At 36.1% G+C, this 70613-nt stretch overlaps 8 protein-coding genes and 1 pseudogene across 11 annotated transcripts in view; 5 read left to right on the plus strand and 4 right to left on the minus strand.

The window, feature by feature from the left end:
• LOC141815568 (E3 ubiquitin-protein ligase At1g63170-like) overlaps positions 1 to 2692 on the plus strand; it is a 5645-nt gene extending 2953 nt beyond the window's left edge. For both annotated transcript variants that reach the window (XM_074703518.1, XM_074703520.1), the window contains exons 3-5: positions 1593 to 1718; positions 1792 to 2083; positions 2185 to 2692. In XM_074703518.1, the coding sequence (XP_074559619.1) occupies positions 1593 to 1718; positions 1792 to 2083; positions 2185 to 2394 (628 nt within the window). In that variant the 3' untranslated portion in view covers positions 2395 to 2692. The remainder of the gene's footprint in view (positions 1 to 1592; positions 1719 to 1791; positions 2084 to 2184) is intronic.
• Positions 2693 to 3438: 746 nt separating this feature from the next.
• On the plus strand, positions 3439 to 11004 carry LOC141814909 (26S proteasome non-ATPase regulatory subunit 12 homolog A-like). Of its 2 annotated transcripts, none has more exons than XM_074702865.1 (11): positions 3439 to 3538; positions 3964 to 4182; positions 5297 to 5404; positions 5504 to 5608; positions 5746 to 5802; positions 5898 to 6094; positions 7208 to 7307; positions 7376 to 7488; positions 7568 to 7721; positions 7812 to 7889; positions 10520 to 11004. In XM_074702865.1, exons 1-11 carry the CDS (start codon positions 3524 to 3526, stop codon positions 10736 to 10738), a joined length of 1365 nt encoding a protein of 454 aa, XP_074558966.1. In that variant the 5' UTR covers positions 3439 to 3523; the 3' UTR covers positions 10739 to 11004. The 2 variants fall into 2 exon arrangements, with proteins under 2 accessions (XP_074558966.1, XP_074558967.1); XM_074702866.1 differs by having other exon boundaries at positions 3994 to 4182.
• A 1460-nt stretch (positions 11005 to 12464) lies between these two features.
• Positions 12465 to 19588, minus strand: LOC141814607 (3-hydroxyisobutyryl-CoA hydrolase-like protein 3, mitochondrial). The gene is made up of 10 exons (XM_074702543.1): positions 19381 to 19588; positions 19137 to 19238; positions 18939 to 19003; positions 16176 to 16310; positions 15990 to 16086; positions 15476 to 15605; positions 14912 to 15090; positions 13959 to 14086; positions 13780 to 13881; positions 12465 to 12797 (listed from the first exon to the last, which is right to left on the minus strand). The coding sequence occupies exons 1-10, from the start codon at positions 19481 to 19483 to the stop codon at positions 12699 to 12701; spliced, it is 1140 nt and encodes a 379-aa protein (XP_074558644.1). The 5' UTR covers positions 19484 to 19588; the 3' UTR covers positions 12465 to 12698.
• A 1309-nt stretch (positions 19589 to 20897) lies between these two features.
• Positions 20898 to 24483, minus strand: LOC141814605 (TSL-kinase interacting protein 1-like; annotated as a pseudogene).
• A 592-nt stretch (positions 24484 to 25075) lies between these two features.
• On the minus strand, positions 25076 to 27949 carry LOC141814297 (protein SLOW GREEN 1, chloroplastic). The gene is made up of 4 exons (XM_074702232.1): positions 27224 to 27949; positions 26115 to 26261; positions 25935 to 26015; positions 25076 to 25670 (listed from the first exon to the last, which is right to left on the minus strand). The coding sequence occupies exons 1-4, from the start codon at positions 27881 to 27883 to the stop codon at positions 25488 to 25490; spliced, it is 1071 nt and encodes a 356-aa protein (XP_074558333.1). The 5' UTR covers positions 27884 to 27949; the 3' UTR covers positions 25076 to 25487.
• Positions 27950 to 28648: 699 nt separating this feature from the next.
• On the minus strand, positions 28649 to 34730 carry LOC141814298 (small GTPase LIP1). 2 transcript variants are annotated; one of them, XM_074702234.1, is made up of 7 exons: positions 34295 to 34730; positions 33639 to 33730; positions 33412 to 33553; positions 31396 to 31697; positions 30216 to 30269; positions 29995 to 30125; positions 28649 to 29161 (listed from the first exon to the last, which is right to left on the minus strand). In XM_074702234.1, the coding sequence occupies exons 1-7, from the start codon at positions 34392 to 34394 to the stop codon at positions 28963 to 28965; spliced, it is 1020 nt and encodes a 339-aa protein (XP_074558335.1). In that variant the 5' UTR covers positions 34395 to 34730; the 3' UTR covers positions 28649 to 28962. The 2 variants fall into 2 exon arrangements, with proteins under 2 accessions (XP_074558335.1, XP_074558334.1); XM_074702233.1 differs by having other exon boundaries at positions 28649 to 29164.
• Positions 34731 to 36303: 1573 nt separating this feature from the next.
• LOC141815190 (pectate lyase-like) lies at positions 36304 to 37874 on the plus strand. Its single transcript, XM_074703111.1, has 4 exons — positions 36304 to 36500; positions 36582 to 37242; positions 37315 to 37418; positions 37493 to 37874. Exons 1-4 carry the CDS (start codon positions 36304 to 36306, stop codon positions 37872 to 37874), a joined length of 1344 nt encoding a protein of 447 aa, XP_074559212.1.
• Positions 37875 to 38814: 940 nt separating this feature from the next.
• Positions 38815 to 50965, plus strand: LOC141815063 (transcriptional elongation regulator MINIYO). The gene is made up of 10 exons (XM_074703027.1): positions 38815 to 39199; positions 39292 to 40213; positions 41204 to 41331; positions 42120 to 42310; positions 43341 to 43446; positions 43520 to 43783; positions 46197 to 46385; positions 47227 to 49509; positions 50310 to 50519; positions 50590 to 50965. Exons 1-10 carry the CDS (start codon positions 38957 to 38959, stop codon positions 50749 to 50751), a joined length of 4698 nt encoding a protein of 1565 aa, XP_074559128.1. The 5' UTR covers positions 38815 to 38956; the 3' UTR covers positions 50752 to 50965.
• Positions 50966 to 59158: 8193 nt separating this feature from the next.
• LOC141814417 (uncharacterized) overlaps positions 59159 to 70613 on the plus strand; it is a 41273-nt gene continuing 29818 nt past the window's right edge. Inside the window, exons 1-4 of the mRNA XM_074702383.1 lie at positions 59159 to 60209; positions 63861 to 63976; positions 68362 to 68570; positions 70263 to 70382. Coding sequence (XP_074558484.1) covers positions 59377 to 60209; positions 63861 to 63976; positions 68362 to 68570; positions 70263 to 70382 — 1278 coding nt within the window. The 5' untranslated portion in view covers positions 59159 to 59376. The remainder of the gene's footprint in view (positions 60210 to 63860; positions 63977 to 68361; positions 68571 to 70262; positions 70383 to 70613) is intronic.

Here is a 70613-nt window from a genome sequence, read left to right on the forward strand (position 1 = left end):
GAACGAAATGTGCTATGAGTTTGATCAGACAAAACAAATAAAACCGAAGGTAGTAACTAGAATTAGTAAAGAAGACCTAGTCCCATGGATCAACTGTAACAAATAGACAATACAGATTGGGAGGTTTACGCCAACAGCCTTTCTGATGACTAGCATATCCAACATAGACATAAATCTCAGACATCCATTTTTGAACTTTTTTTTTTTTGTCAAAGTAAACACACAGGAATAAGAGCACAATAGCAGTGGACACACTTGGAAAATCACTAAAACCATTCTTATTAGGAATATCAATTATTGTCAAAGTGAAGAGGATAAAATTAATAGAATAGATATAGTAAGAGCTACATCATCCAAAACATGCAGCAACATAGGAAATGAAGTAGCTTGTGTGCAGTTCTCTAGGATTTGCTACTCTAGGGATATAAACTATGCTTATTGAAATTGTGATCTGACCTTTCAATTTGATCTTAGGGTCCTATAACCCATTGTAAGGTTTCACATTCAATCCCAAGTAGGATCTGAAATGGGCTAGAGATATTTACTTTTGGTCTGATTTTTAGTTTTCTCATTATTCTTCCTGCATAGGATCTCGATCAGGATAACTTTGATAACAGGTTGAATTTACGTTCACATAAATTTTAACTTGATGCTCATTAGAAGTAGGCTGTCATTATACCAATTTTTTTTTAATAATATGAGAACTTATTTTGATCTTGAATTTGAAAAACCCTTTTTCTAATTTTCTTCATTGCTAATCCATATGAGAGTTACTACTTGCAATATAGATGTTTAACACATTAATATTTATATTAGATTGTCCATACATTAACCATATTAATATTTTTGAATATGTGTTGTGATATTAAGATGATGCAAATATAAAATGTTCATAGTAATAATAGATAATGGAAGTTAATACTTATGCAACAATAAATGCCAAATATTAGATCTTGGAATTGTCATCCCTATTCCCGTGTGGACTGTGAATATGGTCTAAAAATGCCAATTCTAATAGCAAGAAACTCTTGTACTTGTCAGGCAGCATAACTGATCATAGATCTGAACTGTACAAACAAAGGTCCAAGTCAAGGAGTTAATTCAGACTAGATATCCTTCTGAATATTCTTAAATAAATTATTAAAGAATTAAAACAAAATCATAAATTAATCATTGAGATGAACAAGATTAATCAACATTTGATTTCAATTTTCCGGTGATCTACTGAACTATACTTTTCATACATTGGTTTAAAGTGAAACTGAATAGCGTTTGAAAATAATTTTTGTATAGTAAGACGGCAGTATTGGCATTTTTTTTTCTTCATCACTTCTCTTCCTCTCCATTTCCTCTTTATTTTTGTGTTTAAAAAGTTCCAGTTTTACAGGGAAAATTTGTTAAAGTTCTCAGTTATTGTCGCTCCCCCTCCATTTGCATTTATTGCCTGTCCACAGGCTATTTCACACGTTAGCTCGCTTCACATCCTTGCTAGTGGACCTTATTGAATGATAATTTAGCTTTTCCCCGTTTTATTATTTGACAAATTACGTTTCAAATACACGCCCTTATTGTGAATTTTGCTCTATGTTCAGGATTAATGCACTTTTTGATCATTTCAAGATGGGCTTGGATTGCTTTTTTGCCGCATGGTTTGTTGTCGGAAATGTGTGGATATTTGGTGATCACTCCTCCCCTGAGGATGCACCCAATCTGTTCCGGTATGCCTACAAACTTCTTAATTCTTGATGTTCTAGCAATCAACATTCTGTATCAACTTTTCTCAAATCACAGGTTATGTATAGTCTTCCTTGCATTTAGCTGTGTTGGATATGCAATGCCTTTCATTTTGTGTGCAATCATCTGTTGCTGCTTGCCCTGTATAATATCCGTCATGGGTTTTCGAGAAGGCACGGGCCACGATCGAGGTGCCACTCCTGAATCAATCAACTCACTCCCAACATACAAATTTAAATCTAAGCGGCGGCATAACAGAGGAGAGGGCGGAAGTAACTCAGATACTCAAGGTGGAGGGGTATTTGCTCCTGGCACAGATAAAGAGAGAATTATGTCTGCTGAAGATGCTGTGAGTTTCTATCTACCAAAACTCGTAGAGTAGTTGTAAGCAAGATCATATGACAGTGATCATGGATCCACGAGTGTTCTTAACGGTGTGGAATTTTGTAGGTTTGCTGCATATGCCTGGCTAAATATCTGGACAACGAGGAGCTCCGGGAACTGCCGTGCCGCCATTTCTTCCACAAGGGTTGTGTGGATAAATGGCTCAAGATAAATGCTCTCTGTCCCCTTTGCAAATCGGTGATTGAAAACTCCGCGTCTTCCACAACGAGCAGTGGCAACGACCGTAACCGGTGGATGGCCGGAAGCAGTGTTTAACAGCAATGAGCAGAAGTTTTTATCTCAAAGGGAATGATCCCCTGCAAGAAGTCACTGATTCCTTTATGTCAAAGGATTGATTCCCCATGTAGAGCAAAAGAAAGAAATGCAGCAGATGCCTTGATTCTGTGTGTGGCAGAAATTGCAGAGCAACCTCTGGATTTGCAAACTCTTTTGAACAGATCTAGTTTTGTGTATATATATATGCATCAGTGAATCCAGAAACGATCATCATCAAATCATGTTTATGGGAACAATTGAAATCTGATTGAGATTATATATTTCTTTCTTTATTTTTTATCCCAATATGCTTATTATGTTTATATGAATCCTAATTTAGAAATTAGCTATCCCAAATAGAATCCTCACAAGAACTGTTTATTGTTCTTCACGAGTGTCCTTAATATTTAAAATGAATTGAACCATATCAATTAACTATGTTTGCATACTGATTAGGAGTGCGAATGAATGGAGTAGGTTCATATTGAATTCGAGTTAAATTCGAATATGTTTGATAATTTTTTGAGTCAAATTTGAATTTATAATATTTTATTCGATTATTATGAGTTATAAATCAAATTTTAATTATTTTTATATAATTTAATTTAAATATATTTGAATTAAAATTTAAATAATTCGAATTGAATATAAGTCATTTTGAATTATAGTTTGATTTTACTCTCGAATCAAGATTGATTCGAATTGAATTCTGGAGTTAAAATTATTTATATTTTCGATCTTCAAATCAAATTCAAATTCAAATTCAAGATCAGCGGCTCTATATAATCGACTCCATGATCATTATAAGAAGATAAATCGAGAAACTACATCGATTCTGATTTACTTAACTATGCCTAGTGCAATTCTCACATTATCAATTCTATAAAATTGCATTTTGGCTATAATTTACTTTGTTCCGGTTCGTTGCCGGGCCTTAGTCCGCATCTTCACCGTACATCGTTGATCCAACGGTTCTGCGTGTAGCACAGTGGGCTGTTAAGCTCAGGAGGCCAACCGCGACGCGATCGGCGCGGCGGAGGGCGGACATCGCAGCGAGCGAGGGGGAGAAGCAAAGCCCGGACTGCTCCTTTCCTGCCTCTCTCGCTTTGCTCTGCACGGCAACTCCTGAATGGCCGCGAACATGGTGAGCTACTCTTCGGTCGCTAGAGCCGACCCGTCTTATTGAGGTTTTCATCTTTTGTTTCCGTGTTGTTTTCAAATCGTCTCCATTGTTATTGTTGGCTGCTTCAATTGCAATTAGTTACTTAGTTTTTTTTTCCAGTGTAGCGCCCTTCGATTCTTCTATGATGGTGAATTGTCTCTCTTGTCTCGCGGCTGGTTATTTTATCTTTTCTAGAGTTGCTTGCCCATGAAGAAACTGAAGAGACGTCGGTCCTAGATCTGTTTATTTTTTACTTCTTCGAATATGTTAAAAATCTAACCTTGTTAGCGTGTCGCCTTGGATCTCGGTTTATATACACTTTTTTTTATATAAAATTTACCGAGTTATTCGTGTTTACGATGTCTCTAAGATAAAAAGGCATCAAATATTTTCCTTGCTTTCTGCAGGTATTCTGTGCTAATGCTTTCTCGATGCAGGAAGAGAACCTAGATGCCGCAATAGATTCTTTGTTGAACGTGGAGAAGCAAGTGAGGCTTGCTGGTGATGTGGCTGGGACGAAGAAAGCAGTCATTGATATTGTGGAGCTTTGCTATAGGGCACGCCAATGGAAGACACTGAATGATCAGATTGTTCTTCTGTCGAAAAGAAGAGGGCAACTTAAGCAGGTATGTTCTTCAGTTTCTTAGATTACTTATGTTATTATTATAGCATATGATACTTGGGAAGTATCATGAACCTATGTCCGAGAGTGACAAACAATGTTCAACTTAGATTCAAAGGTCACATCAGTTGACGCTGTAGTTAGGGATTTTTTATTTTTGTGTTACCTGCTGGAAGAATTCTTTTCTTGCAAGCTATAGCTTTCAGATTCTAGTACATAAAACATTTGAGATATCATATGTGCCTACCCTTCATTGCTAGCTGCTTCTTATTTGCTAACGCATTAGTTGCTGCCAGATTCTTAATTATAAAATGATAATAGCTAGAGAATATCCTCTTTTTTTTTTTGGCAAATTTATTTGTTTACCAAGATTGAAAGATATAGTGGCATTTCATCTTTTATTCTATCTAGAATTGTCTCTTAGGAAATCATTATGTGCTATCCTATAAGAGAGAAGCCTTGTAGGTGGTAGAGAATCTAGCATGTAGCAAAATATCATATGTTCTCAAAATGCTCAATAGAATTGCAAATGTGTATTTGTAAACCCCAACTCAACTTGTGCAGCTGCACAACATATTAATAATCTTCTATTGCCATGACACTTGATATAGTTGTTGTAATTCAACTTGGTACATAATTTACTCCTATCAACAATAGGTCTCATGATGTTTCATAAAATCATCTACACAAGGATCACTGGAATAAAGCTGCAGACAGGAAGACAAACATTGACTATAGGAACAACTTTTATCATTTTCTTCATTGCTCTGAAATAGCAAAGCATGAAGTCTTACTTCGAACATCATACAACATTTTTATTATGATGTAAAAAATGTGAAAGCTATGCGATGGATCATCTTGGTATTTTGTTTTGGTTCTTTCTTTTCGTTGACCTTATGTTTGTTCCTTACCTTGTTGAGGAAATAACACATGTTACTCATGTTGGCAATGAATATTTTATATCCATTCTTGTAATGGAAATTAGCCGACCCCACTTAGTGGGATAAAGGCTTGGTTGTTGTTGTTGTTGAATTCTTGTAATGGAAATAGCTACTAATTGTTGTACAACTGTAACCGACTTGTCAGACATTCATTTTTACTTTTTTATTTTGATACAGGCTGTAACTGCCATGGTGCAAAAAGCTATGCAATACATTGACGAAACACCTGATATTGATACTTGCATTGAGTTAATCCAAACTTTGAGCAATGTCTCAGCTGGGAAGGTAGATGATCCAATTCTTGATGAGCTATGCTACTATGCTTATTTGGTCGACTTGCAATGTTCTTCGCTGGTACTGAGAAACTATTTCATTAACTCATAGATATATGTTGAGATAGAAAGAGCACGGTTAATTAAAAGACTTGCAAAGATTAAAGAAGAGCAAGGCCTTATTGCCGAGGCAGCTGATTTGATGCAAGAAATTGCTGTAAGTTGAGGCATGATATGAAGTCCTAAGTCATAACTCAAACCAGAATTTGTTGCTTCACATTACCTTTTCTTCTTATTCAAGTAAATTATTTCTTGCAAAATTGGTTAATTTTATTTTCATGGTGGTTTTCATAGGTGGAGACTTTTGGAGCAATGGCCAAAACTGAGAAAATTGCTTTCATTCTTGAACAAGTATGGTATTATAATAGTGCATTCATGTTAATAACCAAATACCATTTACTGGCATAAACTTTCTCGCTTATAGCACATTATAAAAACAATTCCAGGTTCGGCTGTGCTTAGATCGTCAAGATTATATGCGTGCACAAATTTTGTCAAGAAAAATCAGTCCTCGAGTGTTTGATGCAGATGCTTCAAAGGAAAAAAAGAAACCAAAGGAAGGGGACAGTGTTGTTGAAGAGGCACCTGCAGATATACCTTCCCTATTGGAGCTGAAGCGCATCTACTATGAGCTTATGATTCAGTAATTCCACTTGCCTTTAAAATTAGTTGATACAATAGCTTTGTTCTATTTCATCCATTGCAACAAACCATGCTTTTCAATTCATCAAAGCATTTCTAATAGCTTGTTACTTAAGCTTTTTATGCTGACCTAGCATTGGAAACTATTTTGCTATGCTCTAGATCTTGTTTCAAACTTAAGAATGCTATGGTATTCTCACATATGTGAATATTCAACTAACTTAACTGATGTGAACAAATATGCCAGATTGAGATTTGAGATCTTCTAAGACATGCTCATTTGGTTTTAATCTGTAAAAAGATCATTCAAGGTGCTTAACTTTTTGAGAAGAATTACAATATTTAGTATCATTCAATTTGTTTTAGTCTGGCACCTATAAGTGAATCACACATCAACTAAAGGTGTCCAACTGTGCATTTATTAGGTGAAAATCATATCTGTGTGTTTGTGTATTGTTCCATTTTTGGGAACTGCAACACTTGTTATGGAGAAACCAAACCTGGGGCACCCTTAGAGGAAAATTTTTATCAGCTATAAGAAATTCTCTGCAACTTAGCTTTTTGTTTTTACAATTTAAAATTATTCACAAATATCTTAATTGATATTCTGCATCAAGCTTAATGCCATACTTGGACTTGTAGTTTCATTGAATTGTTTTGTACAAAAATTGCCAGCCACCAACTACTTGGGGTCAGCTAGAGAATTGGTTTCTGTATGCCTATCAAGGATTTTCCTCTAAATTTTCTCTGTCCTTCATGACTAGGGAAAATAGGATGTTTTTCTTCACATATATTGGAATTGTCCTTTCTGCCCTAATTATGCTTCCTGCAGTGTATTTTAAAGTTCTTCTAGGGAATTCTCCTTCTGTACGCCTATTAAGGAGATTCCTCTAAATTTTCTCTGGCCTTCAGTACTAGGGAAAATAGGATATTTTTCTTGCATATATATTGGAATTCTCCTTTCTGCCCTAATTATGCTTCCTGAAGTGTATTTTACATTGCTTCTAGGGAAGCTAGTGGGTCCTCAAATTTGCTTGTATATTGCATTAATTGTCATTTTGTGTTTAATTTAATGAATAACTAATGATTTGATTTTAACCTGATTCTGGTGCAGCTACCATTCTCATAGCAATGATTATTTAGAGATTTGCCGGAGTTACAAGGCAATATATGACATTCCATCTGTAAAAGAGGACCCAGCAAAATGGATTCCGGTAAATTTTGTTTTTGGTTTTCCTTGGACACTGCATTAGGTTTATTCTTATGGATAATCTCCTTATAGGTGCTAAGAAAAATTTGTTGGTACTTGGTGTTATCGCCACATGATCCTCTGCAATCAAGTCTTCTCAACTCTACGCTAGAAGATAAAAATCTTTCTGAACTTCCTAACTTCCAGTAGGGGCATATTTGGATGTTTATCTGTTGGTGGCTTCTAATGTCATATGCTGATTTCTTTTGCTGTCCACCATGCTAGCTTTTTGTTGAAGCAACTAGTGACTATGGAGGTTATTCATTGGGCTAATCTATGGGAGATGTACAAAAATGAGTTTGAAATTGAGAAGAATCTTCTTGGTGGATCTTTGGTTCCAAAGGCAGCCGATGATCTAAAGCTGAGGATCATTGAACATGTACCTACTTCCTCTAAAGCCAACTATATTTTTCTGTTGCATTTTCAACATTCGTTTGGTGTTAAGAATTCAACTTTGTTTTGTTTTCAGAATATATTGGTTGTGTCCAAGTACTATTCGAGGATAACCTTAAAGAGGCTCTCTGATTTACTATGCCTCAGTTTACAGGTTTGGTTTTTGGTCGTTTCCTAAACATTATTGATTGCTTCAATTTTTTCAAAAGTTGCTCTATTTTCTTTTTATTTGAACTTGTTCATTCCTAATGCATTATATACCTGGATCCCGATAGCAGGCGACACTGTTAGACTTTTTATTTATATTTATTTTTTTACTTTATATCACTTGCAATAGGCACTTGGGTTCAAGATTTTTGGGCACTTAGGAAACAAATATGAATTGAATGGACAATGAGGAAAAAATTCTTAAAAAATATTATTATTTATGAGCAATCAAGTGTAGCTCCAGACTCCACTAAAATGTTAATATGAGAAAAGTTAGACATTTACATGTTCAAAGACCATCAATATGTTAGGTAGTTTAGTAATGCCCTGAGTAGATTTGGTCTCAGTTTTAATTTCCACTAACATAGCATACAGTCGCCCCTGCAACTGCATCTAGGGGTGAGTATTTGGTTGAAATCGAAGCAAACTAAATCGAATTAATCAGAAGCGAATCAAACTGAATTTTTTAAACTAATCAAACCGACCGAATTTTTAAATAAAAATCGAATAAACCGAATCGATAAAATATCAATTAATTCGATTTTCGATCAAATTAACCAAAATAATCGAATTTTTTAAGTATTATGGAAGATTTACCAATTAGTTAGAGATTTATAAGTTTATGTACTTAGAATTTATAAATTATTTTTTATTTTGATTAATTTAGTTTATTTGGTTTAACCGAATAAGAAATTTTAAAATCGAAACCGAACTGAATTAACCGAAACAACTGGTTTTTTTTTAAAAAAAATAAATTTTCGAAATTACCGAATCTAAATTTTTAAATTTGATCGGTTTAGTTGGTTTATTCGATTTAACCAAACTTTTATTCACCCTCTAACTACATGACAATCTTCGCTAGCCACTTAGGCTGTAATGAACCTTTGTCAGTGCTATATGACATTGCATTGATTATTTATATAGCACGAGACACAAACACTAAAAATCCACAAAAATTAACAATGAGATGTATACATGTATAGTGTTTATAGATGTATTCATTAACCTCCTCCGTTGTGGCCAACTACAACTTCTCGATTTACCTTCTCACAGATGGTTGTGAGCCCGACCGTGTGGGGCCGTTGGGTGGTGGATTTCACCTTTCAAAAAAATGTAGAAATAGATGTATCCATTAAGTAAAATTCTCACATGTTTCAAAACATGAAATAGAGGTAATGTGAGCAACAAGAAAATCTAAATATTAATGAAAGGGAAACAACACATAAACAAGCTCAACTATCTAGAAATCCTCGAGATCTAGGACGTATCCTCAAAGTAGGTCCTAACACACTGGTCGAATCTCAAGTCAGATGTAAAAACTAGGCTCTCTCAATTATGGACCTGGAGGCATGAGAAAAGCTTTAGCAGAGAAAGTTGAACAAGTATAATTCTAGAAAGGAATATGCTAATGTAAAAACATCTCAAATGGTTAAGATCAGACTGCCACATGCACAGTCGCGAACTCACAAAATCTCTATTGCCTGCTCTTGGCGTTTGGACACAATTGCAAATCATATCATCAATGAGTATTATAATGCAACTAATATATTCTTTGGATTACAATTAAAGTCCCACGTTAGAAATACATGGAGAAGATCATGGATCTATAAGATGGAAGATATCTCTATTGGAACGAAATTTTTTGAGTAGAGTCTAAAAATAAATCATGAGGACTTAGGTTCAAAGTGGACAATATCATACCATTATGAAAATATATTGATTCCATCGGTTATAACAATTAGTATCAAAGTCATATGGGTAACCTCAGGAAAAAACGAACGAGGTCCTAGTAGATTAGTTGAATAGGATACTAAGTAGTCTTGATAATGAGGTCTTTTGAGTAAAGTTCAAAAACAAAATCATATTGCCACATGCACAGTCGCGAACTCACAAAATCTCTATTGCCTGCTCTTGGTGTTTGGACACAATTGCAAATCATATCATCAATGAGTATTATAATGCAACCGATATATTGTTAGGATTACAATTAAAGTCCCATATTAGAAATACATTAAGAAGATCATGAGTTTATAAGATGGAAGATATCTCTATTGAAACGAAGTCTTTTAAGTAAAGTCTAAAAATAAACCATGAAGACTTAGACTCAAAGTGAACAATATTATACCATTATGAAGATATATTGATTCTATCAATTCTAACAATTAGTATCAAAGTCATATGAGGAACTTCAGGAAAAAACGAAGGAGGTCCTAGTAGATTAGTTGAACAGGATACTAAGCAGTTTTGATAATGAGGTCTTTTGAGTGAAGTCCAAAAACAAATTTATAAGGGCTTAAATCTAAAATGAACAATATTATATTATTATGGAGAAATATGATTTCATCCGTTCTAACATATATGACCACGTATATCAGATCCATCTGGAGTATATAAAGACCTGTGGTTTGCCCCCTGAACATAGTATTTATTAATGTCTATGTGCACATGGTAGATATTATTTAGTATTTTTAAACAGGACATTTATCTCGCGGTTTTTTGCTTTCATGGACTTCAAGAGTAGTATAATTCTGTCCAGATCTGGTGCCTGATTCGAAGCATCTTCTCGAACTGTTTCAGGAGGCGGAGAAGCATCTATCAGATATGGTAGTATCAAGAGCCTTAGTTGCAAAGATCGACAGGCCCATGGGAATTGTGTGCTTTCAGACTGTCAAGGATAGCAACGACTTACTCAATGCATGGGCAACGAATTTGGAGAAGTTACTTGATCGTGTCGAGAAGAGCTGCCACCAGATACACAAGGAGACCATGGTTCACAAAGCTGTTCTCAAAGCCTAGCTTATTTTTCTGTCTAGTATACAGTGGTTAACTAACAATTTCAGATTTACATGATGACGATCTTGCTTCGAGTTCCAACTCGGCGACTACGTGGCCTGTTCGAACAACTCAAGGCTTAAGTACGCCTACTACTTCATCCTTATCGAATCCTGTTTACCTTTTGTTCTCTTCCATGTTGAATTAAGGATTGTCATGCTGGACAATTTGTGTTAGTGTGCTACGATCAACTGATTCCAGCTACCAAAATCCTTTCATTATTTCTTGGATGTGATTAGATTTCGATTATGTATCTTCATACCATGAAATACGTATTCTTATATTATTAGTCTCTAATGAGTTAGAGATACATTGAACAGGTTGAATTGCCAAGTAGATTGAAGGAGCTAAGCAAATCTAGTTAGTTACTAAGTTGAACAGTTTGAGTTGGGGCAAATAGGTCGAGCAAACTAAAATAAGATGATGGAGGCAAAAAGATAACATAAAGAATTTCTGAATGGCATTCTTATTCCCTTTCTTTTGAGAAAATGAAAAGGTAAGAATTTTTTTTCTATATGATATTTCAGTCGGACTTCAACAACAAAACTCACTTTAGTGTATAACAAAGCTCAATTCCTAACTTAGAGTGTTTTAAAATTATTTTTTCTTTTCAAATCTAATTTAGATAATATTAAATTTACGTCTCTTTATAAAAATTAAACAAAAAATTGTAATTATTTCTTATGAGTTTTTTTTTTTACATTGTAGGAAAGTTCACCTAAGAAATATATATATATATTAAGGACCGTATGGATTGGATAGCGGCGGGTAAAATATTAATTAAACTGAAATAATTTATGAATTAATATGGTTTAATCTCGATTTAAAATTCAAAAATCAATTAAATCAAATTGACATGAGCAGTCAAACGGGTAAAATATTAATTAAATTGAAATAATTTATGAATCAATTTGATTTAGTCTCGATTTAAAATTCAAAAATCAATTAAACGGAATTGACGTGAGCAGTACTGATTTACCTGAATCAATACTTAAAATAAAATTTATAAAATCGATCGATAACTATCAAATATCACCACAATAACAATAGACTAATAAATAAAATTTATTTTCAAGGTATAGTTGAATCAACTAATAAATAAAATTTATTTTCAAGGTATAGTTGAATCAACTAATAAATAAAATTTATTTTTGAGACATAGTTGAATTGATTACTACTGGACAGACTTATTGAAGTGGATAAAATTTATCAAAATAATACTCTTTCTGTAGTGACCAAATGCAACTTCTTAATTTACCTCTTGATTATAAAATCGTTAGAATGAAAGATTCCACTAGAGTAATAAATAAAATTCAATTAATTTGATTATCGAATTAATCAATTTTATATAAATTTATACTATTTAATGGCAAAATTTAATAGATTCAATTTATTTTTTTTTGAAAATGATTAATTCAATTTTGATTTGTTCGATTCCGGTTGTGAACAAATTGCTATGCAAACATTAACAAACATCAAAAAGATTTTTATCCCTCGTCTTTTTCCCTCAAATTTGTCCTGATCAATGTATGAAACTTCAGCAATCTGCTCTGTTAAAAGTTGCAAACCTTTTTGAATAATAGTTCTTACCTGGTACACTATTCTCAAATATGTAGTAAATCGATGTGACGTCCTTGAAGCTTTCATGTTCAACAAAGTTTACTGAAAATAATCATAAACATCAATAAGATATTGTTGAACTCTTTAATGGAGTAGTTCAGCAAGGAACCTTCCATAAAACGTGTCTTCACTTCCAGCAATCCTTATGTAAATGTTATTCAAGTCGAACGTATCAAAATTACATTCTGAGAGAAGACAAATACCTACAATTTGAGACCACATAATTGTCTCATTTAATTCGAAGGGCATACCAGAACAAGGTTTTGCAGCAGGTCCTTTTTTTTCCCCTTCTTGAACTTCCTTATCATACATTTAATTCATTTTCATCAGGTAATGGGGCAAAAACTGATTCCACTTCAGCAGAGTCAACTTCCTCCAATCTGGATGGGTTCCATTTCGGATTCTGCACAATGGAAAAATGAAATGCTTGAACATTATGCAGATAATTTTACTACAACATGTTTGGTACACTGGAATTAGAGAAATGAGGACCATTCATTTTTATATTTCATGCTTACAGTTGGTTGCTAGTGATTGTGGAAAGAATTGCCGAAAAAGCAGAAGTGAAAGAAATGGGCATTACCTGTGTCCATTTCGCCTTCGAATATTGCATTTACATTTATGCAGTTACTTCAATTGACTGACCTAATCTTATCGACACCACTTAAATTGGGTAGTGTTTCTATTGAGCTTTAAATTGAGTTTTAGGAGATCAGGTAAGTTTTTCAATAAAATTTTGTGAACTAAAATGCTTATGGAATGAGTAAAATGTTCTCAATTGGTATGAATTATAGAAAAGTTAGGTCAGTAAAATGTAATTACTAATGCTAAAGTTCTAGGAGTTTAACAGCTATTTTTTCATATAATTATTGAGATTTAATCAACTCATTGCTATAATTCTTGTAGCAAATAAATTAATCATGACACTGAAATCAGTGAACTGGCATCCTCCTTTCACCATGCTCATAACTTGGAAGGAATTTTCTATATCTGTTTCATCAATAAAAACAAAGTTGGAATCAAATCACTCAGACTAATTCCATTCAAGATTGCATTTCATTCTGAAATTTCTCTCCACCATGCAAAAGGAACCCTAGGCCATCGTAGAACAACGTAAGATAAACCATAGTGCAGAACGAATTTATATGATATAAATGAAGTTACGATAAAAGATGGATTTTTCTATATTTTATCCTCCACATAACAGGATAGATTAGTGATCTAACTTAGGATCCTAGTTTGCATGCTTCTGAGGATGAAGGTATCAAAGTACTTGTCCACCAAGAATTCAATAATCATTATAGTTACTATAGTGTGAAAATGATAGTCACTGTATCAGTTCTTATATTCTCATAATAGATGCTTTTCTCAGACAGAAAGGTTACCTGGTCCTTGTCCACCAAGACTGCCCGAACACCTTCAGCAAAATCATTTCGAAGTGAGGATCTCAAAGCGATCCGGAATTCAGTTTTCATTACTCCAGTTAGCTGTAGTATAAAACCGGTTATAGCTGAATAATCATTTGTGGGAAAATAATAAATATGATTTTGTTGAAATGACTTACTTTTGATAGATGATGTTGATTGATTTTATGTGCTAATGCAACTTCAGAAAAATGTTTCTGGGTGAGGCAAAGAGAAAACGGAGCACCTTTAGCTATTCCAGAAAGAGCCTCACTAGCCCATTCTGCCACTGACAATTGATAGAATTTAGTCGCATATTGTGGAACCATAAATTAAAGATAAGAAAATCTGAGAGAGAGAAGTTCATGGCATGTGTCTATTACTAAAGAATTTCACAGAAAATAAAGGCGAACTGGTTTCCAACTAGTGATGCTAAACTATATAAATTAGAGATGCAAGGAGATATTTCTTTAGATGATAATCTAACTGACTATATCCTTTGTCAAATTCAGCAACTGTTTTTTTTTTTGCCGGGTTTGGAATTCATTCTATATCAATTGGCACGAGAGAAATATTTCGTTCCACCTGCCAAACTCCACCATTATCGTGTGCACTGTCCATGTGACCTAACCCTAACTCGAATCATATGATATTGCCAATACATCAATCCAATGTGATTCAACCAAAGTACAATAAAACATTTTCCCAACACCGCCTTCTCGTCAGGTGGTTGGCATACCCGACACTCTCCAGCTGGTAGGGAAGTGAATCCCCAGGTAAGCACAAGATTTCAAACCTTTTTTTTCCCTTTGATCTAGTGATACATTAAATACAGTGTTACCTTTTCTTCCCAACAGATATTCTACAGAATCTGAATAATTAAAATAAATTATCAGAAATCAGAAATGTACCCTGCAGTGCTTGAATCCAACTACTTAAAAGAAACTAAACAAAGCAAAGCAAGTAGTTCATGGAGATCTATTATTTGTACATGAAAGTTTGTCGTTTTGGTAATAGATTATAGACAAGTACCACACATCAAAAACATACTAAGTATACGTTTGGAAAAACATAGTAATTTATATTATCTTTAACCTTGTTAACTATAACATACCTGCAGTGTCAGTACTTGTTTGGTGCCTTTTCAGCTCCTCTATTGTCTCAGAGACTGATCTATTTACACCAAAAGATGAAACAATTTGAGGCAAAAGTGTTTTCAGTTGAGACTCTGAACCAGGTTCTTTACTGTACTCCGCTAACACAGCTTCAATATCTTTGTTAGGCTCATTGGAGCTGGCAAAAGAAAATGTTGTATGTCAAATTGACATTTAAATTGTTTTTTTTCTCATTTTTGAAGAACTTCAATGAAGAACAGCCTAAGCTTAGAACACAAGCAAAGGAATAACAAACAACTAGAGTTTGGTAAATTCATCATAAGAAGCACCAAATTTTACATTTTAGTTCTATCCATTAAATACAAAATCAGTGGCAAAGAAGAAGTATAAAGGCTTAGCAATAATCTTACCGTGCAATTTTCATAGTTTCCAGGACTCTCTTTAAAGAACCAGTAAAAGTTCCATTATAATAGAAGTGAATGATCATCTATCAGAATGCACAGCTAGTGCACTCCCCCAAACAATAAATTAAGAAAAGTAGACTAGAGATATCACAAACATACAAATTGATATTTTGCAGGGCTTCCTTGAGTGCAGCTATGCCACCAGAGGGAACAAAATGAGTTCCAAGACCTATGTACAGACTATCAGCAGGAGAGGATATTCTTTTTCCAGTCAATCCAAGGTATGCACCTGTAACCAAGGGCAGTTAGTATAGCAAAAGAAAGTCCCAAAAGAAACACCCTAGAAACAACGTAATATATGTGAGTTGGTTGTTTAGATGACCCTTCAAGAAAGGAAACTGTTTATTTTGAATGAAAAACAATTACTTTAATAATATTTGCAAGTGTCTAGATAATTTATGAAGAATGAAATGTCCGACTTCATGCTTATATAGCTACTTCTTAGTAAGAAATAGACATCTCAAGTATTTCTGCATGGATAGTGAATGAACTAGATTTATAACCACAATAGTATAGCAGCATATACTTGGAGAAATAAGTACTGAACCACTCAGACAAAAAAAATGTTGCAATACAAAAAACATGCTTTCAATAGAAGCTTCAAGATGCATACCAATTGCTCCTTCCCCAGGAGTATTGGCAGCAATGTAAGCAAAACCAACATCTGGAAACAAACCAATTCCATTCTCTGGCATTGCAAGAAGAGTTTTCTGGCTCCCACATCAAGAAAGAAGTAAGTATGCCATAGCAAAGGCAATAATAACCATCAGAGCACAATATTCAGAATTGTTACAAGCACCTCAGTGATTATGCGATATTGGCCATGTCCAGACAGCCCAATTCCAAACCCCATAGTCACACCGTCCATTAAGGCAATGTAAGGCTTTCTATACTCTGATATTTTACATATCAAAGAATACTCTGCAGCAAATACCTGTGAGGAAAACCAATATGAAACATCCATAAGCCTAAGTGAAAGAAAAGTCCATCTATATGGAAAGAAAATTCAAAAATCTCTAACAAAACACAAGAATCAGAGATGTCATACAAAAAATACATATAAGTTGGCAAAAGAAAAACCATAAAAAGCATAAAGATAGTATACCACAAAAGATAACACTAATGCCACCATACAACCTTACAACATAGATAACCTTAGAGCACCAGCCTTGGAGCAGTTTCAGTATCCAGGTTTTAGTCACAAGAACAACTTTGTTATGCATATGCAACTCACCAGAAAAACTCTATCTACATAACAAGATATATAATAATAGATGAACTTTGCATGGAGCCACAGGACAAGTCAACTATTGATCTTTCCTATTGTCCATACACAGCAAGCATCAAGTTCATGGTTAGTGCATGTGATACATTGTTTTCAAATTCCAAGATCATAATGTAAATTAAGAGATGAAATACCAAACAAACAAATGGAATTTGGTAGATGTGCGCACATTGTTAACACAATTGAATCACCAAAAGGCGTATATGCGTGTATACAGTATGTGGATATATGTGAATGGATAGGTATCTAACAAGAGAAAATTTTAAAATAAGTATTCATAAAAGCAATGATTTTATTAATAATCACAATGAAGTGCCACACAATAAAAGCCAAATGTAGAAAGATGTAGAAATAAGGATAGAAAAGTGTTAGGTCTGAAGAACCCCTACTGTAATTTGCTATTATGGTCTATGGATGAACGTTAGCTTTTAGTTTTTGATTCAGAGAATTGGCTAAAACCTAGCAGAATGGCTAGACTAGGTGAGGAAAGATCATTAAAAGAAAACTGAACTGGAGAATGCTTACATGGACACAATTCAACACACAATTCCACACCCTGCTCCCCTACCCTTTCATTGTGCCATTAAGATCCTTTAGTTTCCTATATGATTTCAAATTTAAGTACACATTTGGTGTAACCCAAATCATGGAATATAGCCTAAGAGTTGTGGTTAACCACTACAATTCATATGTGAGTGCATATGCACATGGATCTCAAATATTTAGTGCCTATGTCAACAGTGACAAAAGGTGGGCAACTTTTTGTTGTCCTTAATCTGAAAGCTGTTGATAGTAAATCAACTGACTTGTTACATAAATCACCAGGTCAGCTTACCCACAAAGTTCTGACATGTTCTTATTCCTAAGTTGGAAGTCAGTTCAGGTTATCAAATTTTTACTACTTTCCATTTACAAATTTCAAGTGTTTGAAGATACACAAAATAGAAGTTTGCTTCACAAAGTATACAATCCACCATATGTTTTGAAAGAATCAGGGATTATAATCTCTTGGCCTCCACATGGCCAAGATTCACCCTTCTTCTCCCACATCAATACAGAACAATGACGGCATAACAGTGACAATAGTGAGGCTTCTTCCTCATCAAGTCGCAGGCTTGGCATAGGGTTCTTCATATGGTAGCAGGGGTTTTTCCTCAAGGAAAATGTGAATTCAGTACACAGATCTTTGCACATCAGTGAGGCGGCTTCTTCCTCTTGAAGACATGGGATCAAGATAGGCTTTGCACTATTCCTTTGTTGCGACTCTTTCTCATGATTCCTTCCTTCCATGGAACATGTTCTTTTGGTATTGTTCTTCCTTGCAATTCCTTCCTTGTCTCAGCACATTTTCTACATGATGTCTTACTTTAGTCCACAAAGTTTCTTCACAATTCCTTCCTTTGTTCTGTAGAGTTTCCCAATTCCTTCCTCACAATTTCTCCTAATAATTCCTTCCTGATGATTCCTTCGTTACTCCTCACAATTCTTTCCTTCCGGTTATTGTTCTTCCTACTAAATGTCAACACAAACTAACACCAGGTGTGATATACTGAGACACTCTTATTCCTGTCGAGGATAGATACCCTGACTCAAAATGGGGCTTTAACCTTGAACAAAATGGTAATGAAATGCAGATAAGTTAAATCATCATCATATATTCCTATTAATCCAAGTATTTAGGATCAACTATAAAGATTTAGAATTTTATGGAAGACTATATCACTAAACTATCCCAATCTTTTAAATTATTCTTGATTACCATGAATAGAGTTTTCTTTACTCTCCTTCTACCTCTCACAGCTTCAACTCTAATTGATTTACCTAGCCTAATTATAGAATCTATTGATTTATTTGAACAAATCAATACATTATTAATCCATTTCTAGTCATTTTGTCAGTTATTGAAGTTACACCTAATTATTAATCCATCTCAAAAATTTCATCTCTGATGCATTAACAATTGTACATGCTTTTTTTTTTAACTATTTATCAGTCTAATCACGAAATATAGCAAGACATAACACACCAATAATGTTTCTTCTATTACTATAAGAGGCACACAGTGATCAAATAAGAGTCCATAAACTCCTCTCTATTTCCACCACTCACTCTGTTATGATATTTCAGCATTATTACCTTTTTCTAAATAAATCAAAATATCTAAAACCCTTGCATGAATCTCATATTCATTCATCTTAATCATTTGCTCACTTCATTTCTTTTGTTGATATCAGTTCCATTACAACTGAATATGTAGAATGAATTTGCTTCATATACCTTTGGTACAAGTGGTGTGGCTTTGTCCTTTTGAATTTCTGCCACAACACCCTTGATATCCATTCCTGCATGAAGATATTGAAATGAAACCCAATCCCTAGGCCAGTGATTCGAGATGAAGCAAAATAAGGGGGAAAAAAAAGAGGCAACCGCAAATCCTAGTTTACATTTAACAAAAGGATCAATAAGGTTAATTACCTGCAGAAAAGGCACGGCTTGAGCTGCTCTCGACTAAGACGCACTTTACGCTAGGATCAGGTTCCCACTCATCTAGGAAACTCTTGTATCTTAAGTCCATCTCTGCATCATTTATTATATCAGTCAGTTACTAACACCATTATCAAGTGCAAGCGTAGAACGCAGCATCACTCGATTCGCCCTATTCCTGAACCATATAGAATCAAAACAGAGAGACATTAGGCGAAAGGAAATATGCAGGAACCTAGATTCATGGCGTTGAGAGCTTTGGGGCGATCGAGGGTGATGACGGCGACACCGTTCGGTAAAACGCGGCCCTTCACGAAATCTTCTGCGGTACCGGCCATGGCGGCGAAGAACGGAGGCGATCGGAGAGGAACCGAACAGGGTTTGAGGGATTTGAGAAGAACCACTCGAGGGATTTTAGCGTGGGAAGGAAGCGAGTACGATCGGGAGGCGAAGCTGAGCGGCGTACTTCCCGTCTGCATTATTGGTGTGGATTGCCTGTTCAATCCGAACAGCGTACACACTCCCACAGCTCAGCCGCCTCCACGTGTCTGTGGTAGTTGTACAAACTTGTGTTATTTATTATTAGGGACGCTTTTGTGCCAGGTAAATTTAACGTTGAAGTTTAAATATTTTTCAGCATTTTACTGAACAATTTCAGTATTACTTAATGCTTTTCCAATATATTCATTTTTTTCTACATTTAAATTTTTATTTTATCTATTTAAAAATTTATTGTTGATAATTTACGCTTTAGAGCATTGATATATTAAATATTAATTTTGATTTTAAATGATATGAAATTATTTAAATCTATTAATTAATTTCAGATAAAATTGACATATTAATTTAAAAACTATGAATCATTTTAGATAAAAAATCAATATATTTCTAGACGCCTTAATGTATCAAATATCTTGAGACCTAAATTTGATAATATAAATGGAGATAAATAAAATTTTAAATTCTTAAAGATTTGATAGAATTTATCACAAATTTATTTAATATAGTACATTAATATTCATTATCAATATCATCAATGAGTCCTCAAAACTCTCTTAATTTAAAAATATCAAATTTTTAAATTTTTGAATGATATAGATCCATCAATAATAAAATTGACTAATGAACTTAAAAAATTCTAAATCATTTCAAACTAAATTAATGTATTAATATATATATGTTGATCTAAATTCAATGGTATAAATTGAGAAAAGTAACATTTTAAAATTTTTAAAACTTGGATAATATCAATAAAATGTCAAATATCCTTTTTTAAAAAAAATAAAGGAAAGGTTTGGTATTTTCTCTAATAAAAAAATATTTGTCATTTTCTGCATGTATTTTTGTTTTCTTTTTTGTGCCCATGTGTGGGCGCAGTATTGCGTAGAGGATAAGGAATCAGGATAGGTAGTCCATTTGAAGAGAGAAGAGAGAATTATTATTATTATTAAAAATATATATAATAAGTAGATGATCTCCTCTCTATTCACCTATATTTATGCCCGTTCAAAAGTCAATTTTCAAATATTTATTTTTATTGAAATTAAAATTTTGAACTTAATACTAGATCCGATATCTTGAGCTTCTGAAATACTTTTTTCCAAAATACCATCATATATGAGCGAGGGAAGATCTTAGTCTTGTTTCAATCATGATCATCTTACCCGTATTCTAATCAGATGCATTAGTGAGGAAATCCACTTTAGTAACGTGTGGAACTGCCCTCTCAAACAAGGGCATTGAAGAATTGGATAATTAAGAAAGTCATTAAAATTACAAAGGCATCCCCAGGATCATCCTTTCTCGTTGGTTACACAATTTAGAATGCAGAACTGCAACTCTAAGCGTGGCTTTGAACCTCCACTCATATACAACAGATTACAGAACTGCAACTAGAAATTATAGTTACCAAAGTTGAACAAGGATTAAAGTGATAGTTTAGTTCTATGAACAATTAGTCATTTAAACCTACGGTATGAGGCTTCTTGTGTGGATGGTTCATATTCCTAATCCAGAACACTCTCCACTTCATTCAGCAGATGAGCCCATATTTGAGGCAGTCCCACAGAGCTTGAATGCTTATGCTTTTGAAGTCCCAAGAGTGCAGAACTAGAGTATATCTCCATTTCAAAAACTTGAAAAATTCTGAAATGCATCCGTGCTGCTTGCAATCAGCCCACCAAGACCAATGGTTCTATCAGTTTCACCATCATTCCTCTCTTTAGAGCATGGTGCAACGATCTCTAATGGACCCAATGAATCCGTCTGCAAATCACAGATTGATAAAAATGTATATTAGAGTCTACATCAGGCATAGTCTGTCATGGAAACAGATTAGCATTAGGAGGAACTACCAAGAAAAGGTTCATTCCACCAAATTGGTTGCTTTCATTATGTTGAACTTCAGCTTGTAACTCTGCATGTGCATTTAGATCTTCGGTGAGCATGTTCTGGGAATGGCACTGCAAAACTTGGGCTTGACACAAGCATCAGTTGCATCATGCAGCTGAGGACTAGTGGCTGGTGCAGGACAATTATTAGCCAAGGATACCTGCTTCACCGGCGAATCTAGCTGCAGATTTGATTTAACAAACAGTTGATAATGTGGATCAACCATTCTGAATATAAACAAATTGATGACAGAAATTTGATATTACCATATTGGTACATCCCATTGTGGGAGAAACAAGAGGGGTTGAAACTGGAATGTCATGACCTGAGGGAGCAGCCTTTGGGAAAGGAAATGGATGGCATGTTTCTTCAGCTTCCAAGATGGAAGGATGGGTGATCCGGTAGGATGGATTACTATATTGATGTCCACGCATAAATGCAGATATGGCAGCGTCAAAGGAATCACAAGTTAGAGGAATTTGCGGAAGAGTTAAATTCTGAGTATCTGATGGATCAAGATTGATAGGAACATCTGAAACTTCAGAAAATATGGCTCCAAAGCTCATGCCAGATAGACAATCAATCAATGATGTATTGATGGTTTTCACATTATTCTGGTCACCCTTATCCATGTTATAAAAAGAAGAAACATTGAGTATACAGAACTAAAAGAACCTTAGAAGTATGTGAACAACAATAATTTCCAAAATTACCACATTCTGGATTAATTTTTCTGACATTGGTGCCTGGATGGTGGGATTTACTGAATTGTTTGTATGACATTGTCCATGCTCTTTGCCTGATACAGAACAAACCTTATTATTGTTTTCCCCATCAAAATAATTGTTCTTTCTTAAGATGTCAGAACCAGCAAGTGCTACAGATGCCAGCTGTTTTGTTTGGTCAACATTGAACCATCCATATCTTCCATGCAAAAAAACCAAGAGACACATATCAGTGTAATGGAAATAGATAAGAGATACTAGGGAGGAAAAAGCATACAACAAAGTACATGTAACTGTCAAACCTCAAACGAAAGACTGCAGGGCTACCAAGGGAAGCATGTACATCAGCAGCAGTGAGATTTGAATCTTCCAAAGTCCATTTACTACTGTCAGCTAGATTATCCAGGCAAACAGTATTCGGAAAAAGCATAAGCTTTCCCGATGCAAATTTTGAGCTGCCCCACTTATTGTTGAGATGTTTCACAACTGATGATATTTTCTTCCTAGTTGTTAAAGTCAATTCTAGGTACGGATTGAGATTACCCTGTAACATCAAAATGTTAAAGCAACATCATGTAAAAAACTTAGAGAAAATGATGATAATTGGGCAAAAGGAGGAACTCCTTTTTCCATGTAAACATGAAATTAGCAGGATTACACTAACACTAATCATTTGCCTTGAAGTATAGTGTTTACCTGTTCTAACATTTTCTTAGTTTCTTCATCTATCGGGAAGAGTTGAAGTTTCACTTTTCCACAAGAATCCTGATGTTTTCTTTGTAGAGATTCTGAATCTTCTGATAGAGTTTCCACAAAATTAGTTTGTTGACCTTTATGACCCATATGATTCATCTGAATAGAATTGAGAAGTTGTCCACCTAACTCAGAACTGCTATTCCCTGGAAATTGAAAAAAAAGTAACAAGACTTGAACTCCTACAACTACCAAGGAATAATTTTCACTAGAACCCAATTTCCTAAGCTTCACTCAAGGCCTCACATTGATTATAAACTGTAGAAACTATTTCCTTGCTAAACTATGTTGGTTGTCTTAGTTGGTCAATTATCAACAAATATTTTCAAATTTTTTTTGCATGGAACAAGATGATGAGTAGCTGCAAAGTGGAAAGAAACACATGCAATAGAAAGATGAAGGAAATAGTACATTTGCATAGACCAAGAAGATAAGGAGAAAACAATTTGGAAATTTATATCATAGAAGTACCTGTTATTTTTCGTTTCTGCTTCCCAACCTTTATGCTAGCCGAGTTGTTGCAACCAAGACCATCTTTTGTACCTGAAGTGGTTGTTGCTTTTCGATGGTGGGAAGGTTGCATGGTCATCTTATTTTCCTTAAAGTTGCTTTAAAGATGTATTGCAACAGGATCTTCAAGCCAAAATGCTCTATGTCAAAGGAAAGCTGCATGAGTCGGCAGTTGACACCCACATATTACTGATAATTTAACTCAGTAATTGACATAAAAATGGACAAATGAGCAAATTAATATATGGATTGAAAACTGTAGTCCTTCAGTTAAAGATCCACAAATTAAGTGAATTACTAAATCTAATAAATGTGTCCATTTAGATAAAGTTCAATTGATGATAAATTAGGCATAAAATGCAATGGCCTAGGGTTTGCACTAGTGTCAAAGAAGAAGAAAAAAATGATAAACCATTGGTACAGGAAATTTTATCTGAGCTTAAAGATGATTACTGGGCAGAGAACTTACCAAATTGGAGCTTGAAAAATCTAGCAATCTATCACGACAAAAAGGCCAAAGTCCTCAGTATTGCATTTACTGCTTATTGTACTTTGTTAAAACAAAAAATAATCACCACGTAAGTACAATTCCCCAGTGTAACCAAAGGCGCGACGAAGAGAGCAGTTTCCAAACGACAAACACAAAATTAAAACAAGATCGACGATAGATCACAGAACCATGCGATCCACAACCAAAAAATCACAAGAACAGGAAAAAAAAACATACGGCATCGCAGGCGTTTCGTTGAAAAAAAAATAAAGATGTAGAAACCCTAGAGTATCTCAAGTATTCTGCAAATATTACCAGATCCGTAGTCATTCGAAATCCTGTGAATGTTGATTAGCGATTCCGAACCCTAATCTCATCAACAAGATGCGGGACGCACGACGCCTCACCAGAAGATCGAGAGCAGAACAGAGATCCAACGCAGGAGGTGTAGCGCAGAGCAAGAACGAAGTGTTCCTAGTCGAAAACTTGCCGCCTTTTACTTTTCTTCCCGAAATCAGTTCGCGGCTTCAACCGCGAGCCAAGTCGTGTCTTAGTTAAACCTAATAAGGGCAAATATCCAGATTCCAGAAGCATCCAAAATTTCCAAAAAAAAAAAAGCAAAATCACAATTCAGCTCCTTTCCTACGATTAATCTGGTAAATAATATTTATTTTATATAAAAACATACAAAAATGACCTACTTAATATTAAAATACTCAATTTTAACACTTCTTTTTTTTTATCTTTACCAAGTAAAAATTAAAAACATCAAAAGGCTTTTATATAGTTTTTTTAAATAATTTAGTAAAAATTACATAAATTTAATTAAAATTATTTAAATATATTCAAAATTACTTTAAAATTATTATAGTAACAACTGAATAAAAATAACCTATTAATGTTTCCTCTCTCTACTCCATCTCCATTCAAAATTTCATCCAGTTTGCTGCTCTTTCAATCCAAACTCATTTCCTCAATCCAATTGCATTTCACCTAATTCTCTCTTATAAACTCTTCAATTCTATTAGCACAGAAATTTAAATATTAAATGGACCATAAAATTATGACAGGCTCTGAAGAAATAATGTGAACTCAAATGCAACAATATCTAAAAAATTCAAGAGAAAGGGTTCTTCAACAGCAATAGATGAATGCCTATATGACTTTTTCTCACTGAACTTGCAGTTTTTTGCCTTCCCCTCAGATGGAACAGTGTCTAAAAGAATCATAGTTTCGCAAGTTTCAAACCATCTGATTCCTGTGGCAAGTTGCAAACAGAACATGGCCATGGCATTCTTCATCGACCACTATAATCAACCAAAACATCAAACATTAATATGGACATGACTTGCTTGGGTTAGCTAGCAGTTTCCTCTCTCTTCTATTTCTGAACCCCTGAAGAAAAGAGATTTAGTCACCAACCTACATGTACTGAGGTCCGGTAATAAACATGATCAAAACTCGCATGTCTTCTCATTTTTGAGGTGAGTACTCAGATTTGAGTTCGTCCCTGAACTGTTGGGATTCTGTTTTCGCGGACAGTATAACGTCGTCGATGAAACTCCGCTGGGGCAGTTCGTCTGGTACAAGACTTCTGTATATTTCAAAGTGTTCCTCAGCTTCCTTTTTTTTGTCTAACAAACTATAGACGATGCCCTGCAGTACAATGCAAGCAGCATCACCTCAAGATGTTGAAGTTAAATTTATTATCCTCCAGTTTACTTTGATGAAATTGCAATGAAACAATTACACGAACATAAATAATCAGGAAAAATTAGTGATCATGAGAACATAAACATTGATATTATAGTTAGATAGCATATTGTTGTTGACACAATTTTTGAATGACTGCTTGAAATAAAAACTCAATCTGCTATGCTATGCAAGCTAACTGTCGTAAAACCCTAATGAAAGCATTACCTGACAGAGGTATGGCCGAAAGTCACGAGGATTTGCATTGATGAGATTCTGGAAATGCTGGGAGGCAGCTTCTAGGTCACCCTGAATAACAAAATATAAGATCCATTGAACAAATTGAAGCTGTGCGTACATCCGTTTAGCACAGGATAAAATAATCTGGAGCTGGTCGATAGGAAGTACCTTCACAACATGCATTTGTGCAATCAAAATCTTTATATTCTGCTCTTCTGTGACTCTGTTCTCGCGCTGTGCAAGCTTTAAAGCTTTATTGAGCATTTCAAAAGCACCATTGCTTTCGCCACTCTTGTACATGGCTAAGGCAAGGCCCTTCATGGAATAGCTGAAGTTAGCAACTAAATCGAGTTTCTTCAGAATCAGATATATGCATAAATATGTCTATCAACTTTTAGTCACAACATATAATTAGACAGCATTTCATGTATCTTAATGTACACAAACAAACAATGCTTGATTGAAACTCAGTCAAGCTTGCTGGATTGTGTTGAAGCTTGTTGATTTGTCTTACCAAGTTTGTTCGAGTTTGTTTGTTAAAATTATCATTTAGCTCAAGCTGAGGTCAACTACATGCATTATTGTTGTTAATATTTAGTTAAAACAATGGTCCAACAAATAAAATTTATTATTTTTCACTTTTGGATACATAAAATATATAAAACTATAGAATTTATAATATACAAATAAAAATAAGATCATAATCAGATTTCAAGAAAGTTATTAATCTTTATTCATGAATTGCTCACGAGTTCTATTGAATGTCAGCGAGCAAAGTTCACTAGTATTCAAGCTTTTTTTTATTAAGTAGTTTATAAATATCGTTCAAATATAAATGAGCTCTTACGAGCCAAGGATTGAGCTTATTCATAAACATCCTGTTGATCTACAACCATCCTAAAAGGGAAACCAATCATTTAATTACAGTCGATCTCAAAAGGGATTAGGGAGTTAGTTGCCTCAATTAGTTATAGCTGAAGTACAAGTGACTAATTCAAATTTGCCAAAAAACTTAAACATGCTTTACAACTAATACGTATAAATCTCATGTCTTGTTAATTGTCAATGCCTGAACACATTATCAATGCTACAATCATATATTTCTAGCAACACATGAACTCCAAATAAACATTACATAAAGAATAGTAATGGAAGACGAGCAGGAGCATAATTTATTGAAGAATATATAATCAATTTGTAATCTATCTTTCCAGAAGGCATAAGATAAACGAAAGATTTAACAATTTAATGAGAGAATTGCAAACGCAGATACTCACATGCAAAGCTCTAATCAAGAGCGGCCACTCCATTAATAAATCCTTAAAAAGCTTCTTTGCTTTCCCCAAATTCCCCATCAGCTCATAGCATAGAGCCTGCAACAGCTGCCACTCCACCTCGTCTGGCTCCAAATCAATCAGACGCTCCACAAAACGTACAGCCTCTTTCGTCTTCCCTTTCTTCAACTTGCCATACAAAACCACTTTAAGGGCCTCCACATCCTCCGGGTTCTTCTCCAACAACTTCGCATTCATCTCTACCTCATCTTCTACTTCAGGGGCGCCGGTCTTTTCCTCCAAACTCGCAGAAAAATTGCTCCTTTGAGGGTCATCCAGCGCTAAAACAGGGCGGGCAGTGAATCTCGCGAGGCAAAGAAGCGAGCCGAAGACGACGACGACGGCTCCCTCGACGATCCTTCTCCAAAAGGAAGGATTTGTATTGGTAAATCTGTCGATGTGGGAGCTTCGAGAGCACCAGATCTTGGGCCCGTCCGAGGCTAGTGTTCTGGTGGAGAAACGAAGAGGCCAAAGGAGGTAAGCAGGAGCTTTGGCGGATATTAGTGCAGGTACGGGTGGGCGAGCTGTAATCCCTAGATTGGGCATCCTCGGATGGAATTGACCGATACAGAGAATGGCAGAGGGGAAGCTCGCCGTCGCCATGCGAAGAGAGCAGCTTCTGTGCACAAAACCTCGCTCGCGTAAAACCCTAACGTAGCTTCAGCAGCAAGCCAGCAACTTCCAGGACCATCTTTTTCATCTTATTCCGAATTTAAAAAACACTATTTAATTTTTTTTTTTTATAGTAGCATAATATATTAATAAAGTAGTTTGGATTCATGTAATCCTATCATATGCTTATAAAATGTCATATATTTAAATTCAAAATCCATTTATAATTCAGATCATCTTCAAAATTAATCAAATAATAAAAATTATATATTTAATTATCAAATATATATATATAACTGTTATATTTCGTTTTCTAGTACGTGATATTATTCTAACGCATACTCAATCACGAACGTTACGTACATAAAAAGATGTGCAACATATAATTTCGTATGTAACATATATAAATATTTAAATTATAAATTAAAATTTCATACATTTTAATAAAAAATAGAATCCACCACTTTAATAATCTCATACGATCCTATAATCATCTATAAAAAGATAAATCGAAAAAATTAATTTTATAATTATCTGTGAAAAAATAAATCAAGAAGTTACAATTGACCACACGAGAGAGAGCATTATCTCGACTTCGTGGAGATTCAACTCTTGTCCACTTTAATAAAGCTGCTCTGCAGTAACCAACTCAATCATGTTTCACTGAAATTCCACGCAACAATTACGACACATTGGGGGCAAATAATAAAATCAATGTATAATCATCTAAGAGAACTTAATAATTAGGTCAACTAGTTAGAGAAGAAAGATAATATAAAGTGAATCATGTTAACGTGGCCATCCACGAGAACTGTCACAACAAAGTTCCATGAAATCCGTTCGTCAATCATAATAGATGAACATATATATGTATTTCTGTTTCTGAATGAGCATGCACTTGGCCTTTCTCCGGAAGTGTATAAAAGAATCATACTGTTGTAATGTAACACCTGAGTACCATAAAGCATCCCAACGAAAGTAGATTCCACATTCCACATAGACAAGAACTTTACAAACAGAACTGGATCACAAATAATATTGCATTCTTCATCAAACACTATGATCAACTATCAAACATTAATATCGGCTCGATTTGATTGGGCGCGACCACTTTCAGGCAAACCATAAGCAGAATATCTCTGGAAGCTGAAACTCTCGGGCCCTGACACAGGTTGCTGAGGGTAGTGTGTTCGCGGCGGAGTAAGGTTATGCTGAGCAGGAAGTGGTGGAACTGGAAGAGAGCTATGCGTGTATGCTTCCCCGCTTATGCTGCTATAAAACAGTTTATTTCACAAGCATAAGAACTAGAGGAAGTAAGAGAAGAAACAGAAAGAAAGAATGAAAAAAAAGCTTTGCATATAAGGTTTCTCAGTAAGCTCAGAGGTCTGGATCCCAGTTTGAATGGTAAAGAAGAAAAGATGATTTTCTATCCTGAAAAGTTCCCTGCTTGTGAGAAACAAATTAATGTATCCTTCAAATCTAAAGTTCAATTTAACTACATCTACAAAAGAAATAACCTGCTCAAAATGGCTACATAATAGGTTTGACATTTTGGTTGTGATTACTTAGACGAAAAGTCGAGAGGGCAGAGAGAGGCACAAAATTGCATGTAAAAACTCCATCAGCGTGTACATCTTTTGTGTCACTTTCACTCCTTCCCCTCATATCTCCCATCCAAGAAAATTAACCCTTTATGGAACTGTACTGCAATCGACAGGGGAAATTGACTGAAAAACACAGACTGAGATGTGTTGACAAAAGGTTATGTTACTAAAAGGCCATGTTAACCGAACTCGGAGTACATGATGTGAGTGCAGAAATCAGAGCATGAAACTAAGCTTCCAAAAAGAAAAGCAATTATATCTGGAACATGACAGGTGAAAACATTTCAAATTAGGCAGTGCTATCTTACAAAGTAACTAAGGATACAAAGTCTGAAAGCCTTGAAGCTAATTCCAGAACAGATGCAATAAGATATATTATCCAAAACATCCAAAATACAGTTATCTAGAAAATGGTGAATACAAACTATTTTTTTTTCTCTGAAAGAGAATAGAATAAGATAGATTTTTATATCAACTAACAACTCAAGGAGGAGATACCTCGATCTTCGATGCAAACGATCATCATTACTAGCATTTTCGTCTGCACGGTTAATGGTGTTTTGCATTGGGCTTATAGACCATGAACTAGGTCCTGGTAGCTCATCAGAGAAATATCTTCTTCGAATCAACTGAAAACAGAAATGACTTTGACATTTAAAAAAGAGTTATAAGTTAGCAGAATATAATCTGAAGACCAAAATTGATGAAGCAATACAAACCATGCGGAAAAACTTAATCACAGCTTCCTTGTCATATCTGGCTTCTTTAGCAGCCTGATGACAAATAGCACATAAGATTCATCGACTTCCTCAGATGATTTATAAAGCTCTAATTAAAGGTATCAAATTGCAAATCCCAACTATTTTGGGATAGCTATGTGGTTCTTATCTCAACATTGCTGTATGTTATCTGAAGACGAAACTGTATTAATTGATGAGAATTTAATTACATTAAATTTCAAACATGAATTCTGGAGAAAATAGAATAAAATTGAATGTATAAAATATAATTTCAAAAATAAGTAGAGAATCATCAAAATAGTTGAAATAGACTAACATAAATTTCTTATACGAGTTTTAAATATCTTGGATCTATTGCTAACAAAAAAGAAACCATTAATGAATATATTCTCACTAGAATAAAGAATGGGTGATCGAAATGAAGAGAAGTCTATCGAGTTTTGTGTGATTGCCTTGTGCACTTTAGGCTAAAAAATAAATTTTATGGTACAACCCACCATAGCTTATGAATCAGAGTGTTGGAAGGTAAAGAAAGTAAGAAACACAAAATGGTTAATGTAGAAAAGAAAATGTTCCGAGAGATGTGTAATGACTGGAAAAGATTAAAAAATACTCATGATCCAGAACAATTACATAGCAAATGGTATGGATGGTAAAATTAGAAACAATTAGTATAACTATGTGCAAAGGTGACAAGTATATTCCATATTTAGAAGACTTGATTCTATTAAAGTAGAACGATTAAGGGGTAAAGGAGGAGTGTAATAAAATGTGATTTAGAATGACTTAAATATTTCTCATTCCATGCCACTGTAATCATGTAGCCTTCTGACCTAATATTCAGTGTTGCAATTATTTTTTAACCACAATTGAAATGTTTAAATCAAAGAATGAAAAAGCACACCATCATTATATTTGGAGCACATCACAAATTTGTTTCAAAACATTTTAGTTCCTAGTAAACTAATGTGCTAGCGTATCCATAGTTAATATTCAAATTTCTCGCTTTAAATAAAATTCAAATAATGCCATCAAATTTCCATGTCTAAAGTCATGCATAGTACTATAACTACTTAAAGGAAAATTCTGATTGCAGCAAAGAACTAGTTTCTCTCTAGATATATTGATCCAATTCAAGCTACAGAGATGCATTTCTTACAGCCAAAAGACTAGAGCCTCGAAAGCTATCTGTCAAGGGAAGTTCTTCACTTGAAGGAAGCAGGCCATGTTTCTCAACCCACTGGCGAGCAACATCAACAAGATTTCCACTGCTTATCCTTGTGCCCTCTTTTGCAGCAATATCAGTTTTGTTACCAATAACTAAATAAGGAACAGGAAGACCTCCAGGGCCACCAGAACCCAGAGGAGCTGAAAATGTACCAGTTGTTGCAACCTCAACTGCCCACTTTTGCAAGTTGGTCTTTGTCCTTCTCTGGGAGAGATCATGGACAAATATAACACCTGGAAAGGAGATTTATTTATTTATTTATTTTTAAATGACAATATGAGCATTCACAATATACAATTACATTATTAGTTAAATTTAACAGTAAAAAAATTGAGGATAATTTAAGGACTCATCTCCCCCACTCCCTATAATGTATGCATAGGACCATAATAACATTGAGAGTAGTAACAGACATGAAAGTTATGAGATGGATTTGTAGGGTTTAATAAAAAATCTGAGAGCAATCAGATAGAGCTCTAAATGGACAATAAATGAGTTAGCATTTATTAAGGTGGTATAAATAGGTTCAAAGTAGATGGGATGTGTGGAATAAGAAGCAACCAAAGAAAACTCTGTTTAATGAGATTAAAGTGGAATGCCCACTAATATAGCCTTGCATAGAGTTCATTGTGGGGTAAGATTCATGTAGCCAATCGCGAAAAGTTGGGTAGTTAGAACTGCACAGCTTCTTGTTATCGTTAGTGCTGTTGCATCATGAATATAAATTAAGTTGAAAGCTAATTGCAGATGCATGATGCATCCATTATGATAAAATCAGGCTTCATCAATATACATGCTTGTGATACACTAAACCCTTTCAATCAAGGAAACAAGTTATCCTGAACCAAAAAACTCTCCTGATTCTAATGGCACAAAGTACGGAGCCATGTTGAAGCAGAGCCCCATAGATAAAAGTTTACAGTTTGCTGTAGCTAGTTAACCATAAATTTACCTCTCAAAAATTTCACTTGTGGTATCCTGTTTTTTTATGTAGATAAATAAGATCTATTTCCTTGGTCGGTTGGTCCTTGTCTCCATCTCAGGCTCTCTGCCATATTAAATAGTTTAACCCATATGTGCCGAACAGAAAATCTAATTAAACGTTCTATCATTGATCTACCTAGATATAAGAAACAAAAAAATATGCAAAGACTAGATAACTAAGCATGCCAATCCTGAATGTGGAATAATTTGCAATGTAGTCCGACATGACTTATCCATGGAAAACAGAATCAGCATTCAGTATAACAACAACAACAACCAAGCATTATCCCACTAGGTGGGAAACTGAATCAGCATTCAGTAATATGACTTAAATCCCTGGGAAACAGATTCAACATTCAGTAATACATCTCAAACAACACACATCCTTGGATTGGAAGTGAAGTAATTTAGTACAAAATGCAAATTGGGGGAAAACTTTGTTAACAATTTAATTAAATAACATCAAGAAAAGTATTCCTATGCCTTTAATGGTTGACTTTTGAATCAAAATTAAATATTAAAACTATGCCCAAAAAATTCCTATATATTCATAGGAAATTGTTCTAGAGTCTGATATATGACATATAATACCAGGGAAACAATATAGTACAAGGAGGGCTTTCATTAAATAACTCAGAGGCAAACAGCAATGTGCAAGGTGACAATATGGTGATATTCAACATTTATCTATTTGCTCTGACCTCAAAAATGACAAATATCCTTTAGGTCCAAGTGTTGTATGCAAGTGCATGTGTAATCAAACTAACTCACTGCATGGACCCATACAGACATGTACTTTTTTATAGCCACCACTGAATTTGTAGTGAGACTAGTAACTGCTCCATCTTAGTAATCTAAACATGTGAGAACCAATATTAAAGTATTCTAATTAAGGTGTGCCAATTTAAAACTGGGTAGCTACTAAAGGTAGACTGTAACTGAATCATGATAGATGGAACTTACCATTAATTTGTGTATAAAAAAGAGATCTACAATCCTTATAGCGTTCATGCCCTGAGACATCCCAAAGCTCAACAAAGAAGTCTCTTTGTGCATCACCTTTTATGTTACTCGAAGAGCTGCTTGAAGCTCCATAAGTAATATGCTGATAAGATAATTAAAATGTGTGAGGAAACTTCGATCCAACACAAACAAACAAGCTTAGGTATAAGAAAACAAGCTACTTTTACCTTCACACCTACTGTACAACCAACTGTTTGAGACGGTTTAGAAATGGAAGAACCTTGCAGAATTAGGTGCACCAGGGATGTTTTTCCAACACCTGTCAGGATATCAGGTAACAAGCTAATGTGGTTAAAATAATACATATATCCATTCATCATCATTCACAATGTGATTAAACCATGAAACTTGTTCATGCATATGTTAAGAATGAATTGTGTATAACTATATAAATCTGTAGCAGGATGATATGCTGCTACATTAGAAAGGATTTCATGCAGATCAAAATACCGGAATTATTTGGGAAGGAAACAACTTATGGAATATAGAATCAGGTAGCATCTCCATCATTTAAAATTACGAGATTCAAATGCCTCAGTATTGCAAAAGAATCCACTTCTCACCCGTCTCCTCCAGACTACTCATGTAGACCAGAAAATTCATAAAAAGTCAATTGAGGATACAGAAGCTAGAATTTGGGGCGATAAATGTTCACTAAACGTAACATACCCGATAATACATGGACATCATTTTCATCTAATCATATGAATGCTCGTACACCTACTGTAGATGCAACTAGAAATTCATTAGCATCAGCTACTTTGTCCCTTCCTAGTCCCAAGAATGATTTCTGGAAGGAGACAAAAGAACCAACTTAGTTCACCTGCATCGCCGACGACGAGGACGCGGACCTGGCCGCAAGGAGGGCCGCCGTTCTGCTCCCTGAACCTAGTAGAGTCCCTCTCCCTTTCCCTCCAAAACATGGTTGCTTACTCCAGATCCCTCGTTGTGCAGAAGCGCCTCCTCTGCTGAATAAACCCTCGATCGGGACCGGGCACACTCAGATTCGGGACGGAGACACCGAACATCCATCCAGATCGAGCACCATCCAGGATCCAGGAAGAAAACAGACAATAAACCAACACCCGTAGACCAGAACCCCTAGGGATCACGATCAAACAGATGCAGCGCGAGAAAGATCGATCAGAACAGTCCGCGGACAGATCGAGGATGAGGGAGATGCGATAACTGCTAAGATGCTCGAAGAAATGGGAGTTCCTGAAGAAGATAAACGAAATGCTTCGATTTGGTCCTTTGGATCTACTAATAGTGAAACTATAGAAGTGTTTTTGAAATAAGTTAAATATAGGAGTAAACTGAAATTTATTTTATGAGGTTTTATAAATTCGATGAACATGATTTAGTTATTAAAAAAATCATATTATTATATAATAATTAAATTAGATAAATACGTTTTTAGCGATTTATTAATGGGTAGATTTAAATTTATATATCTAAATCAAATCAAAAAATAAATTCTTTTATTGACAACAAAATCTACTCAATAGAATAAATTAATGGCATGGTTTAAAAAGAATATTATTGTCAAATTACGTTTGAATAATAAATATCTAAAATAATGGTGTCTATATAAAAAGCACATGCTTGATTGTATAAAATGTATTGTGTTTTGAAATTGAGTTTCACAAGCGAAACACAAGCATAAAATAAGAGTGTAAGTAAAAAATAACACGTTGTGGCATGATTGAATTAGTTATTACGAGACAGATTTATTAAAGTGAATAAAGGTGGAATTTCTATGAAACTGAGGTAACGCCCTTCCTGTAATGGCTAACGCCTAACTGTAGCTTCTCGATTTACCTTTTCATAAATGATCATAGAATCAATCGTATAAAACTACTAACAATAATAGATTTTTACATGTAATTGCATTAAATAATAGATTTTGATTTAAAAATTAAATCAAAAGTATATCTTGCTTTTCTAAAATATCATTATTCATAGTAGCTATGATTAATTATTACAATGTGTAACAGTTAATATAATATTATTGTAACAACTTATACAATTATGTAATAGCTACTTAGTAATTTCTATGATTATTTTAAAGTGATTTTGATAAATTTAAAATAATTTTAATGAAATTCAAATAATTTGACTATATTAGTAAAGATTATATATATATATAATAATGTTCAATATTTAAAATTTAAGATTTAAAATTTGAAATTTTAGAATTTACTTCTAACTATGTAGCAGTTATTTAACCGTTTATACAATTATATAGCAGCTACTTAATAGCTCGTATAATTATTTTTAAATAATTTCGATGAAATTGAAATTTTTTTACTAAAAGTATTTTGATATAATAGCTTGTCAGAATTTAAAATATAGAATTTAATTATAACTATATAACAACTAACTTAAATAACTTTCACAACTATATATCAACTATTCAATAATTTATATAACTATTTTAAAATGATTTTGATATATTTAGATGGAATATTAATTAAAGTGATTATAACTATTATACATTGTATTGTAGCAGTTAGTCTACAACTCTATCTTAAACATATAAGAACCTATCTTTATTTGCATTAAATATATAAAATCGAAGCAAATTCTAAAATACAAATTGAAAGAGGCCGATTTAAATGCTAAAATATAGGATCCATGGAGAACCACACATTCCCTATGCTCCATCCTTCTCTATATTTAGACGCCATCAAATGAGGCTCTCCTGCCCTCTCGCCACTTCTCCACCTATATAATATTTTCAGCAATAAAGAAAAATTGCACAAATTTAAAAAGAATAAAAAATAAAAATAAAATTAAAAGAATATAAATTTTTTCCCAGTAAATCGTGTGATGGAATCAAGCTCCACAGTGAGGTTTGTGCTCCCGTCCTTCCTCTTCCTGGCGTCCGCCGCCTTCGCCGGCGCTCACATCGCCGACTTCGATTCGTACTGGAAGAAGCGGGCAGAGGAAGCCAACCACGAGGCCAAGAGATCCTACAACCCGGATCCGGTATCCCTAACCCGGCAGTTCAACAACCTCGTCGGCGAGTAATCAATCGCTCGTTCTCTCTTTACTTCTGTAATTCCTCCTTGCTGGTTGATTAAGCCGCGACCAAACTGACGACGCAGAGATTTGGCGAAGCACCGCAAGCAGGGCAGAGGCCTTCGCGGCACGAACCGGATCATCGGCCTGTGCCAGGCGACGAACCCCATCGACCGCTGCTGGCGGTGCAGGAGAAACTGGGCGGACCGCCGGAAGCAGCTGGCGGAGTGCGCCCAGGGATTCGGCCGCCACGCCGGAGGCGGGAAGGCCGGCGAGTTGTACGTGGTCACTGACGCCTCTGACTCCGACGTCGTCAACCCGAAGCCGGGGACACTCCGGTACGGCGTCGTCCAGGACCGCCCCCTCTGGATCGTCTTCGCCCGTGACATGATCATCCGACTCGCGGAGGAGCTGATCGTCGCCAGCAACAAGACGATCGACGGCCGCGGCGCCGACGTGCGGATCGCTGGCGGCGCCGGCGTCACGCTCCAGTTCGTGCAGAACGTCATCCTCCACGGCATCCACCTGCACGATATCAAGGCCGGGAACGGCGGCATGGTCCGCGACTCTGAGAGCCACGTCGGCCGCCGCACCCGGAGCGACGGCGACGGCATCTCCATCATTGGATCCAGTAACATCTGGATCGATCACGTCTCTGTGGCCAGCTGCATGGACGGCCTCATCGACGTCGGGCAGAGCTCCACGGCCATCACCATCTCCAATTGCCACCTCACCCAACACAGCGACGTATACACACATCGCCACTCCTCTGTTTTCCTCCATTTCCATGAAAGCTAATTCGACCATGAAAATCTGCAGGCAATGCCGTTCGGTGAAAGCGATTCCTACTCCGGCGACGCGATCGCGCAGATCACATTAGCCTTCAACCACTTCGGAACCGGCCTTGTTCAGAGAATGCCCAGGTAAGTAAGGTTCGCAATCTGGATCCCTCCGCTGCCATAGTTTTTCAGTGATCAACTTGAATTCATATTTGCAGATGTCGATGGGGTTTCTGCCACATCGTGAACAATGACTACACCCACTGGATGATGGACGCCGTCGGAGGCAGCAAGCATCCGACCATGCTCGGCCAAGGAAACCGGTACACCGCTCCGGCGACCCACTTCGCGAAGGAGGTATATATTGACGGTAAACTTTCGGATAAAAAATGCAGAGGAGAGCAATTGATGTTGTCACAGGCAGGTGAGAAGAGGAACCACGCGACGGAGTTGGCGAATGGAGCATCCTCCGTGGAGTCGGGATCGCCGGAGCTGAAGCAGGAGTTTCCGAGCAAGGAGCATGAGCTGATAGGGAACTACGTCAGCAGACTCACGCGATTTGCCGGCGCTCTCGACTGCGTCGCCGATCAGCAATGCTGATCGTGATCTCTAATTTATCAAATCTATGGAATATTTGTATGCTTATCGATCCGATTTAGTGCACGAGGTCAATGTAGTGCCAAACAGGAAGAACGCTCCTCGAGAAGAGAGTTCGAAGGAAGTGTGCTTCTTAATTATTATTATTATATATATATATATTATAATACTAAAAAAATTGAAAAATATTTTTAAAATAATTTTAAAAATTTAGAAAACAATCGTGAGCTGAAGAGAAGCGAGGATGGATAAGAGCACACTACTGGGCTTTCGATCCGGCCCACATAGAACTATTTATATTATTTTTAGAAACGGAAAGTTCATTAAATGTCTTACTTTATTTAAGAGAAAAGAAAAAAATAAAAATTAAATATATAAAATTATAAAAATATATTTATTTTTTAAAATAAATTTGTATGTAAAAAAAATATGTATAACCTATGGATATAAGAATTTTCTTATCAAAACTATTTACGAGATCAATTAAAATTAATATTTACAATTTAAATAAATAAAATATCTTTAAAAAATAATGAATAGACATACAATAAATATAAATATAAAATCTATACATTTTAATACAACAATGAATAAATCAATATATATATATATAAATTTAATGATATAAAAAAAGTGAAAAATTGTGCTCAGCAATAAAAATTTAAAAAAAATAGATTAAATAAATTATTTAAAAATTAATATTTTAAAATAAAATTAAAATTAAAATAAATAATATTTAAAATTATATTCCCCTTACCTCTCAAATTTAATATAAAAAAAATTTCTGTTTTTTTTTTACCTTTCCTTATCGTTCCCTGCCCTTTATTTACCTTTCCATCCCCTTCCTCAACCCTCCCAAACAAAGCGTTGCGTTGTGTGCTTGCTTCGAGGAGGTCCGACAGGGTCTCCGCGGCTACTTCGCGAGGGCGCGGCGGAGCTACAGCGCAGGCGAACGCTGCGGAGGTTCGATAGTTCCTCCCGGGTGGTTGTGCAATCCCTCAAACGGCAAGGTTGCGCCACCGTTGATACTTCGGTTTTGTATTACTCGTCCTGACTTGAGAGATTGGCATAATAAATCGATCGCTATGGAATCAGACAAGCCCGCCAAGGGCTATCGAACCTCTCAAAAGTCTACAGGATCCAGCACCGCTTTCAAGAAGATTGTACATGAACTACATCATGCACCTGGCCTCGTTGGCGGCATCGTTGAAAAGGGCTTTTCCTCCTCCGGTAACGGCAACAGCAGTACTGGAATCCCCTCCACCATTCCCCTTCCTCGTTCGACGGTTCTTCCTTTCCCCGTGGCTCGCCACCGCTCACATGGCCCAGTAGGAACTTAGAAAGAATTAACAGAATGAAAATTTAACGCTTTCTTTGACGTTACGTTCTTGATAGTTTTTTTTTTTTTTTGTACTTGTAGCACTGGGCGCCGCTTGGCTCTGCGCCGATTGAGGCGGAAGAGGGTGACATGGAGGAAGATAAGGATGAAACAGATTATGATCCGATTGCGACCTATGCAAACCCTATCGAGAGAAAGGAGAAGAAACCCCTGGACTTTAGCAAGTGGAAGGAAGTTGTTTCACAGGACGGCGCTTCTTTGCCACAATCCAACAATGTAGCAAAAGCTGATGCAGGGAGAAAAAGAGAGGTGAAGAAGAGTGGTGTTGTAAACTATGAAAAGAACGGAAATTTACCTAGTTCTACCTCAAACAGTGCTTGTAAGCCAGAAAAAGATCAACTTTTGTCCAGAGAGCTGATGAACGGACGTGTTACCGAAAAGTTCACGTTGACAACTGAACCAAAATCCATGACGAGCAAACTAGAATCTGAAGAGGCAGATGAAAATGGTGTGGGTTCAGCCAGTTCTATCAGCAGCATTGCTGCATGGACTGAGAAACATTCTGATAGCGGTGATATAGAGATGTCAGAAGCCAATTGTTATGGTTCTTCGTCTTTCATGGATGACATAGATGCTGAGAATCTTTCCTTGCTAAAGAACATGTCTGCAGAAGAGATATCTGAGGCACAAACTGAGATACTGGAGAAGATGAATCCTTCTGTTCTTGAGATGTTGAAGAAGCGAGGACAAAGCAAGTTAAGGAGTAGGAAAGTTATTGGTCAAGGAGAAAGTGATGGAAGACAAAAGGTCTCAAGTATCAAGCCAGTTGATAGTGGAAAGAGTGCAACAACTGTAGACCCTTCTGGAGCTCGGACCTCAAAGATTGAAAGCAATAATAGCTCATGGAAGTCTTGGAGTGAGAGAGTTGAGAAGGTTAGGTCATTAAGGTTTTCATTGGATGGCAACCTTTTGGGGGCTGATTCTACTCATAACATTCTCAATGGTATTATCACTGGCCTTGCACTATTAATATCAAGCGGATAAACTGTTACCAAAACACCAACTTGTTATGACACACTTTAGATTTGATCCTGTAATTTTTTGGTTCTCAGTTTTAGATATTTGACTAGGATTAGAATAAAGCCCAATACTAATTGGTCGGATCATTATTTACCAGTACATCATGCTGTATACTTAAATGACCTTCAAGCATAGCATAAAATGTAAAATTTAGTTTTACTTGTGAATGTGTAATTCTAATATTGATTGTTTGTGCGATTGTTTATTCATGTGGCAGTGACACATACATACTGGTATCATAATCACATTCATGTATCACAAAAAGATTAACAATATACTTTTTGGACGATTAATCTTCAAAAGAGGACAAACAACAATAACAAGTCATCTATTTATCCAATTATTTGAGATTGGTACATAGTAATAAGCAAAATATAGACCATAATAGCAATACCTAGATGTTAATCATGTTAACTGGAGTTTTCTTTGGCTTCCATTTATCCTTCTTATCATCAGTTCTAATTCATTCAAATTATCTGTGGATTTAATGGCCATTTTGGGGCATATATACCATCTGAACTTTTTTCTCTTTTATTTTAATTACGCATAATGGTACATCTTAGTGTTCATGTGCATCAATAGAATTTGTTTATTTTGTCTTTGTAATCATCGACATTCATCTAAACTGACATTCATCTAAACGTTCTTATTGCTATTCATTTAATTTTTTTACATATTTTAGTTTTAACACTCAACATCCCAACCAATTGTTGGTGTTATCACCACTAACAGGGAGCTGTGAGTTTAAACTATTTGGGAATTATATGGTTGTCCAATGATTTTTTTATTCTTCAACAAAATCCTTGCCTCTAAATTGTGAATCATGCATATAAAGGTCATCTTTGTTTTTCATTCAATTTGTTATTTATTTTGCTGGTTTCCTACTGATATTAGTTTATTTCTTGTCATTTAGGTGGTGGCTCTAAAGTTGGTCCTTACAATGCTGAGAATGTGACTGAGAGGGACTTGCTTCGAACTGAAGGGGATCCTGCTGCTGCAGGGTATACAATTAATGAAGCAGTAGCACTTACTAGGAGTATGGTTAGTTTGATCAACTTATTATTGCATCTTGTTTGGATTGTTCTGCTTAATGGGTTGCTCATGGTCATAAAAAGGATTTTTTGTGTGTTTTCTATTAATTAAAAGACATCTCTAATTTGCATTCACAATTAGAGCAAAGAGACCTTGTTAAGGCTACAATGGTGATTTACTGGATAATTATATTATTTCATTTCCATAATTGTTTCTCCCATTCAATCTGCTTCCTCAAATTAGACAAAGGTTGGTAATTTTCCATTGCATATTGTCAATCTCATAGGCTTCCCTTTGCATTATGCTAACTTTAGTTGTGTATCAAGGGTGACACTAGACTGCTTTGGGTTTTACATTTGACGTGAATGTAAATAGATACTTTTAAAAACGTTGTTGCTGTCAATTGTAAAATGTGGATGATTTTTTCAGATTTATAATATTTAAGGATGGTAGCATTGCTAGCTGCAGACTTGACAATTTTGGCTAATGGGAATTGTAATTCATTATATTGTGGACATGCAACCTGTGGCTCAAATAAGTTGGTGCTTTTGTCATCGAGGACACTGCCTTCTCTCTCTTTTCTCTATTTAAAGGCAGATGCCTGTTGCATAATATTAGATCACTAAAGTGTTTCTTCATCTAAGACCTTTTTGCAGCTTAACGTTGTTCACTGTTTCCATGCTGTGCACTAGTATTTTTTGCAGAATCAGGGTTATTATATTATATCATTGTCTTATTTTAGAACTGGCCTATGTTATTCAAGTAATACTTCACTGCTATCTATCTTTCAACTTCAGATACCAGGACAGAGGGCAATTGCTTTGCATCTGATAGTATCTATACTCAACAAGGCTTTGTGCAACTTACAGCAAATGGATAATGATTATCATCATGTCAGAGGAATAAACCCCTCTGATAATCTCGTTGATTGGCAAGCTGTTTGGGCTTTTGCTCTTGGTCCTGAACCTCAAATGGCTATTTCACTTAGGTAAATGTTAAGAGAATACAGAATTATGATCTCAAAAAACGCTCTTGGGTTTCAAGAATTTTATATTAACTCAAAATTGTTCTTGTTGAGTTATTTGGAATTTGTTTATATTCCTGTAAAATTTTGATTGACATGGGTTCTTCCAACTTTTTTCTTGTGTTTCTACTTTCTAAGAGATTAGCACAATTCAAATATTTGTTCCCTTTTCACCAATACTCTTCAATAATGACAGAGAAGTTCAACTGTTATTTTTTGTCTTATCATGGGCAAATACCAACTTTCTATCAAAACAAATTCTTTTTTTCTTACAAGTGCATGTTGTTAGTTTCTTAACTGGAGTGAAAATATCATCCAACTGCTGGTCTTACTTTTGCTACCATGTATGCTTCCCAACTAATGGAAAAACTTGCCTAATAGGAGAAAATTAAATGTTACCTGTAGCTTACTTTACCTAGGCTATTCACATATGCATGGTTTTTGGATCTTTGGTGAATCTGTTATTTAGCAGTAGATCTCTAAGAAAGCATTTAGAAAGTATAGTTAATATATTCAAATAGACAAACTCTACGGGTGTGTTTTTGCCATTCCCGCCTGGAGTGTAACAAAAAGAACTTTTGACTGCATTTGCTGTTCAAAAAATTGTCCATCATCGATCATGTTTTGGAAATCCAACCAGATTTCCAGTTCCACTGGGAAAGGTTCTGATCTTGGATATCCCAACAGCATTACTAAACCTGCCAGAACTAGTCAAGCCAAATGGAAAATTACCTGATCGTTTATTTTTTGGATTTTTTTTATCAAACCATTAGTCAACAGACAGGTAAGTTGTCTGGACCTAGAAAAACTGTGTTTATTGATTGGTTGTGATTTGGTGGCTGCAGTAGTTGAAACCTAGTTATTCATGTGATATTTTATGGAAAATAACATTGAATTGGCTTCTGTTTAATGTTATTCTCTAACCTTTTTTTTCCAGTTTTCTAAGTACCTCTATATGTTTTTCCTAGCTTCTAATATTTGAGTTCATGTACAGGATTGCGTTGGATGATAATCATGATTCTGTGGTTTTGAACTGTGTAAAGGCCATTCAATCTATATTATGCTTTGACATGAATGAGAACTTCTTTGACTTTTCAGAGGTATCCTACATCAATCAATGAAATTTCATTTTTGTTTGTTTTCTAGTTCACTCATACTTTTTCTTTTCTACAGAAATCCACCGCTAGTAAAAAAAATACTTTCACTGCTCCTGTTTTTCGGAGTAGACCTGATATTGATGGTGGCTTTCTTCATGGGGGTTACTGGAAATATAACACTAAATCTTCAAACATTCTTCCCAATAATTATAAGAATAATGAAGATGATGAAAATGAAGGGAATCGTACCATTCAGGATGACATTTTTGTATCAGAACAAGATGTTGCTGCTGGCCTTATTAGGATGGGAATTCTTCCAAGAATATGTTGTCTTTTGGAGGTCAAAATTTTTCTTACACTTTAAATTTTGCACCGGCTAATTTCAGAGTCTATTTTGATATATCACATTTAAAAACCTTTGTTATGGAGGGATAACATTGAGAATGTGATTACATTGAGAACCTCATTTTGTCAGGAATTTCATAGTCTAGTTAAGACTTAGGTACTTTTGTTCTATAAAGTAGGAATACAACTCACGCATTTGTAAAATATGTAACAGATAAATCTTGGATATTAATACAGCTAACAGTGGTTTGCCCTGCTTTGAAACAATGATGTCGTATGTGAACGTATAACTTATAAATCACTGATCGATCTTATACTGTGAGGTAATAGCCATCTAGGAAAAATTGAAATACCAATAAGGCCATCGTTGCATAAATTTGAACAGAATTGGACTTCAATATTATCATGGAAGCCTCCCTCTTGCACCAATGCCAACAGGAACTGAAATCAGAATTACCCATCTACTTAATACCACTCATGTATCTGCTGTATCCGGAGACACAAACCATTTCAGTGCTCATTGGGTGAATGATGTCATGCATTCATGCTCTGCTTTCTTCAGTAAACTCTACTGAGAAACAAAACATGTTCATCAGTCCTTCAAGAACATAATGACGTCACAACATATTGAGATTATTTTTATTTAACATAGCAGTTTCTAGTTAAACAGCTACATACAATAGTCTTATAAATAATAATCTAAGTTTGTCTTTCCAATAAGATAAATCAAAAAAACTAACTTTACACTATCATAAGGATGCAATTTTTTTACAATATTAGTAAATACATAACCAACAATTTATGATAAATAAAATATCATCATGATGAATCGTTAACAAGTGCTTAAAGATATGATTTTAAACTTCAACAAAGTTTTTTTCAAGTCATAATCTAATTTAAACCTGAAATGATGCTTGCAGAATTGCATTTTTTTATGTATTTAGTCAGCATGATTTTATTATTCCAATCATACTGACTTGTATGCTGCTTCTCTTTCTCCCTTTTGCTTAAGCATCCTCTCTTCCTCTTTTTTATTACACCAGATCTCATCTATTCACTTGGTACAATTTAAACACAGACACAGCACCCTCTCTAGTCTTATGGTAATTAGGAGGCATAGGAAAAGGATGATATGAACTGTCAAAAGAAGTTGAAGATGGGAAAAATGTTTTGAAGAGATTAGCACAGCCCATGTCATCCATTGATATGAGTTGTCTCCACATGGTAATTTTAGGATGATACTAAAACTTTTATTTAAACTGAAATTTAAACCTAGATATATACCGTTCACATTCATCCAATTGGTGGCTATTCTCCGATTTGATGGCAATGAGGTCCCCATAATTATGAATAGAAGAATTCCTCCAACTTTGTTGGGCTTTATTGCAGAATTTTTGGGGACTCTGATACTTGTTTAACTTCTGCCACTTAATTTATGTTTTTTCCTTGCAAAACAAGAAGATACAACATGGAATCTGTTTTTAAAAGTTGAATTGTTTAGTTTGACTAGACCAAATCAATAGTGAAGTAGCTAGCCTTACAAGCAAGACATTTTGCTTTGATGTTGAAAGTTGTAGCTTGCATTAGCTCTATGTTTAAATTTCACCTGACATGCAAATTAATTTGCATAAATGTAAATGCAAATATCAATCAGATAAATAACAGTTCAGTTCTTGCTGCTGGCTTCATCAGTTTGACAAATGATTGTCTTTTGCAAAGCCCAATAATAGTTCACTAGATAGATGCATTTTATTTTGAATACAGTTTCTGAAGAATGAGTTCCTATCAATGTTCCAGAATTGACTTTTCTATCAATATTCCACATTAATGGCCACACCATATCTGATGACCAACTTTTGTGTCACTAGCCTTTCAAAGAACTCAATAGAGACAAAAGAGTCATATAGCCAACCTCATAATTGGAACAAAAATAGCTTGATGATCATGATGATGGGTACATATTAATGGCCTGCTTACTTGGATGGATAGGTTGGAGGGAAGAGGGGAGGGTGAAGGGGAAGCAACAAGGAAAATAAGCAAGATAAGAGGAGGTGATAATTTTGGATAGATGTATTGCTCATTTTTTGCCATTCGCATGCACAAGGTGCTTGCCAATGGCTACTTTGGTTTTGTAAATCTAATCAATTTTGTGAGTACATAGTTCTTGCCTTCTTGGATCTCCATTATAATATGTAAATTCAATATTTGACATACAACGGAAAATATGGTTCAGAAAGGAATAAATTCTTTCAATATCTTCACTGTATTCCCATCTCCGTGTTCAATCTTATGTCACAAAGCTCTCTATTTTATAATGAATATTACATTTATGTTCACAATTTTTTTTCTTCTGAATCTAAAGCTCTTAAAGGCTTCATTAGTTATTAATTATCTTTTGGTTTATTCAGATGGACCCTCTTGCAGCTTTAGAAGAGTCCCTTCTTTCTATTGTTGTTGCAATTGCCAGACACTCACCCACTTGCGCTGATGCTGTTTGGAAGTGCCCAAGTTTGATACAAACAGTTGTTAAGATATTCACCAAGAAAGGGTTGGTGGACCCATATCCTTCTCAGATTAAAGTTGTGCTTCTTTTGAAGGTTAGATCTGTCTTGTCTACAGTTGATTTACCCTTCTAGAGAAATTTTAATTTCTGCGTGATCTTACAGGTGCAGTGTCAGTTTTTAAACAATTAATGTTATTTGTTAGTGTTAATGAAAATTTTAGTATGCTGTTTTCAATGCCTATCTTTGGATATATTTTATTTTTCTTTGATTTATTAGAACTTTCTTCCTTACAATTTGAACTGAAAATGTAGTGTCTGATAATTTTTAAGTTACTCTATGGTTCTCCTTCTTATTGACTCATAAAAGATGATCTTTGGGATTAGCTCATCACTAGGCATTATTCATTTTTCTATAATTAGATAAAAGTGAGCAAATTGAATCCATGTCTTTATAGTTTATTCTACCACCATTTAAGGCACACATTAGTGATTTATTTGCTGTCTGAACTTTATTGTAAACTTAATTTTCAACACTTAATTGTTTTATCTTATACCTTTGTGTTTCGAGAGACTGAACAAACTAAATTCTGGACTGTTAACTAGTTTTCACAATGTAGTTATGATTCTTATTCATGATACCATGGATGGATCTAAGACCTGAGGCTTAGGAGGGGGAGTAACTATTTCTTAAAGATTGAATTTACATAATAAATTTGAGCAATTTGTTCAACATGCCAAAAGTTTAAAATATACTTTAAGAGCATCCTTTTTCCAAATTTATCTATAGGCCCATATTATTTTTTGCCCTTTTGTACATAATTTTGTTTCCTTTTACCGCCTTGTTTTTGTAAGTGTGTTGTTAATTATGCAGGTTTTATCTGAAGCTAACAAGGAAATATGCCCTTGTTTTTGTAAGTGTGTTGTTAATTATGCAGGTTTTATCTGAAGCTAACAAGGAAATATGCTGGGATTTTGTAAGGTGTGGGTTGTTTCGACAGGTGATGTGGAACTGGTACAAACCATTTCCTTCCCTTGAAAAGTGGATGGAATCTGGAAGGGAAAATTGTAAACTCACTTCAGCCTTAATGGTTCAACAGTTGCGTTTATGGAAAGTCTGCATTCAGTTTGGATTTTGCATAACATACTTCACAGATTTTTTCACTGCTCTTTGTTTGTGGCTTGGCCCTCCTATGTTTAATAAGCTAATTAGCAACAATCTTTTGAGTGAATTCACTTCCATTACAAGGGAAGCTTACCTAGTTCTGGAGACCCTGGCTGAGAAGTTACCTACTCTGCACGCTGGTGAACAAATAAACAATCGATCAATTGGTTTTTCAGATGATACTTCAGAAGCTTGGTCTTGGAATGATGTGTGTCCCATGGTTGACTTGGCTGTTAGGTGGTTACAACTAAGAGATATACCTTATATATGCTCACTTACCTCTGACCCAAAAAAGAATGTTAACCATCTAGAATTTGCTTCTATTTCTTGCATAATATGGGTGATTTCTGCAGCCCTTCATATGCTTTGTGGTGTATTCCACAAGTTGGCTCCAAATATCCATGACGAATTGGACAACAAAATTACTTCTCTTCCTAGGTTGTCCCAGTTTGTTCCTAATGTTGGCCTTAACCTTGTAAAGAATGGGTTTCTTAATTTTTCGGGTTCAAGCAAATTAGTATTTGAAGCTTGTTCTACTGAAACTGGATCTCTGGTAAACTTGCTTTGTCTTTTAAGACAACAAGGGGACTTGGATGTGTCCTTATCTTCATCAAGTTGTCTTCATGCACTTGTCCAACTCGCTCTTCTAATTGATGACTTTGTCCAGAGAGCCAGAAACTTCAATGATACTCAATCCTTCTCAGAAAGTATGTCAGGATTGCATGAGAAGATACTGAATGTTGGTCTCATCAAGTCTGCTCATAATGAGCTTGAAGAAGTGCTCACAATGTTCATGGACGTAGTTTCTTCAAAACAGCTAGTCTTGCAGTCTCTTGAAATGTTTGACAGAGGAGGACCGGCACCTGGAATTGGATTTGGATGGGGCTGTTGCGGAGGGGGATTTTGGTCCTCAAAGGTATTGTTGGCACAAACTGATGCACAACTGATTTTGAGTTTGCTTCATAACATCCCTGTCATTTTTGAGAATGATCAAACTCAAATAAAAGCTACGGAATCAGTAAGCTATCAACCTGATCAGATGCTCACTTTGGAGAGAATAAATTCGATACTTCAATTATCTTTGCTTGCAGGACCTGGTAATGAAACAATCCTAGAGAAGGCATGGGACTATTTATTTCAGGCATCAGTAATGAAGTACCTTGGTTCTTTTGTGGCTCAATATTTTTGCCGTACCAAGGTTTCCAGTTCATTTGACTGGCACTATGGTGACGAAGATTATTATCTTTTCAGTAAGATGCTGGATTCCCATTATAAAGAAAGATGGCTGATTGCCAAGAGGAAGACTATTTCTGAAATGAATAGCAATAACAGGTACAAGACGAGACGTGCCCTTGAAACAATTCAGGAGACTGAGCCACATTCAGAGTTTTCCAGAGACCAATCTACAAATGCTTTGATGGTAGAGTGGGCACATCAGAGATTGCCATTGCCTATGCATTGGTTTCTCAGTGCTATATGTATTATGGGGGATGCCAGGAGAATTAGCACATGTTCGCCTACTGATCTTGATGTGGCAAAAAGTGGATTGTTTTTCCTGTTAGGCCTTGAAGTCTCTTCCATATATCTATGCTCTAGTTCTGCAGAATCTCCAATATCTGGTGTTCCTTTGATTTGGAAGTTACATGCCCTATCCATGGCTTTGAGCCAAAACATGGATGTGCTTATGGAGGAGAAAAGTATGAATATTTTCAAAACTTTGCAAGATATATATGGCCAGCATATAGATGAAAAACTCCAAGGTTTCACGAATTCCTTACCTGAAGCTCAAAATAATGTTAGACTGGAAATTCTTAATTTTCAAGCAATTCACGATAGTTATAGCACATTTGTTGAGCATGTTGCTGAACAGTTCTGTGCCCTATCTTATGGTGATATAATTTATGGTCGGCAAGTAGCAGTTTATCTGCATCGAAAAGTCGAACCTACTATCAGGCTTGCTATGTGGAATGCTTTATCTAATTTAGGAGGACTTGAACTCTTGCCGCCAATAGAAAAGTGCATCGCTAATGCTGAAGGGTATCTTGAACCGGTTGAGGTACTTGTTGATTTCTCACTCTTCAGTTGCTGTGATCTAATTCCTGGTTTGTTGATACCCTCTTGGACTGTGATTTTGCTAATTAAATCTGCTATTTCTCATGTCCAAATTTGATGTTGGAATTTTATGTCCCTAAAGTGATCAGATTTATCATTCCTATTCTTTGACCCCATATGTTCATTGAGAATTGAATTAGATGTGTGAAGCTCATGAGTGGATGACTTAGTAGACATACATACTCTTTGTCAGTATTTTCAGTCGCAATTATGAACTATGCCCATACTTCAATATAAATTATGCATTAATGACATGATCTGGTAGAAATTTAATATAGCTTTAATAGATGATAAACTAAGAGAAAATAGGATGCAAGTATATGAATATGGTACAAAGGTAACTAGTAAATTTGATAGTTAGGTGAGTTGATTGGATTAGACGATGTAATGGTTTAAGGACTGCTAGAAAAATTCTAATTAATATAACAAAAAATCATTTAATTGACTTGTATAATATTAATGACTACCTTGCATAAATCTGAATAGGGGAGGGATAAGATCATAGCTCACAATTTTAAGCTATAAATGTTGTGCTTGTAGTGAAGCCGACAAGGGTCCCAGACACCGTCCCTCCGCAGACTGTTAATGATTCTATGATGCATTTGTTTTGACACTCGAAAGTGTGTGAAACTGGTTATGGACTGTTAGGATTCTCTGCTACAATTGCTTTATTAATAGAAATTGATAGACTAATGCCATCTTTCCTTGAACACATTGAAATCAACTTCTGAGCATGATTTACAGGACCGAGAAGATATTCTGGAGTCATATTCAAAATCATGGACTTCTGGAATCCTTAACAAAGCTGCTCTTAGAGGTTCCATCAGCTTCACAATCGCATCGCATCATCTCTCTTCTTTCTTATTTAATACTAATTCACCGGAGAAGGTAGCATTCAGAAACAAGTTGGTGAAGTCTCTTCTCCGGAGCCATTTGCAAAAGCCACAAGATGAGGTAAACAATGTTTGAATTTTGATGCAACCTATTGAAGTGACACAAACTTACTCTCGTTGCCTCTCCTCAGGCCATGCTGTTATCTCTCGTCCAATATGGCTTAACCACATCAGAAGATCCAACTCACAAGAGTGAAGCCACAAGGCGACTCGCGGTGTTGAAGGAAGCCTGTGGAGGAAACTCTTCTCTGGTGGCATTGTTGGAGAAGCTGGATCCTTCGGCTTACGATTAAGGATCACCATTAGTCAGGGTAAGCGAGTGCCAACAAGCTGCTTTGGTTGTTAGTTCTTTAACTTATGGTTCTTGCGGCAGCAAGCATCTCAAGTCGCCCAGTAGGGTTAGTTTTTGTTCGAGTCGTGCAAACCTTTGTAAAAGCACGCACATAGTAGTTTCCTAAGGTTGTAAATGAAACTAAATTTTAACATTTTTGTCCTGTTTGTCATCCACAGTTCCTGTTGTCGATAGGTTATGATAAGACTTTAAATTCTGAACAGGATGTTTAATGAGTTCATCAATTTAACGCTTTAATTAGTGTGAAGACAGAGGATTCACACTGAGCGACCTTGAGAAAAATAGTCAATTCTCACCTAGAATAATCCCATCATGTTGCCTTATGCGTCTACATTATTCGTCTTCGCTTCTGCATTTACATTGGTCAAACTCTTTCCCGAGTCAACGCCACCGTCGGATTCGGGTTCACAGTCTTCCGACCCGATATCTTCTCACGTTGACCGAGAAATCTAACGGTGCGCACGACGCCCTCGCGGACCGGTTTGTTGGATTTTCATGATCTATCTGGAAATTCCAAGTCCAACCGTCGGACGGACCGAGTGTCACTGTACTGACCGGGCCGGTCCGGTTTCAACCGGTAGACTCGCGGGTCTAGACCGCACGCATCGGACCCACCTGCCGTCCAAGCGGTGGGACCGCCAACGGCTCGAACAAGAACCCACCTGCCGTCCAAGTCGTGCGGTCTGACCCGTCTCCAACCCGGTCCACCCATCCGCGTGAGCCGCCGTCGAGCCATGATCCCAACCGCGTGCTCCTCCTCCATCGCTTCCTAGCTCGTTCCCTCGCGCAAACGCATTTAAACTGCTCTGTTTTGGATTCGGTCAGTCCTTCGAAGTTTCCATCTCATGGACCACTTCGCCGCCTCCTCGTCGGCGAACTCCCAGGACAATGACGAGATGCCGCCGCCTCCGCCTCCTCCTCCGCCTCCGCCTCAGTTGCCGCACCGACGAGTATGGGTCAGGGAACGGTCCAGCGAGTGGTGGGACCGCCACAACTCCCCTGAGCTCCCGGAGGCAGAGTTCCGGCGCGCCTTCCGCATGTCCCGCTCCACCTTCGGCTTCCTCTGCGAAGTCCTGGGCGCCGCAGTGGCCAGAGAGGACACAGCGCTCCGAGCCGCCATCCCCGTCCCCCAGCGCGTCGCCGTGTGCGTGTGGCGCCTCGCCACCGGCGAGTCGCTCCGCCTCGTCTCCCGCCGCTTCGGCCTCGGCATCTCCACGTGCCACAAGATCGTCCTGGAAGTCTGCACCGCCATCCGCAACGTGCTGATGCAGGGGGTGCTGGCGTGGCCAGACCCGGCGCGAGCGGAGGCGGCGGCGGCGAGGTTCGAGGCGATTTCCGGAGGGATCACCGGCATGGTGGGCGCGATGTACACGACTCACATCCCGGTAACGGCGCCGCGGGAGAACGCGGCTGCCTACTTCAACCGCGGCCACACGGACCGGAACCAGAGGACGTCGTACACGGTGACGCTGCAAGGGGTGGTGGACCCCGACGGCGTGTTCACTGACGTCTGCATTGGGTGGCCAGGATCGATGGCCGACGAGCAGGTGCTGGAGAAATCCGCGCTGTACCAGCGCGGGAACGGAGGGATGCTCGGCGGGCCTTACTGGATCGTCGGCGGAGCAGGGTACCCGCTTCTCGATTGGCTGCTGGTGCCATACGTTCAGGTCGCCGGAATTCTCCCTTCAGTTTAAATCAATCGAAATCAATTAATTAAACCGAATGGAATCGAACGCGCAGGAAAACTTAACGTGGGAGCAGCTCACGTTCAACGAGCGGGCGGCGGCGGCGGCTGCAGTGGCGAGGGAGGCGTTCCGGAGGCTGAAGGGGCGGTGGGGGTGTCTGCGGCAGCGGACGGAGGTGAAGCTGCAGGACCTACCGCTGGTGATCGGCGCTACCTGCGTCCTGCACAACCTGTGCGAGATGAGGCAGGAGGAGATGGGGGAGGAGCTGCAAGGGTTCGGGCTGGAGGACCATGAGATGGTGTGCGAGAACGGCGTCAGGTCTGCCAGGGCGGCGCAGGCGAGGGACGCCATTGCTCACGCCATCGTGCATGGACCAGCTGCTTAGTACGATCCACAGTGAAAAAACGAACGGGATTGAGTTGCTTTTCGTAATTTCTGTTTGTTTTCTTTCTTGGCATACATAATTAATTATTCGTTGCGTTTAATTATGAGACTCGAAATTCATAATAATACCACGATTAAATCTTTTAATTGTCCTGGGGAACAATTATTTATGTCAACCTCATTGTATTTCCAATCAATGAACGAGCACATTAATTTTATCATAAGATATTTTCTTCTAAAGAAATTATTCCGGTTGAGATGGTCTCCTGGACACGTCACCTTCCATGCAGCATCAAGATTGACTTTGTGAAGATGGAGACAGCGGGCTTCAAGATCTTGCAAACATAAAAACGATGAAAAAGCAGCTAGGGGTGTTCTGACTCGACTACTTTGACGCTTAAGTTAGTCACCGACAGAAAAGAAGGAGAGAACTAACAGAAAGAAAGAGCGTGACGAAGGTATATGTATGTGTACCTATATCTGTGCAAAAGGGAGATTATATAGACGAAAGGGTGAGAGAGTCATATTGGCTTGTCATGTCGCAAATTAAGTAGAATATCCATATGATGAAATTTTTTTAAAAGATATGTTCCTTTCAGAAGATATGTCCCATCAAGATGTAAAAAATATTTTATTAGTGTCATCATAGCATGAAGTCGCATCATTTAACTCCATATTGTGATTTGTGATAACAAGGAGTAAGTTATCATGTCACATATGACGGTGATCTAACTGACTGATAAAGACAGAAAGGAGAATTGGTAACGAGACTAGCCAGTGAAGAAACTAGCCTTGAGTAGGGCTGAGCAAGGATCGAGCACAACTGAGTGGAATCCGAGCTTGGCTGAGTGGAATCTGAGCTTGGCCGCGTTCTTGATGAGCCGGGAGCTAGGGCTCTCGAGCTCCCGAGTAGGTGGGTGAGTTGGATGAATAGTCGAGTCAAAACGGGCTGAGTGTACAGTTAAGTCAACTTTCTGTCCGACATGTCTTGAGCTTAGATTGATCTTGCTGGCCGGATCATAACATCCATAACAGAAATAAAAAATTTAAAACATTGAACGAAAATGCTTTCGAATTTGCTCGATCGACGGATTAACCTCGAAGATTATTGAGTCTGTAATAATATAAATATTTAGATTTTAAAAAAATAATATTTAATGTTGACTTGCGTCACTCGCTATTTAATTATTCATCTCTTGCGACTGCACAAGGACGGAAGCGTGTTAACCTACTCGGGCTTTAATTAAGGGTCCATTTTAAGATTTAGAAAAGAAATTTATATATTTAGAATTTCTTCATACATTTAGTTCATTGTTCATCCAATCAGATTTTATTAATTTGATATATTAGATTAGATAAGTATTTAAATATATCAAATATTATGCTATATATATATATATATATATATCAATTTTAAAAAAATATTTAATATGATCTTAATTACTATCTCATTTAATTTGCTATAATCTCAAGAGTATATTCTGTTGTAAGAAGATACCTATAAATATTAACATTTGTTACCCATACTCCATTAAAATAATTACATGATCTAAAGAGCGGGTTGAAGTGTTTAAGATGCTTAATTACAAACTTAAAAGGAGACAAAGAAAAATAATTTAAATCCTAAATCAAATATTAAGAAGCCGAATTAATGTGTTTTGTGGGGATAAAGATAGAATCAAGAAGACGACGATTAATCTCTCTCAATTTTTATATAATATAAAAAGTGTAAGAGTATAAAAATGAAAGACGAACGCGAGGGATGACTAGACCGCAAATGATAAGAAGAAAAAAGAATGATAAAATTGTTAGGAAAACACGGTCAACCTTTTGATTCGTTGGTAATCATCGAATGTAGCCACTAGATCACACTTCTTTTGTAGATTCTCTCACGTGTTTTGTCTTGTTCATTTGAAGAACATTCTCACTTTTGTTTTTTTTTCAATTGTATAGTGATAAAATAACTCCAAATAATAATACAACAAAATTTGAATTTCAAATAGAATGAATATTCTAAAAGTTTTGATATTTCGAATTTATCTGATTCACGAATCAGAAATTAATTTGATGGAGTTCGTAGATTCGAACTAGCAGATTATAAAAAAGAAAAATAAAAACAAGTATAATCAATTAACCTGCATATTATATATGTCTAATCAATCACACACTGCGTCCAATATTATAACTGAATTATATATATCATCTGGAATAAATTCTGAACACGGCACCGTCCAGAAAAAAGGCAAAGACATGCATGCTCGTCCACTTGAATCGCACCACATAAGCAGCCATCCAGTTGCCAGATGCATGCCTAAACGCCACAAAAAACCACAACCCGACACAACAATATATATATTATATATAACAAATATGTTGTCTTTACTATAAAAAAATAATAAATCTAGTTAATCTCATGATTATTTTTGAAAATTCCTATAAATACATTGTAGTTGAAGATTGAATATACCTAAATTTTATGCCATGCCCCGGGTTGTAACTAAAGGATATATAAATCATTGTAATCTAATTATTATTTTATATGTATTATTTTTTTTACTTTAAAAAATACATAATCATTGGATGATTATTATATTTATTGATGCAATTGACCTGCGATTAAGATTGATAAATTAGAATTGACTCGAGGGTGAATTTTAATATTTAAGTAATATATTAGTTGAGTGAGAAGTCAAAATTGATTAGATATTTGATAAAAAAATGATAAGTTTAAGAGTGAGTTGTAAAGGATTGGATATTTGATGGTCAGAAGTCCAATAAGAATTTTACAGAGGTGAAGTCTAAGTGAGTTATAGAAGACTAGACATTTGATGTGAGATAGATGAAGTCCATAAATGAAAAGTTCAAGTAGATTATAGAGGATCAAACACTTAATATGAGATAGATGGAATATATTCAAGTATATCATAGAAGATTAGACACTTGATAGGTGGATGAAAATCTTAAAAGATCGGGGAAGACTGAATATTAGATAAGTATGCAAGGGTCTAACAGGTCATGAATGATCAGATGTTATATGAGTGTAAAAGTTCAAATAGATTAAGGAATATTAGATGTTTCACAAAGAAATCCTAATAAATTAAGGATGAAATCCTAATAAATTAAGGAATGATTGACGAATGAAATCCTGGTAAATCAAGGGTGACCAAATGTTAGACAGGTAAAAATCCTAATAGGTTAAGAGTAATCAGATATTACGCGATAAAAGTCCTAGTAAGTTGAGGTTAAGCGAATATCAAGTATTTAGTCTCGATTAGGACTAAAATTGAGATATCAATCGATTGCTATAGTACAATAGTTGACTAATAAATTGTAAATCTTGAATTGAAATTTGAGGGAGTTTACGAAGGTGATCAATAAAGTCATTAGTTAGGTGGAGATCCATACAAAGATTACAATGAGTACCTCATAGCTAGAAGTTGAATTACTTGTGGTCTCGAGACGTGAAATAATGTATAATTTGTTGTTTGAGTATTTCTAGATTAGATGGATTAAAATATTATTAGAAAGATTGAAGAATCTCATGAATTGAGCTCAAAAAAATTATACTTGATCTAGTTGATGCTATTACTCATGGGATTGCATATGTTTAAGTTTGTAGTTTAGTAACATTTGATAATGCCGATCGAGATGTTGAGCATATTTTGTAATTCATACTTCGAAGTCTCTAAAAGAAGTCTGTTTTTATCCACCATGGTAAACATTCAAAGTTGTTTGATGACATTCGTGTGAGCACGCAACCATTTTCATCTCAGTCTATGTTTCAATATCGTGTTGATGCAACTTTTACTAAGCACATGGTTAGAAGCTTTTTGTAAAGAAATTTGTTGATCAATCTCTATCATCTCCTATTTTTCAAGTATGATAATAGTGAAATTAATGCAGGAGGATTCGTTAGATTTTTTTTAAATTATTTTTAGTAACTTTTAGAATTTTTTATAATTAAAATATTTTTGATAATTTTTATCTTTTATATTTTAGTATTTTAAGTCTCTTTAAAATTTATGAAGAATTTTTTTTCTGTTAGAATTTTTTCTTTATTTTACTTTTTAAAATTTTAGATCTATTTAAATAATTATTTAGGTGATGTTTATAATTATAAGTCTTTGATTTAATAATATTTTATTATCTCCTGGTATTATTTCGAATCAATATATTTTAGAATATTATTTTTGACATTTACAGTCGATCAACGAAATCAATACTGTCCATGAGATAATCACTATCCCATTCAACATTAAAAATCCCCTTTAATATACTCAATAATGGACCGATCCACACTAGCACCCATAATTTACATTTCACTTAGCAAGCGAACTTCACATTCAAAGGATATCATAACGTAAAGACGAGTACTTGCACTCAAATTCAATAGAGAGAAAAAGAAAGTTTAAGTATCCAATAAACTTAACAATAACAATTACTTTTGTTTTTTACTTGCCAATCACACCATTATTGAGGATTTGCTTATAGCCTCGACTTTACATTTTCTACACCTTTCGAATTGCAATATTGTCAAAAAGTATACCTAATTTTAACTTTTTTTCGCCTTCCTTTTTCCAAGTAGTCGTTCAAAATTTCTTTGTTGCTAGCTCACGAAATCTATAATTGCTTTCAAACGTGGTGCACCCATCAATTCATACCAATTAAAACACAATTGTAAATTATCATAATTTTCAATATTAGAATTTTATGTTTTTTTTTTTCATATTTTGGATTAAGCCCTAGGTAATGCTGAGCCGTAAAGGGCTCAATGATTTATCAAATATTCACGGTTCGAATCTCAATTAAGATGTAACATGAAAAATCATCTTTGCAATTAATTAAATGAATAAAACACTATATATAAAGGGAGGTATTTATTATTGCCCTAAACCAAAAGCATAAGACTTGAAAAGTTTGATAATAAAACAAAAAAATAATATATAAAAAGTAATTAGAAAAATGAAGTGCGTGGCTTCCTAGGTGTTTCGATGCTAACATACTACCAACAATTTTTTTTAATTATTAAAACATATGATATTAGTTATTTTTTATCATAAATTATTTATGAATTAGTTAAATAAGTAAATTTGTGTGGAAGTCTAGTGTTCCTTTGATAATAGAAGGTAATTTTTTTTTATATTAGATATTTAGTTTACATTGATTAATCTTGAGGTGGACCGTCTGATTTCATATTTCGCCCACTAAATAAATTTAAAAAGTGAAGTGATTCTTGATATGTCATCCTAACGTCATTAATTATTCAAATATTGTTTGTATGTACTGCATGAATTTTGAATCATAATTACTTAAGAAAAATACTTTGTTTCTTACTACCACACTATGCTTTAAGGTCATTTGAGTTCAATCACCATTGCTCAAATCCAATTAGATCAAAGAGAAGAGATACGAAGATGCTCAATCTTTATGGCTTGACTAGTAAGTGTGAAATATGATGATCAATTCTATGGATGATTGATTAAAAATTTATCTCGTGGGATACTTTTAAAGAAAATTATTTCCTCCATTAATTTGTTTGGGATTCGATCGTTAGATCCTGCGTCGTGACCAACTACAGTTTCTCGATTTACCTCCTCACAAATGGTTGTGGGCCCGATCGTGTAGGGCCACTAAGATGACGAATTCTACTTTTTGCAGAAAAGGGATTCGATCGTTAGATGCTTAAAAAATTGAGAAAACACCTCCTATTCTTGGGGCTCCATTACCTAATTACATTAATAGAAAATGATATCATCCTCCGTAGTGATTAACTGTAGTTTTCTGATTTATCTCCTTATATATGATTGTAAGGTCAACCGTATGAATCTACTGGGATGATAGATTCTACCTTTTTACTGTAGTTAATAAAAAATGATGGTTGACTTGTCAATTATTCTAATATTTTCATAATAAGCAAAGAGGAAGGAAACATTTAGACACAAAGACAAAGCAATGGTTATATATGTGAAACTAATGAACCGTTTCGAGCAAGTGTACCCGTTCGTCCTAACTCGACCGGTTTCTTTCCCCCCAAGTCCATGCTGTGCCGCTCCGAACAGCAGCGCAATCAACGGTCCGTTCACGAGTCGGCGCGTGGGCGGCTTCGTCCCCATCAACGAATTGCGAATCTGGAGGCAACCCCAACGGCCAGATGCGCGCTCGAGCCGGCAACCGTCGTTATCCTGCCCCAGTTTCATCTCCTGGCGACTCGCCTGCTGTCCCGTCCTATATAGTCTCCTCTTGCTTTCCTCGACGGCTCATCGTTTCTGTCGCGAACGGCTTGCCCTCGTAAAAAGGTATCTCCCCACCGCCACCAGCGATCTCCGTCGCCTTCCTCTGCGTCTCACTTTCCCAAATTGCCAGCAGCGGAGGGAAGAAGAAGAAGAAGAAGGAGCGAGCGGAAACCATCCGAATCCTAACCGCGGGGCGGGGGGAATCGTCCCTTGCCCTATTTCTCCCCTCCGGCCGAAGCGTGGTGATGAGTTGCACCTCCGCCCATGGTCGCCGCCTCCGCGTCTTTTGTAGTCGTCCTCCTCCTCCTCGTCTCGTTTGGCTCCCCGGCTGTCTGCTTCCCTCGGCTGGACGATGGCGGAGTGGATCGCGGGGATCGCTTTTCGATCTTGAACTTGGAGTCTTTGTGGCACGACTACGCGCCGCCATCCCCGCCTCCTTCTCCGCCGGACCCGCCCTCGGCCTCATGTGAGGACGACTTGGGCGGCACCGGCGACTTCGACGGCCTATGCGAGGTCCATACCAGCGTACAACTCTCCGAGGACGTCTTTGTGAAGGCGAATGGGAGCTTCGTCGTCTACCCGGATGTGGTCCTCAGCTGCCCGCTGGCAGGGTGCTCCATCGTCATCAATCTTACGGGTGAAATCCGGATCGGGCGCAATGCGAAGATTGTGGCCGGGTCGGTGCGATTGGGGGCGGGAAACATGAGTCTAGCTGACGATGCAGTCATCGATACTACGGCGCTGGCGGGGGATCCGCCGCCACAGACCAGTGGGGTCCCCTCCGGGGTAAATGGTGATGGTGGTGGACATGGGGGAAGGGGCGCGAGCTGCGTGGTGAAGGAGGGGCAGACGCAGGAGGATTCCTGGGGTGGAGATGCATACTCCTGGTCGACTCTGACGATGCCTGGAAGCTACGGAAGCAAAGGGGGCTCGACAAGCAGGGAGAAGGATTATGGAGGAGGAGGGGGTGGGCAGGTATTCTTCATAGTCAAAGATTTCCTTGAGGTTAACGGAAGCATTTTGGCTGATGGTGGTGAGGGCGGCTCTTTAGGCGGTGGAGGGTCAGGTGGGAGCATCTATATCAATGCAACCAAAATGTAAGTACAAAATAATTTCGATTAACATGATTTTACTGCGGAGTTAAATCGTGTAACGTTGTTAATGCTCTGAAAATGTGTAACATTAGATATTTTCCTTAATCAAAGCAAGGCTATTATACTACAGTCACCATTATTTAACTTTCTGTTTGTTTTCTCCTTGCCTACTTTAGCTTTGTGCTGTAAATTGATATAGCCTGCATGCTAGATATACACCAATCCATTGGAATCTATAACAAACTATATGTAATTTGGCAACAAATTGTTTAAGCTCTAATAAATATTTCTCAATTATCAAATCAGTCTAAATTGGTTTCTGGCATGAGCTTCTATTTCACTACTCAGTGAAAATTTCATGAGTTTAATATGTATGGTTAAAGGGAGAAACTGTTTGGTTATATTTTGTTTTGTGATTTCATGGATGTTGATTGATTTTTTTTTCTGTGTTGAATTCTGAATTCAATTCTTAAAATCTTGAGTCAACTGATCTGTATTATTAATCACAAAAAAAAATGCATGCATAGTGAATTCTATACCTTTTGAGTTTAGCTTGGTTGTTATGGATTTTGTAACACAACTTCGAGTAGCAGTTTTTGATGCACAACATGACAAGATAGATGGATTGCAGCTTGGAATTCTTTTACTTATGATTATTGTGGCACTGGCTTAGAGATGTTTGTCATGGCTTAGTCATATGCTTTGAACTATCTTAGGGGAACCTTAGTGACTTTGCATTAGTCTTATTAGTTAAGACTTATCTTCTTCAGATTAGTCATGCGGTTTGGATCTTTTTAGTTAAGCTGTTAAGCAATTTTGAACGCAACTATGATATATTGGGTGGATGAAACAATAACAAAGCTTATTTTTAATTCCTGATCCTCATGCATCTACAAGATTGGTGTCTCTCTCCTTTAATGATATTAACAAAGAGGATCCAAGAAGGTTTGAGTGAAATACGAGGATGCGAGGCTGTTAAAAACACAACCCCTGGATTCAATGCACAGGTGTAATCATGATATCACAGCTTATCAAGGGCAAATCACTGCTACAACAATTTAAAGTTTTTCGTTGCACAATATCTCAGGGACATGCATACATGTGTACTGAAGGGAGAGATCTGGGGCCTAATAATTGGAATTATTGATCCCATAGATTCCCATCTTGGGAGATTCTGCCAGCCAAGTAGGATCAGCGTTCACCTCAAGGTCCTCAACTAATATCTCTCAAGAAATTGTGTATCAATCAAACAACAAGCAACTAAACCTACAGAAGATTATTCTAAATTCGGCAAATCAATCAATTTTGGTATTTGAATACTTCGGTGGAGAAATCAAAAGATATAGAAGGTTAATTGGGGAAGGCAAAGGCGCAAATTTGCTGCAGGAAGTTGAAAGATGTTTGAGTCTTTTTCAGGGTATGTAGACCCCCCACACAGAAGATGTTCAAATCCCTCAACTTCTACACAGTACACTTGATCATTTGATCCACACAGAGTGGCCCGTAAACCATCACATAACTCTAACTAGCACTTGATGCTTAAGTTGATTTTGTTCATTTCAGTGTAGTCTGTATATTTTCTCATGTTTCCACTAACTTTCACCCAGTAAGATAATTATATATGCTACAGACTAAGGTCACATTAAGATACTTCAAAAGGAAAAAAAAAGAAAGGAAAATAGTAGACAACAATTTGAAAGCATATCAATGGAATAATACTAATGAAAACTATATAATATATCAATTAATGAGCAGCAAAAAAAATATTATATAAACTGTTGTACAAAATTCATTATCATCAATTAGCGTTAAGTCTTAACTATTTGAGGCTAGTTACATGAATATTATTGCTCCATTGAACACAATGGAAGATTACCATTAAATATTAATTATCATACAAAATATAGTATACAAATATGATATTATGATGAACACAATTTTTTAGACACAGTAATTAAGATGTTAGGTGTCATGAGTGACTGAGAAGATGCAGCCTGAACATTGCTCCATTATCATTTTAAAATACAATCTTCAGTGTGGCTTGTGGGAGATATGAGCTGCACGATGGAGTATGCATGTCAGATAGTGCACTTGTGGCAGTTGTATTTGTTCAGATTTGAATATCTGAGGGTGTTATTTTTTTCCTAAAAGAGATATTGATTTGGTAGACTTGTTACCTTGTGTAGCTGAACATGTATGCCACATCAAAGCCGACAACTATGTTGGTTGTTATGAAGTTTGAGATGGAGTGCTTGTATTTAGTGAATGGTATAGCAAAACTTCAAAATTGAGATTTGAGTCACCACGAAGCTTAACTTGCAATATTAGATGAGAAGCAGATCCAATTTAACTAAAGCAGTGGGACTATGAAGAATCCATCATGACACATATGTCCAAGGACAAGGGAAGTTAGATATCAACAAGCAAATCATGAGCAGCCTTAATAGGCATTCCGGTCCTTAGGAGTGTACTCTGATATGACACTTTGTCGTTCATCAACTGCTACTGAAGTTCGCTTATTGTATGCTTTGTCAGTACTATATATAAAAATTTTTCTTATCCAAAAAAAAAGCAGCCTTAATAGATCTGATGAATTCGTATGATTCTTTTTGCAGTCTAGGGTCAATTCGAAGATGTAGACAATAAGATACCAATATATCCTATATATTTTGTAACCTAATGCAACAAGTTGAAATTGTGCTAAATGTTTAAGGGGCATAAGTAAATGAAAGAAAACATAATTAAGAATTCTGAATTGCCTTGGTATTGAGTCAATGATGAGATATGATATGCACATACGATCCTAGAGTTTGGACATCCTTCTTTGCTTGATGGTAGTTACAATATTAGCTAGAGTATAGTACACTATTAATCAGTAAATCATACTTTTTTCTATTTTGGATTGATTTCTTTTTCTAACAAAGATGGTTGCTTGCGTTAGTGTTGCATTTAAGGATTGCAGCTCACCAAATAAATGCATTAGATGTGCCTGATAAGACAGTGATTTCTAGTCAGTAGTTAACTGATGTATCCTTCCTGTTGAGCTTGACATTAAATGAGTTTTGAATAAATAGTGTATTCTCATCCTGCTTTGGTATTTTTCAGAAATTTGATCATCAAAATGCAATATTTTACTTCTAGGATAAAGTTAGAAATCTGTTTGCACTTGTATGTGTTATAAATTTTTTATACTGAATACAAACTCATGATAGCTGCTATTTTTTATATTTGATTAACTAATATCCAATTACAGATACTGTAATGATGACTCAGGTTTTTGCATGAATAGAACTTCGTCTATCAACATGCATATGTATATAGCATTTCAGTTTACATTGGTAATGATTACACTATATGCGGCAAATTTTACTTTAAAACATTCAATTGGATTTGGGAAATTCATTTGCTGTACTAGTGACTTGAAAGTCTCTTCAGTCATGTGAGTATTATGTGCAATAGTTGAAGCTTATCTTACTAGCGATCAAGAAGTTCCTTAACTAGATGTATTCTTGTCATTCAGTGCTATGTGTGTGTGTGTGTATAAAGTTTCTGAACTATTGCCTTTATTTACAGCTGATCTACTTGTCATCTTTGATCAACATACAAAACTATCCTGTCTTGAAGATGGATCTAATGTTCTTTTTCTAATTGCAGGAAAGGCACAGGCATGGTAAGTGCATCGGGAGGTAGTGGCTTGGCCGGTGGTGGTGGAGGTCGCGTATCCATTGCAGTTTTCAGTTGGCATGACGAACCACACATTTTTGTTCATGGTATGATTATGATTTGTCCTACTTTCAGTACAACTTGTCTTTTTTTTTTTTTTTTTTTTTTTTGAGTCTTAAAGAGGCCATTGTTCTGAACAAAAGAGGCTCTTATTCCATTAGCACATTTATAATGAGATCACTGACAGAGGCACACGACATGTACTGCATCATTCTTAGTTTGCAATCCTTGGTCCACTCGTCCAACTCTCCTAATCTCATTGACCTCTATCTGATAGAAGCCGTTTCCATCCCCACCTGTAGTTCTTGTTCCCCCAACCACCCACACAAAGCTTTATCCCATTCTCTTGGCTAGATAGAAGCCCCGCCCCTATTGCTCCAATTTTTTTTTCCTTTTACAGGATCTCTAGAGCACACCTCCGACTCTGCTAGACAACATGGATTCAATGCTATGGAAGTTAAGCATTCCCTCAATTATCAACTATTGCAAATTGAAGGGGGAAACCTACCTATGCAAATCTACATCGAATTGATCAAGATCTAAATGCATGGAAATTTCAACAATAAACTTGCTTGAATAGTCGAATCACTTCCATAGCCAGTATCTCTTTTGAAAATCATATGTATGCCATAATACTTTAGTAAAAAAATCCATATATAAGTTCCTTTTCCTTTATTGTGCTTTAGTTTATTATGATCTTCACTTGATAACCATAATTATTTGTTATTATCCCATATAAACAAGTGTCAAGTGGGATAACCCCATTAGCATGAGAGCTGCAGACTATGGTTTGAAGTCTCATTTTGTAATAAGGGTTTGGTGCTTGACCTGAGTGAGATGATTGAAATGTCAGCTAATGTACTGTTTGTTGGCATGACATCCAGCCAGTTGACATCAATTAGACGGAAAATCAAGGAGGGGGAAGACGGGGAAGAAGAATATATCAAAAATATTGCTGCTGTCAATGCTACGTAGAGTACTAGTTTTGTGTCTGCTCATGTTGGTTTTATTTGGGTTGACTGAATAAGATATTTTGACCATGCCAATCTAAATGATGTGACATATAAAACCTAATACAGAACATAGGTGTGTGAATCTTGAAATCAAATACTCTAACCTAAAAAAGTTCAGATGAATTTGTTAATAAGCTATTTGTTGAATTAAAAAACTAGAATTTTACATGACCTAATCACTCAATTGATGCAAACCCTGCAAGAACACAAAATGGCAATATACATTACACATTGCATGCTTAGGAAAATTTAATCCTGTGTTTTAGATGCTATAACACATTGCAACTCGACATCACAGGCATGAGAATAGACCTGGACATAAGTTGAGGGATATCACAAAATGTGTTAAGAGTCAAGTCCTCTAACTTTAACAATCTGTTAGATCTAATATGTCTGATTGGTTGCGGTCATGAAAAACTATCTTGGTTGTTGAGGCCTTGTTGGGCTGGATCTGGAAATGTGACAACTGTAGTAGGGCAGATGACATTGGATCCTATTGCGACAGATGGAAGGTGGGTGTGGGGTTGTCAGCAGGAAGTAGGCCATGTGCGGCAGCCAATGTTAGTAGGCCGCCTGTAGTGGCCCCTGGAGAGGTTGTCTAATCAACAAGTGGGAGAGTTGGCTAATGGCGAGGAGATATCCACTTGTTCATGGTGTTCGTGTGATAGACTGTCTATGACAAGATTGAGGTAGACCAGGTCTTCTTCAGAAGAGCAAGGAGGCTACAAGATCACTGGCAAGAGCCAATTGATAGAAGGCCCTATAGGATGAAGTGAGAGGTACAAGTCTTCTCAGTGAAGTGGATTTACTGAGGAAGAGGAGAACAAGTTTGGATGTGGGATGAGACTCTGCTACGTCATGGTGGTGTGGAAGTTGCAGGCTATGGGATGCATTTGCTTGTGGTGGTGAAGCAGACAAGGAAGGAGTCTTCTTGTTATCCACCCTTTGCTGCTCGCAACCAAAAGCTCAACGTGGAGATGGGTGTCTGACAAATCTGGTGAACTCGCAGTGGCTTGCAGCCATAGAAGAGAAAGCATTGGGCGTGATCTGTCACTTGGAAGGGGTATGAGTTCTTTTGCAACTGGAAGAAGCCATGGGCTTATGGGATGCTTCTGCAGGGAGACAATTCATGAAGGAACCACTTCCTGTAGGGGTTTAGCTCTGGACAGAGCTACAAAATCTTGTTGTTATTGCTTGTCATAGTTGTAGTTAGTTCAGGCAACAATGGCGGATGGTGGAGGTCCTCTGACCAAGTAGCCAGGCCGAAAGGGTGATAGTTGGTCAATGTGGTGGGGATACACGAGGAGTAATTAGGATGAATCGATATAGGAATGATGGAATACCAAACAGTGAATAGGAAGGCTCTTATACAACACCAAAATTACCTAAAACTCACACAAATTGATAGCTATCTCATATAGAGAAATTAGAATCTCACAATGAGAAGAAAACTATTGAAGATAACGTTATTTAACAGAAATCTGCTTTATAATGTGGTTTAGGGCCAAAAGGTATAATTTTCTTAACTAATTTGTCAGGTTATTCTTACCCACATAAATATTACAAACTTTACTTAAAATAACTTTTAAAAATTTATATAAAACTTTTATTTAAATTTTCTATTTTCAACCCTATGTTCATCCAAATATTAAATTTGTTAAAGTTGATTTGCTGACTACTTGTTCTTGTCCTAAAGATTGAGCTGTAAGCAAGAAGACCAATTTATATGCTTGTATTCGTAACATTCCTCCCTCATGTATGGGTGATACTCCCTCTTTATCTGTATGGATTGAAATCTTGAGTCATATCGCGCGATACCGGTGAAAAAGTTCATTCCGTTGATGGACCGGCACTGATACAACACCGACACAGGGGTTTCGGCCGGGAGACGCCTTCAAAGGTGTCGCTCGGGCTTGGCAACACCTCCAGAGGCGTCGCCCGGCCATGGCGACGCCACCGAAGGCGTCGCCCGGGCCTGGCAACGCCTCCGCGCGCGGGCCGTGCGTGCCCTCGGTCGCGCGCGCCCCCAATTGTGATTTTTTGTTTTTTTTTCAACTTAGGATTTAATGAGATTTTAATAATCAATTCCTAGCTATAGTTAGAGATAATTTAAATAGATTTTATTAAAACCTATAAAATTATCTTATTATTTTTTATTTTTAAATATTTAGATTAATTTTTTATTTTAGTTAATATATTTTATATTTTAAAAATACCGAAACTATACTAGCACGGTATGATGCAGTACCGAAACTGTATTGTTCCGGTCCAGGACCGAAAACTTGACATGTCTCGATATTTTAAACCTTAGTAAGCGGAGTACTTAACTTGATTAGCCGGGCTTTGCAAGGTTGGATTTGGACCTCCTGCTCTGATACTATTTTAAAATTAATTGGCTAACCCACCTGTCCCAGAAGCTTAAGCTCTAAGGAAGGAACTAAATTATATGTTTATATTGTTAACAAAATCACACTTCTTCTCTATTGATTTCTTTCAGGTTTAAAGAGACTGTTTTAAAATAAGTTTTTCCAATAAAAAAATTGGTTCAGAATTTTTAAAAGCAGTTCCATTTTTAAGGGCTATGAAATACAATTTTATTTTATTTTTAGCAAAGCTGAGTCTTTATGAGATTGGGTTTTTATAAAACCCTATAAAAGATGTGTTCATCTCCTTGTTACATTTTTTCATGTAATAATATAAGTTCTCTATAAAACCCTATAAAAGATCTGTTCATCTCCATGTTACATTTTTTCAAGTAATAATACAAGTTCTCTATTCTGATATTCTCTTTTCTTTCTCATTTTGAGATTGCTGATTCATGAACATGATTCGTACTACGGAATGCATGTTATCTGCATATGCAAATTTTTTTTTTTCAATTTTTTCCTGATCTCCATTTTCTGCTTCTTTTTAAATCCAGTTTGGTCATGCTTTCAGTATCAATTATCAAAATTCAGATTATTTACTCTTGTTTGGGCTAATATGTGGTTCTTAGACCACCTTCTTCTGTAAATACCTGGTAATTGCATATGCATGATTTGCTGTCTATTTTATAACATTTTCTTGATAGCAATAATAGGTTTACTGTTTCTGAAAGTACTTCACTGTACATTGAAATTCCTTGAATGACCTTAATGTTATAGTTCTTTTGATAGATATCTTTAGATAAAACACTTGATTACTTTCCAGGTTATGTATCTCTATAAATAAGCTTAACTATTTCACTTTGGATTTGGTTGTTATATATATCCCATCTTTATGGGATATCAAAATCTGAGACATGACTAAGCAATGTGTTTCCTTTTGGCATTCTTGTTTTATTATTCTATTTAGACTATAAACTGTCATTAGGTTGCTTCTTCTTTGTGTTTGCCTTGTCATGATTTTTTTGGGGGCTTATTCTGTTATTTCTTCTACAGGAGGAAAGAGTTTTGGCTGTCCTGATAATGCTGGTGCTGCTGGAACACTTTATGACTCAGTTCCTAGAAGCCTTATAGTTAGCAACCATGACCGATCAACACAGACTGATACACTTCTACTTGAATTTCCTTATCAGCCGCTTTGGACAAATGTTTTTATTAGGAATTGTGCCAAAGTTGCTGTTCCTCTACTATGGAGTCGAGTACAAGTTAGTTTCCTTGCTTGAACGTTATTTTGTGTTTCGAGCAGTATTATATTCCAAAACCCAAATATGTCTATGACTGCATACGGAAGTGGTTCCATAGCTTCCAGGTTGCCCAAAATATTAATATAAAATAGCACAAGGAGGATTTTGGTGTTTTAGTAAATGAAGCCATTTGAAACTATTGTTGGTTTAGTACATCATGAAGAGACAATAATTCTGACACCCAGGATTTTGTATTTGGCAATTCAGGGTTTAGTTTATGATTGATTCATTTAAATGTTATGGTTAGTTAAAATATTAGAGAACTACAGTGATCCCGAGGTTTAGTACTGCAAAATCTGAATGGAGGATGCAAAGCCATATCTGATTAGAAAAATAATTATGGTATTTTCTTTACAAATCAAGTATGTAATTCATTTGCTCATTTCTTGTTTGAGAAAATCTGTTTTGCATGTAAATAAGTGCTATGGTAGACAAATGTTTATAGCTTATATTTTTTTTAGTTTTGACCACGAGGTGTTCCTACACCACATTGGATGTATGACTAGGGTGGGAACGAAAAGGTTAACCCTTCCAACAGTACTGTTGTAAGAATTTGGATCCCTGACCTTGAGTTGGGTCACCTCTGGATCTAGCTCGCTTACCATTAGATCAAACAACTATAGCAACTATTGGTTTATACTTTATTTTTTTTTACATCTTTGGGAACTTATTTTCTTAAATATAAATCCAATTTTAAATCGATAACATGAATAGGATCAATGCAGTAGCAATTGAAGAAACACAAATTGCCGGAGGACATAAATGCATAGAATTTAACAACATATCTTATCATTTCCATGCTTATGGATAGAATGTATAGCCAAGGATTTTCTAATGGTTAAGTGATTCAAATATTTCTGAATTTGTACAAAATTGCTTTAGGACATTGTTTAATTACTTTCTGCGATTCTTTTGAAAACACAATCAGTATCTGTCCACCTTTGGATGAATAAGGCTGCTTTAGGTCCTGATGGCATGGGACTATGTCCATAACCAAACGACTCCAAGTAGTTTTGTGAGACGGCATTTTCTGTTGTATTGTCTTCTCTTTAACAAGCAGGACTTCTTGGAACTTTAGAAAACTTACTAGAGTCGTATGCTTTGACAAAAAAATGAATCATTTTACATTTAGCAATATTTTGGTGATATCGCTGACTTATGTAGTTTCAACTTGCAAGTGCTTAGGAGTCTAGTCTGCTTCATTTTATTTTTTTTAAGTACATCAAACTTGCTTCTACTCATATGGTCGAAATAGGTAAAATGGGTAAGTTAGGTTAGAAGTGTTGTCTGCCAAAACTGTTCTGATTTTCTGATAATTCAGCTGAAGTAAACTGGTGTCCCTGAAGCTCTCTGTTTTTCAAACATTTTAAAAATTTGGATTCATTCCTTTTAATGAAAAATTCTTTTGTCTTTAATTTAATATGGTTTTGTTCGTGGTTTATTCTTAATGTGCTTGTTTTAAATGTTGGGCAATCGTAGCTGATTTTCTGATATTTGCGCAGTTGGTTGGAGGTGTCCATTTTATAGGTTGCGTAGGGTTCTTGTTTGTGAGATCACCTAGATGGTATTTTTTTCCAAATGCTAGAATATCGACTACATGTTTGAATTTATTTGCTTCTTTCAGATCAGCTTACCCTACTCTGTAATTACCAGGTTCAAGGGCAACTTAGTCTACTTAGCGGTGGCATATTGACCTTTGGTTTGACTCGTTTTCCGTATTCTGAGTTTGAGCTTATGGCTGAAGAACTTTTGATGAGCAACTCAGTAATTAAGGTACTCCCGGAACAATTACTTCTTATTGTCTTTGTTATTCCTTTGCAATTATCAGCAACTTATGTTATTTCTGCTTTTCTTTTTCAATTCTATTGTTTGCTTATTGATGTTAGTTTGAGGCTTAGCCTCAGCACCATGATAAAGGTTGCTCCTTTTCTACCTCATGTGACGTGTTTTTAAAATAATAGTCATGCCATTTGCAATTGTAGGGGTAAGGCTGTACCACTGATC

The sequence above is a fragment of the Curcuma longa genome, chromosome 21 (genome assembly GCF_044706935.1).
Source record: "Curcuma longa cultivar G26 ecotype Majalengka, Jawa Barat chromosome 21, ITB_CL_G26_1.1, whole genome shotgun sequence".
Classification (NCBI taxonomy): domain Eukaryota; kingdom Viridiplantae; phylum Streptophyta; class Magnoliopsida; order Zingiberales; family Zingiberaceae; genus Curcuma; species Curcuma longa.

Bases quoted from the DNA above. Each gene is read 5' to 3' on its own strand.
- LOC141814298 (XM_074702233.1), bottom strand. From the start codon at position 34,394: ATGTTTTGGAGGGAAAGGGAGAGGGACTCTACTAGGTTCAGGGAGCAG. The intron at 31,698-33,411 runs GTAAGTTCCATC...TCTCCTTTCCAG, and splicing joins TTTTTATACACAAATTAATG to GTGTTATATTTGTCCATGAT. The intron at 29,165-29,994 runs GTATCTCCTCCT...ACTGTTTTATAG, and splicing joins CGTTTGCATCGAAGATCGAG to CAGCATAAGCGGGGAAGCAT.
- LOC141814297 (XM_074702232.1), bottom strand. From the start codon at position 27,883: ATGGCGACGGCGAGCTTCCCCTCTGCCATTCTCTGTATCGGTCAATTC. The intron at 26,262-27,223 runs GTGAGTATCTGC...TATTCCATGAAG, and splicing joins TCTTGATTAGAGCTTTGCAT to GGCCTTGCCTTAGCCATGTA. The intron at 25,671-25,934 runs GTAATGCTTTCA...ATTGTACTGCAG, and splicing joins TTCGGCCATACCTCTGTCAG to GGCATCGTCTATAGTTTGTT.
- LOC141814607 (XM_074702543.1), bottom strand. From the start codon at position 19,483: ATGGCCGGTACCGCAGAAGATTTCGTGAAGGGCCGCGTTTTACCGAAC. The intron at 14,087-14,911 runs GTATGTTATAGT...ATCAATTGTCAG, and splicing joins AACAAGTACTGACACTGCAG to TGGCAGAATGGGCTAGTGAG. The intron at 13,882-13,958 runs GTAAGTCATTTC...TTTATACTACAG, and splicing joins ATCAACATCATCTATCAAAA to CTAACTGGAGTAATGAAAAC.
- LOC141815190 (XM_074703111.1), top strand. From the start codon at position 36,304: ATGGAATCAAGCTCCACAGTGAGGTTTGTGCTCCCGTCCTTCCTCTTC. The intron at 37,243-37,314 runs GTATACACACAT...GAAAATCTGCAG, and splicing joins ACCTCACCCAACACAGCGAC to GCAATGCCGTTCGGTGAAAG. The intron at 37,419-37,492 runs GTAAGTAAGGTT...TCATATTTGCAG, and splicing joins CTTGTTCAGAGAATGCCCAG to ATGTCGATGGGGTTTCTGCC.
- LOC141815063 (XM_074703027.1), top strand. From the start codon at position 38,957: ATGGAATCAGACAAGCCCGCCAAGGGCTATCGAACCTCTCAAAAGTCT. The intron at 42,311-43,340 runs GTAAATGTTAAG...GTTCATGTACAG, and splicing joins CAAATGGCTATTTCACTTAG to GATTGCGTTGGATGATAATC. The intron at 50,520-50,589 runs GTAAACAATGTT...GCCTCTCCTCAG, and splicing joins TGCAAAAGCCACAAGATGAG to GCCATGCTGTTATCTCTCGT.
- LOC141814909 (XM_074702865.1), top strand. The intron at 4,183-5,296 runs GTATGTTCTTCA...ATTTTGATACAG, and splicing joins GAAGAGGGCAACTTAAGCAG to GCTGTAACTGCCATGGTGCA. The intron at 5,803-5,897 runs GTATGGTATTAT...AAACAATTCCAG, and splicing joins TTGCTTTCATTCTTGAACAA to GTTCGGCTGTGCTTAGATCG.